Genomic DNA, 72,089 nt, shown 5'->3' on the forward strand with positions numbered 1-72,089 from the left:
TATTCACATAGCATAATCACAATAAATACTGAGAGGAGCCCACACACTGTTTGTTTTGCCATTTGAACCACAATTTAATGTCTACCCAGAATGGCATCTCCATAGAAGAGCTATTAGTTTGCCGAGCTAAGCGATATTTAAGGAGCAGTCAATTCTACAGATTCTTTGTGCTTAATTTGCAGCTAAGTTCCAATTAAACCTATGTTGTATTTCATCAAGTTAAATTGCAGCAACTGTTGAGTTAGGAAAAAATGTAAAATGACTTTGTCCGGTACCCAGTTAGACTGTGGTTTGCCCTGATCATGATTAGCGAAGGATATGGGGATACTTGGAATTCTAGAGCATAAGTCCATACTCGTTCTATGAGAAGGTACGATTATTTATGTCTAGACAGTAAGTATTTACTAAAGACTCACAGTCTGCCTGGGCATTGTGGAGATCTCCAAAAATATACACAATATAGTTTATTGCTCCAAGAATTGACACTATGGAGAGTGCTATTGCTGAGGGCACACCCATGAAATGTCAGTTGGGGTCATTCCGGCTGTCATAGTGATCAGTTGTCTAAGAGTAGACCAGGTTGCTTGATAATTGATCTGTTTTCCTTGTCCATAATATAAGAGATAATAACACTTGCCCCTCTCCATCTTTACAGGGCAGTTATCCAATGGCTAATGTCTACAAAATGCTAAATGCATTCCAGCACTATTTAAAAGATTGTACACATATTAATGAATTCAGTCTTCACAACGTCCCCCAAAAATAGATATTATTCTAGGGGGGCACTTGATGTAATGAGCACTGGGAGTTATACGCAACTGGTGAATCACTAAATTCTATCCCTGAAACTAATAATACATTATATGCTGACTAAATTGAATTAAAATTAAAAAGTAGATATTATTATCCTCATTTTGCAAATTAGGAAACCTGGGTGGCTCAGTTGGTTAAGCAACTGCCTTTGGCTCAAGTCAGGATCTTGGGGTCCTGGGATGGAGCCCTGCATCGGGCTCTCTGCTCAGTGGGCAGTCTGCTTCTCCCTCTGCCCCTCCCCCTCTGCTCATGTTCTCGCTCTCTCAAATAAATAAATAAATAAATAAATAAAATCTTTTAAAAAAAGGAAACTGAGGCACAGAGAGTTTAATAAAATCCTGCTGGTGAAGATTATTTTATGAACTGCCCACAGCTCTGAGGGTTAGAAAGTTCTTTCCATGTTGAATCCAAATCTGTCTATAACTCCTACCTGGCTGGTCACACTTCTGTCCTCTGGATCCAAATAAAATAAAGGTAACTGTTCTTCCCCATGTCAGCCCGTCAGTATTTGAGGATAGCGGTCATGTCTTTTCTCCAGTGTTCTGTACTCAGCTAAGTAACCTCAGTTCCGGAAACCATTGCAAATATATCCACTTTGAAGGGGTCCCTCCTGTGCTATTATCTGAGCGGTAGACACCATGCAGTCAATGTGCCAACAGTCAGAAAGCGTTCCTATTTAGCATTAAGCAGATCACTCCCCATCCACAAAATGGAGAGAAAAGCTCGTTTCTGTAAGCATTGCTTCTTTGCCTCTTCTTAGCTCATACCGGTAATACTAAGACCCATAAATATATCCTATCTCAGTCAATAATAAAGACAGCTAACATATATTATGGCTTTTTACCGGCCAGTCACTATTCTGTGATGTATGTTTTAATTTAATGAATCATCGCAACAAACCTATGGGTTAGATGCTATTTTTATTCCTGTTTCAATGAACGAAGAAACAGGGCACAGAGCAGTTAGGGCTTGACGCTGTACCCTGCAGCGTAGGACTAAGCAGGGACTAGCTATTCGGAAGGACGGATGATGCAGAAGTACCACAATGGCTTGAAAGAGTACATTTTTCAGGAACTCATAGAGTATGGTTTTTAATAGGCACTTTTTTAGTATGTACTTTGTCTTTTTTGTCTAAGCAACCTCTTGTCTCGTGAATCTCTCACACGATTCTCAGATTTGAAGTTGAATATAACAAGAATGAAGTACTTCCTTGAACTCAGACAAGACCAACCACCTAGGGGCCTCCAGTCAAGCTCCGCTAACATTCCACCTGCCTGGCTGATCAGGACCTGCCCCAGCAATGAGCCACAGGTCAGTTCGAGAAAAGCCCAAGGTCAGTGGGAGACAGGTTGTCAGCCCAGGAAAGGTGTTGTGTTATGTGGTTGTGAAATGTGGCCTCTGCCCTCGAGTATGTTTCATGATGTCAGGGTGGCATTTTTTGGAAGATACTTTTGTATCTTGGAAACAATAAATAGGTGTGTATTACCTACTTGTCTTATATCTGTCTATCTATCTATCTATTATCTATCTATCTATCTATCTATCTATCTATCTATCTATCTATCATCTATCTATCTATCATCTATCCTTTGTAGTTGGTATCTGGACTTTGTAGTTCTAGCATCTGTTTCACCTAAGAAGATGGGATTTTAAAGTGAAAACATTCTTGGGGCACCTGGGTTAAGCGTCTGACTCTTGATTTCGGCTCAGGTCATGATCTCAGGGTGGTGGGATCAAGTCCCGCATCCAGCTCTGCACTGGCATGGAACCTGCTTAAGATTCTCTCTCCTTCTGCTCCTCCCCACCTCTAAAAAATAAATAAAATAAAGTGAACACATTCTTGTAGGGGGGCACAGTTCTGCCCCTTTAGTGTGATAGCACAGGAAGAAAAAACAGAATTCTAAAGAAGAAAAATCCCTGGAATAAAAGATCAACTGCAGGTGATTAAAAAAATGAGGGTAGAGGTGGGAGAGGTACAGAGAGAGAGGAAGGAAGGAAGAGACAAACTTGGATAACCTAAGAATCTAAGAAAAGGAGGGTAAAATCAAACCCAGCCCCCAGGACCACAAAATGTCATCCCCTAAATACATGGCCAAATGCTGATGCCTACATAATCATATAAACTATTTCTAATGTAGTAGCTTGACAAGGGTGAAGAGCAGATTCACCTGCCAGTGGAATGGTCGATCCAGGTCTCCAAACTATTATCCATATTAATTTGAAGTGAAAGCCTGCTACTTAAATCAGTGTGGAAAGAATTTTTCACAGGATATCTGAGTAATTGCCTGCCAGATACCATGCTGCTTTTTGGGGGGGCAGGCGGGGTGGGGGTGGCAGGGTGGAAGTGTGATGACCATGTTTCCCAATGACCTGGCTGTAACCTGGCCCCAGCCCCCAGTGACCCACATCTTTCCTTTCTCCTTTTTCTCTTCCCATCACCCAAGCAGAAAGGCTTCTCTTGCGGATATAAAGTCACAGACATCTCCCTGGTCTGCAGAATGAGGCAAAGCTACTCTTTCCTTTGAGCAAACTCCTGGTGGCTTGCTCTGGAAGGACACCACTGGCATTGGGTAACTTCAAGTGCCATGGCAATGCATTTCCAGGCAAGATGGGCACACCCCACTTTCCCTGGTGGTATCTCGCCTTTCAGTGCAGTTAGCACTCAGCAAAACCACACGACATAAGAGAGGATTGCATGTGTTTCCTTCCATGGCCACCCCAAGGCAGGGCAATCATTCCATCTTAGGGCCCAAGCTGGCCAGATAATGGGCAAAGTGAGAACAAGCTGGGATTTGCTCCCTGCATCATCCACCAGCTGTCTGCACAACCTCAGAGGCAGACCTGACCTGCTTTCATGATGGACCGTGATGTTAGGAGAAGGGAAATCCAGCTGGATGAATCAGTCCCAGGTGGACTTTTCAGGCAGCAGCATCTGGAGACTTCATCTTCTGGACTGCACATGGAACGCGCTCGGTCTGGAAGTCATTAGACACAAGCCCAGATCACCCTGATGTCATCTTTAAAAGGTGACCTGATCCCAAAGGCATAAAACTGACCCTTACACGACTCTCCCAAACTACACGCTTATGGCTGACCCTAAATTTCCAGCAGATGCTCTAATATTTTCACCACTGCCATGTTTGGAATAGTCTTTGGGGTACCTAAGCACACTAATGAGCTACTGCTGAGCTTAACTTCAACTTTGACTTCAATGCAGCCGCCAGCCAACATTTACCAGCTTATTTCAGCGTAAGCCGGGGTTAAAGGGCTAGCTCCTTTTCCACATCCCTGACACAAAACGGATGCTACTATGGGCAACCAGGGAGGCCAGTGGTATGGGATCAGCAGCCCCTTCTATGTGGGATCAGGAGCTACAGAGCCCATGCCACACCTGAGCTCAGATTACTGTACGTTGCATCCATTAACTGGCTCTTCCTTTTGCTAGGAGACCCACCAGGGGGCTAACACTCCACACAGGAGTCCCACGGACCCACCTGCTCTTGTGACATTGCTTTATATAGACCATCTTGGCAACCATCTCTTCTAGCAGTTATCATAGGGAAGTTGCCAAATAACTTCAAAGCAATGCTAGCAAATTTGCTTCAAAGCATAAGGGCCATCCACTTCCTTTGCATTTCTCCCTCTCTCTTTCTTTCTTCCTTCCCTCCTTCCTTCCACCCTTCCTCCTTCCCTCCCTCCCTTTCTTCCTTCCTTCTTTCTTTACTTCCTTTCTTTCTGTTACAGAGTTTCAAACTTTACCTTAAACCTATTGATTTAGTTTAATAAACCCTTGATGTGTTAATGTTGTGCCAGCCAGTTTTGTAACCACTGATCTAAAATGCCTTTCTTAGTTTTAATCTAGTTGTAAGAGTCTACAACATGAATATGATCACAGGTACAAACTTAGGTCTATAATTCTCTGATTGTGTTATTCCCTTGGCTGGGTTGATAATCCCCTTTCTCTGCTTCTTCATAATGAGTCAGGCATGAAGAAAGGCTATGCTGTAATTGCTGTCCCACTTCCACAGGCTGAGAATCTATGGATGATGTCTGTACTTGTGCTTTCTCATTTGTAAAAGCAACTTCCTAGTCCTCCCCCTAGATCATGATTTATCCACAGAAGTGTTCACTGAAGCAGTATAACAGAATATATTGGAAATCAATAAATTCCAAACATCGAGAATTTATTAAGTACATTATGACACATCCCTCAACACAACGCTATGCTGCTTTAAGATTATATTTGCAAAGAATCTTGTATAGAAAACCTCTTTTTGTAGTGAGTACTTATGGTATAATATTAGCAGAGAAATAGTGCATAACATTTTATACATAATATCATAACTATTTAAAATATGCATGGAAAAATAATGAAAATAGATTCACTAAGATATTAACAGTGGTTTTCTCCAGGTGGATGTATTTTTATATTTCTAATTCAATTTCCCTAGATTAAAAAAAATTCTACAGTGATTATATTAATAACTTCTATATTAACATGTCAAAGGCTATTCGACAAATTTTATGTGGATATTATGAGAATAAAATGAGATAATAAATGGAAGGCAGCTGAAAAAATGTGGTAAGCATTGTTGTTTTTATGGTGATTACTCAACTTCAGGGGAAGCAGTAATAAAACCTTAATGTAAAAATTATCCAAGAACAGATTGTACCATCTCCATAGACAGGTGATAATTGTATGTCAAATTAGCACATCACCCTTCCAGTTCTGCTTAAAATGATGATGTCAGTCCTTAGAAACCTCAGTGGAGAATACTAATCTGTACCTCAGAGGTGAAGTATGCTATGTCTCAAGCACCTGATGTCTATCAGTGTACTTCACATTGTCCAAGATCACTCTCTGGGGAAAGTGCACCATGGCTTGGCTCAGGCTCCCTTGGTCCAGGGAAGGCTGGTCCAGCCCCGACTTCAGGGACTGTCCCCTTAGCACCTTGGGCAGTGGAAAGATCTAGGGATGGGTGAGCTCTGGATTTCCCACCTTCCGTGCCTTCTCAGCTCTGATGTGCACCTGGGTGAGAAGCATAACCACTTTGGGAGATGACATTTGCCCAGGCCAGATGCTCAGCTATAATATCTCTTCCTCTTCTTTCATGTCTCCCAGGGGGCATAATCCCAGTCTCTAAATATAAACTGTGTCATCTTAAAATATATACCCTCTTCTGCCAGCGTTTTTATTTTCTCCCAGATGACATTACCCAAGTTTCTATTAATAAAGATAAGGCCAAGGGAGCAAACATGGCTCTCTACTCCTCTACCAGGGGGGCGTTAGGGCTCCAGGTGTGCAGACATGAGCTGCCCCATTGCCTTTCTCTGGGAAAGTCTGGAAACTTCTCTCATGAGACTCTGGCAGGTGGCATTAGCCATCTGGGACCACACACATGCTTGCTACTCATTTTCACATTGTAATCAGCCTTGACCACCAGCATTGCACCCATAGAGAAGAATCCCTGAGGGATGGACCCAGCAAGGAGGAGTGAACAGTAGGAGCCCCATAAACCCAGCCAGGCCCCAGCTGTCCAGCATAGCTGCCACCTACACTTTCTGATTCCCACCATCAATGGCAGGGCTAGCCCTTCCTAATATCAGGAAGGTGCCAACGCAAGAGCAACCTAATGGCCCATACAGCCCTTGTCCTCACCTCTGGCCTTGCCCCAGGGAACACACAGGGAAGAACTCGATACTCATTCTCACTGATCTCTGCCCATACCATCCAAGAACCTCCAAATAAACCCTGCTTACTCCAGTTCTAATAATAGCCACTTCGTATTGAGAGCTTACTGTGGGCCAGACACTTCAAGCACTTATGACTGATCTTCACAATATCCCTATAAGGTGACCAGTATTCTGTTTAATAGATGCAGAGATCAAGGCTCAGAGAAGTTAAATAACTACCCCCCGTCACATATCTTGATGTGGTAGTATCTGGGTTCAAACTCTGACCCACTAGACTCTAATTCTCCTAAACCATTTCACTTTCTTCCAGTGTACTATTGCAAGTGTTTTCAAGACTTTCAATAACTTCCCATCCTCCGAAAGTAGAGGAGTGGGGTCAAGGACATGCTATACTTATTTGCCCCAGGTTCACTTGAAGTGACCGCAGTGAGCCAGACATTAATTTGTAGCTATCCTTTCTGCAATTGAGAAGGACCGAAATGTTACCCGAGCTGCCCTGGTGGGGATTATCCTTTCGGGGACTTAGGACATCAAGCAGTCTTCTTAAAAGGGGAACTGAGGCTGTGCGGTATCATTTTATACCGGAGTGCACAAAGGCTGAGGGAATTTGGTTCTAATATTAACAGCTCAGGGTTCCTCTTGCCAGAAAGACAAATGTGACAAATGTCCCTCCTGAGATAACGCGTGGGCTAGGATATAAGTTTATGGGAAGAAAAGACCCTACGAAATGATCCACTAGCTAATGGCTCGTGAAATCTTCACAAGGAAAGTCAGACCAGATTGTCATCCCAGGACGGCAGCTTGTCGCTGGGCCTCTATTGCTCAAAAATGAACTTGAATGGGTTCTGGGAAATTTCTCGTCTAGTTATATACATCATGGGGAAAGAGTGGTTGTCGTGGCACTGAGGGTGTCAGCTTGTGCCCAGTTCCCTCATGACCTTCTGCCTAGTATCTTAGCTGGGACGCCATTCTGATTCAAATGGAGAAGCTGGGTGGGGGGACCCAATCAAATGTGATGGGGAGGGCTGGCCTCCATTCAGTGCAACCCGAGTCAGGGCAGCCCTCTCTGGAAACTGGCGTCACAGCCCTCTAGTCTGTCCTGTGGACCCGAAGTCAAGGGTCCTGACCAGCAGCCCTGGCTACGTTAAGGCATTTTTTTTTTTTAAATCACATCTACATTCCCCATCTTCTATCCTCATGTGTATTTTGGTATATGTTGTCAGAATCCAACTCAAACAACATATTACGAGTTACCTAATCATGGAGTGAAAATAAGGAGAATCAAAAGGACTTATTCCCTACACCCTGGAAAAGGTCACAATCTCAAAAAAAAGGCATAAAATAAGTTACTAGAGGAATATAACAGCAACCCAGGATATGATGCTGTGTCATTTCCGAGGAGGAAGAAGTAATGTTCTCTCCGAAGACTGATTCTTACAGCAGCACGTGGGAAAGAAGCATCACAAGTCACTGGAGCAATGTGGTATTATCCACACTCTTTATGGTGGCATGAACACTATGAGCACTGAGGGGGAGAAAACAGTATAGGCCTTCCCCTTCGGACGTACAAAATAAATTAGAACTGGAAAAACAAATGAATTAAGTATTTAAAAAGAAAACCACAGAAAAATGGCAAGATAATAATAGAAAGAAGTGATCTGAAACCTCAAGAGGTAAGAACTTTTTAAGTATAAAAGGAATGGAAGAAGTCTCCAAGGAATCTGGTCAATTACAGATTTGGGTCCTCCAAAATTTAAAAGTTCTATGTGCTTAAAAAGTCACTGCAATATATCCTCAAATGAAAATATTTTTCCCCCAGTTAATTCAGAACAAAACTGTAGCAAGCTGGACTGGCAAAAGATTAATATCTTTATTCATCTCCATAGCGCATGGCAAATGCCCAGTCAACCCATTAGAGGAATGCGTTCCTCATCACTCCATTTTGCAGACGAGGATACTGACACCAAGCAGCAAAGGAACTCACCAAAGGGACAAGAGAATTCACGGCGGAGCTGGAGCCAAATTCATGGGGCTCCTGGCTCATGGGCGGGACTTTTCCACCTGTTATCAGCTGCAGAACCGCATGTGAGTTTCTTTAAGCAGGGACTGGGGACTAATCACCTTCTCCATAGAAAGGAGGATGACCACCCGTAGCACAACTGCAATCAGGTCTGAAACAAACTGAATTTTTGGAAAAGATTGGGATTTCAGAGAGATGGTTATTTATCTCAAAGAAAGTAAATATTATGTAACAAGGAGAACTGAAAAATGATTAGGCTGCAATAACCCCTCCAACACAAATTTATATACGTTGTTGTTCTTTATTATGTAGCGGTTCTTTTTTTTAATTTAATTTAATTTTATTGTGTTATGTTAGTCACCATACGTAGCTGTTCTGAAGTATAATGTTGAGAAGACAGAACACATACTGATTAAAATTAGAATGTGCTAATAATCCTAAAGAAGACTTATTTAAATGCTCATAATGTGTTAATGTTTAGTTTTTGATAATAAATAAGGAAATTATTATAGAAATCTTTTGAGGGATTTTGGAAAAAGTAACAATACACTCAGAGTAGCATATACACACATGCACACACACACATGCACACACACAGAGGGAGTAATATGTATATATGTATATATATATACATACATATATATATATATACATTGTTATATATATATATATATACATTGTTTCTATTCCATGGATTCTAAACAATGGACTGAGTGTACTTTGTAATCCTTCTGCTACATATATACACATTTAGGTTATAATAACCTGTGATGTGTGCATTCTCCTGGGAGAAAGAGGTCAGGGTGATAAGGTGAGCTTTATGATCCCAAGTCTGGCGGATAATGACTGTCAGACAGAGAAGAATTAAAAGAAAAATTTCCATAAGCCCCAAATGCAGCATTCGAAAGCAACATTTAAATCAGATCATTTCATATTTTTACAGAGGAGTCATCTTTCACAGGAAAAAATTTTTTTTCCTCCAACACATGAAGGACAAAAAAATGAGACCCATGAAAATGATTCTTCCCAATGCAGCTATTTAATTGATCTATTTGGAACTCTTATAGCATGTTGCTGCATGCTAATTGGAAGTCATTTTAAAGCAGAATCAGCTTGGATCACAATTGATTTAATGCAGGGTAGCTGGTTTGCCCAACTTGGGAGGAAAGTATGCATGAAAACCCGGCTTTTACAAGCCCCAGGGAGGGAGCATTTATTTGGATGAGGCAGAACAGCAAATCTAGAAGAGCAGGGATGACACAGACGTTGGCGGCCTTTCGGAAGTGACCTGCCAAATCTTCAGTTACTCACTCCTCACATCCCTCCAGTGCGGGGCGACAGACCCGCGGAGCTCACTCTGCCCACAAACCCTCCCTGCTGGAGATTTCCCAACCCCAGTGGCCATGTTCACAATGTGCCTTTTGGAAAAGATGGGTTGGATAACTCCCAATTTACCATACTGACTCTAGATACCTGACAATAACACCACTAGAACCTCCTCTTGCTGGGTTATAAAAGTTTGCTTTCTTTCTTTTTTGTTTTGGTCTTTTTAAAGTGCACCTAAAATTCAAATTATTTCAGGAGGAGGAGTTAAATGTGCTGCCCTGAAAGATGACACCTTGGGACTTTGTTAGCTCATCTGTGAGTATGAATACCTACCGGAAAACAAGAATGATGCTCAGCCAGGTACCCGGATATTGGGAGTAGTAAGATCATCATGAAGGAGAAAAAGGGCAAAAGAAGACCAGGACAAGCCTGAGCTGGGCTACATGGACCTTGTCTTTCACCTTGAACGTGTACAACATAAGGGACCAATCTCTGATCTGGGATTCTAACATTTTCTCTGTTGGACTTACTGTGCAGCTCAGGAGGGGAGAATCGTCATTTACCACCTGTAGGTATTAACTGTAAAATGGATGCACCAAGAGGATAATTTTGCTTCCCCAGATATTTAACTGCTGAACTTGGCAGTGCCATAATCGTGTTAGGTAGGCAGTATGGCACACGCCTCTCCAACCCTCCACAGCCCCCTTCTCTATCTGGTACTTTCTTCCCCAAACTCTTCTTCGTTAATATTCAAAATGCGTATCTTGATGTGAATGTTTAATAAACAATTTCAGAAGCAGATACCGTATTTAATGCCATTGGATAAGTTTGGCAATAGGACCTTTCTTTTGGCATTGTGGCTTCGTTGAAATGAATGAATAGTGACAAAGTGTGACTGTGTAATATAACCAGGGAATTTAGTATGGAATTGTATACTTTTTTTCCCCAAAGACAATGTGTGTCTCTTTTGAGTTTAAAATTGACTTTAAATTTCCAGTTACTGAAAGTTTTGCTGAGAGGCTAGGGTGATACAGACATCATGCAAAATAAGTGTAATAAAAAATGGGCGATTGGCTAATTACTTGATCAATTCACCGATGTCCCTTATTTGGAGTACTTTCACGTGAATTCACGGATTCTGGAGCGGAAGAAGATGGAACTATTGTATTGTTAATACATCTACACGTTTATTAAGCATGAGCTTGTTTTAACTGAGTACCTACTTTGTGTGTTGTGCGGTTCAGAGCTCTGGAGTTGCAGTGCTGAGTAAGAGGGATTTTCCCTGCAGGGATTTACAGAAGAGCAGGTGGTAGACAGTGATACAGGCTGATGCAGGCACATAGGCAAAGTGGAAGAGAGCAGTCCCAGATAGCTGGGTCTCCTGGAAGGCTTCCCAAAGGAGACAGCACGTGATCTGGCCTTGGAGGACGAGTGGAATTTTTACAGGGAAGCCTGCCATGGGGGGGGGGGGGGGTTCTGTGGGGGGATGAAGAGGGTGAGTAGGGGTACAGGAGATGGAGGAAGAAGTGTAGCAGCAGGTGGTTTGATTTGGGTGGAAAACACTCCAAGTGAAAAGGCATTGGACAGATGGGAATGACCTCAGTGGGAACCGGGTCTTGGAGCTTTGCAGGCTCCCTTGGTGGGAAATGAGGAGCTGCTCTCCCATACTCTAGGTTTTTGTAAAAGGAAATGAGGTGATCGGCTCTGTGCTTTAGGACATCCTGGATGGGGCAGAGACAGCAAAGGGCAATGGGATGGGGGAAGGAATGTCTCATTTCGAAGAGTTCAAATCATTCTGAGGTTTGGATGGATTTATTCCAGCTAATCAAAAGGCACAGTGCAGTGAAGAAAGGCATTAAAAATTAAGAGGTCTGAGTTCTAGCCTTAGCTTTGTTTCTAATTAGTTTTGTATCAGGGTGAGTCACATCATGTCACTGATCCTTAATGTTCTCATCTGTGCAGGAGTGTGTGTGTGTGTGTGTGTGTGTGTCGATTTCTAAGTTGGATCACTTGCATTCTAAGGTGAGTTGTATGATCCTGTATGATGAGTACATCCCTCATTTCCTCCTTCCATATTTTCATCTCAAAATTTCCAAAATGATTTAAATAGGATACTTAGATATTTCTGCCTTATTCTAGAACAAACCATTTCCCTTGAGATGGCTACATAGCATTTACCCCTCAGATGTTCTCTCATTGTGTTTTTAAATTTGTCAGTTACATCTGATATCCAGGAAAAGAAGAAGCCAACACACTACTGCCACCGTATCTCTCTGTTTTGGTCTCGGTCTCTAAACTTTAGGGTCTAATGGACCGGACAGCAAAGAGACACCCCTCTGTATCACTAGTGTGTTCTTAAGGAGAGCTAGTCACTGAGCAAAGTCGGGAGGTGGTACCATGAAGGACAACTAGTCCAGACTAGAAGAGAGGGTTAGCTCGTTTTCCCTCTGGTCCTCACGTGGATAAACCTCTCCTCGCCATTTTACTCCATCATGGCTATCCTGCTAAAGACAATGCGCATTTTCCAAAAGAAGACTTTACTGACACCTTGACTGCTGTTTCAAAATGGAGAAATGTTAACAGGATGAAAATTATGTAGGGCAAATATTCATGAATAAATGTGGGCTAATGGAAGTTGCTTCTATAAAATATTCGATGCTTAGAAATAAATGAGAATTCTGTCAGTCATCTAAATGACTATATATTGGGGATTATATAAAGCAGATTGCCTATTTTTTTAAACTTTTTGTCCAGATGTTTATATATGGTCCTTACATTTTATTATTTGATTTTTATTTTATGTTTAATTTATGGACAGCATTTTTCACCAACCCATACAGTCTACTAAGAAAAGCAATCCCTTCTGGGCAGGAGGAATTTGGCAAAAAGACAGAACCATCAAATGCAGCGGGTCTCAGCTTCTTAGACTCTACCATCCTAACCTACTCTTGTCAAATCCACTCTGCGACCATAATTTTTCACAGTCAGATGTTTTCAGTTTGTCTTCGAATATGATGTTGACTCAAACATTTGGCAGATTTATAATTTCTCCATTTTCCCCTGCCACTCATTCTTGGGTTTTAGATTTTCTCATTTAATAGTTGTAGCAGTGTTTTACACTTTCTATAAATCTTCATGAAGTTTCTAAACCCAGTGTCATACAAGTTGAGAATTGCTATCTAACAAAATCCTTTCAGGAACTGAGTGCTGTATTTTATAGTTCTGCATTAATTAATCCTCTGCCTAAGGTAATGAGTAGGTCTGAAGGTACTTTTTAAACTTACAATACACACAGCTTGATTCTTCCCACTGGAGAACAGAGCTGGGGCAGGCAAGGTCTTCTCCTCAACCCTGTGATTTGCCTGGGAGCCCTGACTTTGTCTGACCTGGAGATGGGAGCAGTAGGTACCCGAGGTTCTGCCCTCCTCCCATCCCTGTGCTTTGATATCACAGAGAATTCATTTCTTCGGGGCACCTGGGTGGCTCAGCCAGTTAAGTGTCTGCCTTGGCCTCAGGTCATGATCTCAGGGTCCTGGGATAGAATCCCTAGTCAGGCTCCCTGCTCAGCAGGGAGTCTGCTTCTTTCTCCCCTTCCACCCCTCCCCCTGCTCATGTTCTCTCTCTCAAATAAATACGATTTTTTTAAAAAAGGAATTCATTTCTTCCTCTGCCTCTGTGTAAGCAGACGTTTCCTGGGCTGGCACCGTCACCCCTTCTATGACTCCTTCCCTGCTCGCTTCAGCCACCAGGAAGCTCATCTACCTCTGAGCATCTCTAGCACTGAATACCCGTTTTACCATTTAATCGTACTCTGCTTTATACCATCTCCTGAATGCTGGGTCTACTCTTGACTGAAATTCCCCAAAGATAGAGAGCATAGCCATATTGGATTAGGGATGTTCTGTTATCAATCTCAGCAATTTTTACAGCAGTAGACATAGATAGATAGATGCATGTAGAATAACTACACAAGTGAAAAAAAAAAAGAGAGAGAGAGAGAGAGAAAGAAAGAGAATGAACTTCACTAATCCCAGACACACTATCCAGTCCACTATCTCTGGGATATTCCTAGCACAGCCAAGATAGAGGGGCATCAGAGCTATATTTAAGTTCCTCAGAAGGAGATTGAGAAGTGTGTGTGTGTGTGTGTGTGTGTATGTGTGTGTGTGTGTAGTCTCAGGGATGTCTTTATGCAAGTTACATGCTTTGTAACTTACATGTAACTTATACATGTACATCCTTAGCAACATGATATTCTGTGATTATATGACACTTTAGGTTTGTATTTAGAAGATATAGAGCCTTTATGGGTCTTCCCTTAAAGGAGAGGCCTGGCAAGCCATAAGCATCTCCCAAAACAAGAACTTCTCTATGGTTAGCTACCAACTATTATGTGACCTTGAGTATGTTACTGTTCATCTGTGGCCCTCCAAGTCCTCGAGTGAAAAGTGAAACAAGTAGGTCTGATGACCTCCAAGTTTCCTTCCAGACCTGGGTCCTGAGCACCTGCTCATTGTTGCTATTGTCTCCATTCTTCAGAAACTAAGGGAATGCTCATGACATGTTAGTCCGAGTTTTCTGAAGTTCAGGGACACAGTGGAGCAATATACCTGGAGCTGCCCAAGTGTTCTAGGCTGTCTCTCCACTCATATCCTCATTCTCTCTACTACAGTGTAGTAGAGGAGACTCTAGTCTCCTAGGAGACTAGAGTGCCATATTCTGCCCTCATGCCTCATTTGGCTGACATCTGTTCTCTTCATGTCATAAACAAAAGCTTCAAAGCTAAGTGGCCCACCCCACCTGTTTCCTCAAAAACATAGCAGTGTTCGGAGAGATCATGCAGGGGTGGCTCTTGTGTCCTAGGTGAAAGAGCGGGATCAGCTGTGATCTGGAACCACAAGGATCTGGTGTGGAACCCTGAGATTTTATGCTTCTGCCTTTTCTGGGCATGTCAATTCAGCTAACATTTACTCACTATTCTCAAGTGCCAGAGGTTGTACTTGGTAAGTACAAAGATATATGAGAAGCAGAACTATCTTTCAGAAACCCACAGCATGATTGGAGAGTGATACAAAGCAATGTGGGAATGTGGGGTATATAGAGGTCTAAACCACATGCCCACCTCCAGAGACCTGGCACAGCATTTGATGAACTTCAGACAGTGGATAGCTCTGTGGACTTTGAGACCAAGGACCAGGCCCGGGAAACTGGGCTTTAGATCCTAGCAAAGAGGCTAGACCATGCCAGCTTCCCTCAGAGAATCACTAGGCGAGTTAACAACTCACCCTGATGCCTTCTGTGTCCAGGTTCATAGGTGTTTTTAGAGACAAACATGATTTTGTTTGGAAATTTGGTTGGTGCCGTACGCATTTAACCCATTTAACCCAGCCTAGAAATCCTGTGCTGAAATCCTTGGGGATAGGTTTTCTAAGAAGACAGACAATGTGCCCACACTTTGGGGAGCCTTTGACTAAGTTGCAGCCTTAGTGGGCAAGTAGCCTTCTCTGCTATCAGCTGTCATTTTATAGGAGGAATGCTCAGGCAGACATCATCAATGCAACCCACTGTCACAAACAGGCGGTAGAACAGGAAGTAGTCAGAAACTTCCACGGTGTGACAGAAATTGTCAGTGCTCGGACTTACATCTCCTGCTCTTTCCACCTCAGTGAATAAGAGCCACCTTTCAACCACCAAACTTTGCATCTCTTTGCTCAATGGCTTTCTCTGGCCACCAGAGGCTGCTTTCCCACCTGTGCCATGGGTCCAAAATACCAGGGAATTGATGTCCCCCTCACAAGAGCTTTTGACTTATACCAAGGGAGTGAGCGTATTAATACTCCACTTCCCCCACACCTCTGGACATCTGAGGGGATGTCCTCTGAAACATGCGACCCATGGAGCTCCCAGCAGGAGTAAACTTCTGTTGCCCAAAGTGGTCATTTATTCATTACTCTTTATTAGCCACCTTTTCTTGTCATCCCCAACCCCACTCCCTACAATTGTTTGCAATCTTCTCCCAAATAAATGACTTGCTCCCTAGTTTCTGTCTCAACAACTGCTCCTGCAGGTGAGGAAAGACCCAAACTAAGACACATCTTCAACATGGCATTATCAGATACCTGGAATCAGGGACTCACAAGAAAGGATAGAAACTGGGTCATCGCATGCTCAGTAAATCTGTGGGTTGGAGACTCAGAGCTATGAATGGCTTATGTTACTATCATGATTTTTTTAAAAAGGTTTGTTTTATTTATTTATTTATTTATTTATTTATTTATTTAGAGAATATGAGAGAGAGAGAGAGAGAGAGAGAGAGAGAATGTGTGCCAGGGGAGGTGCAGGGGAAGAGGGAGAGAGAGAGAATCTCCAGCAGACTCTGTGCTGAGTGTGAAGCCAGACTCGGAGCTCAATTTCATGATCCTGAGATCATGAACTGAACTGAAATCAAGAGACTGGGCCACCCAGGTGCCCATCACCATGATTTTTACCTTCACCATTGCTTCCCCTCCTACAGGCAGGTGTGACACAGGGAAGTAACGGTTTCAGGAAGTGGAGACAGTGGTTATAGAAATAGCAGAAGGGCCCTGGGGTTGGACAGGAAGAAGCCAGTATCTTGCCAGTATGTCTGCCCATGGCATGCTTGACTGGGTGGGCTGTGGAAAGAAAGTGCGATGGACTCTTAGGATAAGAGCAATTCCCTGAGGGACTGTCTCTGTCACAGATGTGACATTTTCCCCTCATAAGCAAACCCGTTCACAAGACAAGGTTGGCATTTTCTTGAGTTTTACCCATAAAGACATGAGCACCCAACGCTTCTCCTAAAGCTGCTGGTTCCCTTGGGCTTGGAGGGTTCCTCCCCCATTGCAAGGCTCCTGGCATGAGAAGTGGGTCCTCAGAACCATGAACCCCCTAGATAGAGGTCTATAAGCACTTGACTGTCCCGATCTCCCCCTGTCAGCAGCCCCTTGCTGGGATTTTCAGTTCTGTTCTTAACCTGGATATTTCCTACATGAGTTACGCTATAAAAATAAACTAGTCATGACAATAATAAGAAACGTAGACTAAAAAAATATATAGAAATAGCAAATTGCTCCGTTTCATTTGCTTAAAATTCCCCCAAATCCAATTTGAAGGAAATTGCTAGTAACCCACGAACTTCCCCTAGGCTGCCCCCCAGGTCTCCCCACCAGCTATGGGTAACCTTTCCTTCCGTTGTGTACTCTTTTACTCTGTGGGTCTTTGCCTCTTTTTCTAGAGCAACAAAGTACTTGAGCAACTTCCCAGGTCTGCTGGCGCTCTCTCCTACACATTCTACTTGTTGCTCCCCAGCTTGGTTGATTGAAGGTAGGAAGTCTGGGACCCAGGCTTCACTCTGGGTACCACCCCGGAGGGCTGGACCTCATGTTGGAAGCCAAGCTACTGCCCTCACTGTCTGGCTGCTGAGGAGCATTTATCATGTTCTGATTAATTAGGATTGAAAGTGATTCATAGAACAGCAGGTACGGGGGCTGGAATCAGGGAAGAGGGTAAAAGGGCACTCAGAGTTGATGTGTAACACCGCTGCCTCAACACAAAATAGATTGACTCTGCAACCTTCACCCACAACATGGGAGGGAAGGGTTAGTTGGCATTCCTCCAGCTGGCTATTAATTGAAAACTGAACATAACTTTGTTGGAGGAAAATAAAGAAAAAAAGGTGTATTGTTGAACATTATCATTACCCTTGAAGATATCAGAACTAGGGGTTATGTAGTTCTTTTGTCTGTGACACCCTAGGGTCAGTAACAACAAATATGATCTCATCTTTCCCCATTCTATTCCAAGGGAGTCTAATTAGGATATTTTATAGGTGTGCTGTCAATGGTATAGAATAGCTAAACCAATGTCACTTAGTCATGTCTGTGATAACATCTTCATTCAAATGATAGAAAAATACAAATAAAGAAAATTTAAAAATTTTTACACTGCCATGATTTAGACTCTTTGAATATCCTGCTTTCAGGCTCATTGAATTGTATTTTTTCTTTTTAAGCACTCAAAAAATGATTTTTCTTATTACTATTTTTTAACATTATCAGGGTGTTTTACTCTAATTGACTGAGGGTTTTTTTTTTTTTAATATAAGGGAGACTTATAATTTATTGGCCAGAAATCTCTTTTCCCAATTAGTGGTGAATTATTTATTAGAAGCCACAAAATGACAAAGACAATCTTCCACCTCAGAACTTTTAAATTATGTAATTGTTCATCAAATATTTTTCAATTCATTTGGTTAAAATTCTCAACATGTGTTCAAGCAAAAGGGTAGAAATCTAAGCCTATTTGTAGAAAGAATAGCAGTCATCATTCCCATTGTAATGGAATAATTCAATATTTATTTATTTGTTTGTTTAATTGCAGTGGAGTTGAGACACAATGTTACATTAGTTTCAGGTGTGTTACACAGTGATTCAACAATGGTATGTGTTATGCTTTGCTAACAAGGGTAGCTACCATTATCTGTCACCAGGGATGGCAAGTTGGATCTTTTAATAGTCAATAACAGCTATTTTCTAGAGCAGTGATAACCACTTAGAAATTTTAAAAGAGATTTAAAAATATTTTTTATTGTGAATACTGATCCATTATTTTAAATATGTTATTCCTGGATTATAGTTACTTTTCATTATAAATAAGTGAGAAAAGATTTGATCTTTTATAAAAAGATATGAATTTCATTGATCTGGAATTGTACAGCAAGGATCCAGGGTATTAATAGTATGGAACGACTAAAGGATTTTTTTTTTAAATTAAAAAAAATTTTTTTTATTATGTTAGTCACCATACATTACATCATTAGTTTTTGATGTAGTGTTCCATGATTCATTGTTTGTGTATAACACCCAGTGTTCCATGTAGTACGTGCCCTCTTTAATACCCCCTTTAATACCCATCACCTGGCTAACCCATCCGCCCACCCCCCGCCCCTCTAAAACCCTCAGTTTGTTTCTCAGAGTCCATAGTCTCTCATGGTTCATCCTCCCCTCCGATTTCCACCCCTTCGTTTTTCTCTTCCTACTATCTTCTTCTTCTTCTTCTTTTTCTTTTTTTAACATATAATGTATTATTTGTTTCAGAGGTACAGGTCTGTGATTCATCAGTCTTACACAATTCACAGTGCTCACCATAGCACATACCTTCCCCAATGTCCATCACCCAGCTACCCCATCCCTCCCACTCCCCACCACTCCAGCAACCCTCAGTTTGTTTCCTGAGATTAAGAGTCTCTTAGGTTTGTCTCCCTCTCTGGTTTCATCTTGTTTCATTTTTTCCTCCCTTCCCCTATGATCCTCTGTCTTGTTTCTTGAATTCCTCATATCAGTGAGATTATATGATACTTTGTCTTTCTCTGATTGACCTACTTCGATTAGCATAATACCCTCTAGTTCCATCCACGTCATTGCAAATGGCAAGATTTCATTTTTTTGATGGGCTGTATAATATTCCATTGTATATATATACCACATCTTCTTTATCCATTCATCTGTCGATGGACATCTTGGCTCTTTCTATAGTTTGCTATTGTGGACATTGCTGCTATAAACATTGGGGTGCATGTACCCCTTCAGACCACTGCATTTGTATCTTTGGGGTAAATACCCAGTAGTGCAATTGCTGGGTCATAGGGTAGCTCTATTTTCAACTTTTTGAGGAACCTCCATACTGTTTTCCACAGTGGCTGCACCAGCTTGCATTCCCACCATCAGGTAAGAGGGTTCCCCTTTCTCCGCATCCTCGCCAATATCTGTTGTTCCCTGACATGTTAATTTTAGCCATTCTGACTGGTGTGAGGTGGTATCTCACTGAGGTTTTGATTTGTATTTCCCTGATGCTGAGCGATGTTGAGCACTTTTTCATGTGTCCGTTGGCCATTTGGATGTCTTCTTTGCAGAAATGTCTGTTCATGTCTTCTGCCCATTTCTTGATTGGATTATTTGTTCTTTGGGTGTTGAGTTTGATAAGTTCTTTATAGATTTTGGATACTAGCCCTTTATCAGATATGTCATTTGCAAATATCTTCTCCCATTCTGTCAGTTGTCTTTTGGTTTTGTTGACTGTTTCCTTTGCTGTGCAAAAGCTTTTTATCTTGATGAAGTCCCAATAGTTCATTTTTGCCCTTGCTTCCCTTGCCTTTGGCAATGTGTCTAGGAAGAAGTTGCTGAGGCTGAGGTCGAAGAGGTTGCTGCCTATGTTCTCTTCTAGGATTTTGATGGATTCCTGTCTCACATTTAGGCCGTTCATACATTTTGAGTCTATTTTTGTGTGTGGTGTAAGGAAATGGTCCAGTTTCATTCTTCTGCATGTGGCTATCCAATTTTCCCAACACCATTTGTTGAAGAGACTGTCTTTTTTCCATTGGACATTCTTTCCTGCTTTGTCGAAGACTAGTTGACCATAGAGTTGAGGGTCTGTTTCTGGGCTCTCTATTCTGTTCCATTGATCTATGTGTCTGTTTTTGTGCCAGTACCATACTGTCTTGATGATGACAGCTTTGTAATAGAGCTTGAAGTTGAGAATTGTGATGCCACTGGCTTTGCTTTTCTTTTTCAACATTCTTCTGGCCATTCGGGGTCTTTTCTGGTTCCATACAAATTTTAGGATTATTTGTTCCATTTCTTTGAAAAAAGTGGATGGTATTTTTTTCCCTTTTTTTTTATTATTATGTTTTGTTAATCACCATACATTACATCATTAGCTTTTGATGTAGTGTTCCATGATTCATTGTTTGCATATAACACTCAGTGCTCCATGCAGAACATGCCCTCTTTAATACCCATCACCAGGTTAACACATCCCCCCACCCCCCTCCCCTCTAGAACCCTCCGTTTGTTTCTCAGAGTCCATAGTCTCTCATGGTTCGTCTCCCCCTCCGATTTCCCCCCTTCATTCCTCACCTCCTGCTATCTTCTTTTTTTTTTTTTTTAACATATCATGTATTATTTGTTTCAGAGGTACAGATCTGAGATTCATCAATCTTACACAATTCACAGCGCTCACCATAGCACATACCCTCCCCAATGTCTATCACCCAGCCACCCCATCCCTCCCACCCCCCACCACTACAGCAACCCTCAGTTTATTTCCTGAGATTAAGAATTCCTCATATCAGTGAGGTCATATGATACAGGTCTTTGTCTGATTGACTTATTTCGCTCAGCATAACACCCTCCAGTTCCATCCATGTCATTGCAAATGGCAAGATTTCATTCCTTTTGATGGCCGCATAATATTCCATTGTATATATATACCACATCTTCTTTATCTATTCATCTGTCAATGGACATCTTGGCTTTTTAAAAGTAGATGGTATTTTGATAGGGATTGCATTAAATGTGTAGATTGCTCTAGGTAGCATAGACATTTTCACAATATTTGTTTTTCCAATCCATGAGCATGGAACGTTTTTCCATTTCTTTGTGTCTTCCTCAATTTCTTTCATGAGAATTCTATAGTTTTTTGAGTACAGATTCTTTGCCTCTTTGGTTAGATTTATTCCTAGGTATCTTATGGTTTTGGTTGCAATTGTAAATGGGATGGACTCCTTAATTTCACTTTCTTCTATCTTGTTGTTGGTGTATAGAAATGCCACTGATTTCTGTGCATTGATTTTATATCCTGCCACTTTACTGAATTCCTGTATGAGTTCTAGCAGTTTTGGGGTGGAGTCTTTTGGGTTTTCCACATAAAGTATCATATCAGCTGCAAAGAGTGAGAGTTTGACTTCTTCTTTGCCAATTGGGTTGCCTTTTATTTCTTTTTATTGTCTGATTCCTGAGGCTATGACTTAATACTATGTTGAATAGCAGTGGTGATAGTGGATATCCCTGCCATGTTCCTGACCTTAGGGGAAAAGCTCTCAGTTTTTCCCCATTGAGAATGATATTCGCTGGGGGTTTCTCATAGATGGCTTTTATGATAATGAGGTATGTACCCTTTATTCCTACACTCTGAAGAGTTTTAATCAAGAAAGGATACTGTATTTTGTCAAATGCTTTTTCTGCATCTATTGAGAGGATCATATGGTTCTTGTTCTTTCTCTTATTAATGTATTGTATCACATTGATTGATTTGTGGATGTTGAACCAACCTTGCAGTCCAGGAATAAATCCCACTTGGTCGTGGTGAATAATCCTTTTAATGTACTGTTGGATCCTATTGGCTAGTATTTTGGTGAGAATTTTTGCATCCATGTTCATCAGGGATATCGGTCTGTAATTCTCCTTTTTGATGGGGTCTTCATCTGGTTTTGGGATCAAGGTAATGGTGGCCTCATAAAACGAGTTTGGAAGTTTTCCTTCCATTTCTATTTTTTGGAACAGTTTCAGCAGAATAGGTATTAATTCTTCTTGAAATGTTTGGTAGAATTCCCCTGGGAAGCCACCTAGCCCTGGGCTGTTGTTTTTTGGGAGAGTTTTGATTACTGCTTCAATTTCCTTACTGGTTATGGGTCTGTTCAGGTTTTCTATTTCTTCCCGGTTCAGTTTTGGTGGTTTATACTTCTCTAGGAATGCACCCATTTCTTCCACATTGTCTAATTTGCTGGCATATCGTTGCTCATAATATGTTCTTATAATTGTTTGTATTTCTTTGGTGTTGGTTGTGATCGCTCCTCTTTCATTCATGATTTTATTTATTTGGGTTGTTTCTCTTTTTTGATAAGTCTGGCCAGGGCTTTATCAATCTTATTAATTCTTTCAAAGAACCAGCTCCTAGTTTTGTTGATCTGTTCTACTGTTCTTTTGGTTTCTGTTTCATTGATTTCTGCTCTGATCTTTATTATTTCTCTTCTCCTGCTGGGTGTAGGCTTGATTTGCTGTTCTTTCTCCAACTCCTTTAGGTGTAGGGTTAGGTTGTGTATTTGAGACCTTTCTTTTTTCTTGAGAAAGGTTTGTATTGCTATATACTTTCCTCTTAGGACCACCTTTGCTGCATCCCAAAGATTTTGAACAGTTGTGTTTTCATTTTCATTTGTTTCCATGAATTTTTAATTCTTCTTTAATTTCCTGGTTGACCCATTCATTCTTTAGTAGGATGCTTGTTAGCCTCCATTTATTTGAGTTCTTTCTGACTTTCCTCTTGCAATTGAGTTCTAGTTTCAAGCCAATTGTGGTCCGAAAATATGCAGGGAATGATCTCAATCTTTTGGTACTGGTTGAGACCTGATTTGTGACCTAGGATGTGATCTTTTCTGGAGAATGTTCTATGGGCACTAGAGAAGAATGTGCATTCTGTTGCTTTGGGATGGAATGTTCTGAATATATCTGTGAAGTCCATTTGGTCCAGTGTGTCTTTTAAAGCCTTTATTTCCTTGTTGATCTTTTGCTTAGATGATCTGTCCATATCAGCGAGGGTGGTCTTAAAGTCCCCTACTATTATTTTATTGTTGTCGATGTGTTTCTTTTATTTTGTTATTAATTGGCTTATATAATTGGCTGCTCCCATGTTAGGGGCATAGATATTTACAATTGTTAGATCTTCTTGTTGGATAGACCCTTTAAGTAGGATATAGTGTCCTTCCTCATCTCTTATTATAGTCTTTGGTTTATTTATTTATTTATTTATTTATTTTTAAAGATTTTATTTATTTATTTGACAGAGAGAGACACAGCGAGAGAGGGAACACAAGCAGGGGGAGTGGGAGAGGGAGAAGCAGGCTTCCCGCCGAGCAGGGAGCCCGATGTGGGGCTCGATCCCAGGACCCCGGGATCATGACCTGAGCCGAAGGCAGACGCTTAACGACTGAGCCACCCAGGCGCCCCTATAGTCTTTGGTTTAAATCTAATTTGTCTGATATAAGGATTGCCACCCCAGCTTTCTTTTGATGTCCATTAGCATGGTAAATGGTTTTGCACCCCCTCATTTTCAATCTGGGGGTGTCTTTGGGTCTAAAATGAGTCTCTTGCAGACAACATATTGATGGGTCTTGTTTTTTTATTCAATCTGATAGCCTGTGTCTTTGATTTGGGCATTTAGCCCATTTACATTCAGGGTAACTATTGAAAGATATGAATTCAGTGCCACTGTATTGCCTATAAGGTAACTGTTACTGTATATTGTCTCTGTTCCTTTCTGGTCTATGTTACTTTTAGGCTCTCTCTTTGTTTAGAGGACCCCTTTCAATATTTCTTGTAGGGCTGGTTTGGTGTTTGCAATTTCTTTTAATTTTTGTTTGTCCTGGAAGATTTTTATCTCTCCTTCTATTTTCAATTACAACCTAGCTGGATATAGTATTCTTGGCTGCATGTTTTTCTTGTTTAGTGCTCTGAATATATCATGCCAATCCTTTCTGGCCTGCCAGGTCTCTGTGGATAGGTCTGCTGCCAATCTAATGTTTCTACCATTGTAGGTTACAGACCTCTTGTCCTGAGCTGTTTTCAGGATCTTCTCTTTGTCTCTGAGACTTGTGAATTTTACTATTAGATGTCGGGGTGTTAACCTATTTTTATTGATTTTGAGGGGGGTTCTCTGTACCTCCTGGATTTTGATGCCTGTTTCCTTCCCCAAATTAGGGAAGTCCTCTGTTACAATTTGGTCCAATATACCTTCTGCCCCTCTCTCTTTCTTCTTCTTCAGGATCCCAATTATTCTAATATGTTTCATCTTATGGTATCACTTATCTCTCGAATTCTGCTCTTGGGATCCAGTGGTTGTTTTATCTCTCTTTTTCTCAGCTTCTTTATTCTCCATCATTTGGTCTTCTCTATCACTAATTCTTTCTTCTGCCTCATTTATCCTAGCAGTTAGAGCCTCCATTTTTGATTGCACCTCATTAATAGCCTTTTTGATTTCAACTTGGTTAGATTTTAGTTCTTTTATTTCTCCAGAAAGGGATTCTCTAGTATCTTCCATGCTTTTTTCAAGCCCAGCTAGTATCTTTATAATCGTCATTCTGAATTCTAGTTCCAACATTTTACTAATGTCTGTATTGATTAGGTCCCTGGCAGTCTGTACTGCCTCTTGTTCTTTTTTTTTGAGGTGAGTTTTTCTGTCTTGTAATTTTGTCCAGAGGAGAATAGATGAATGAGAGAACAAAATACTAAAAGGGTAACAATGACCCTAGAAAAATATACACTAAACAAATCAGAAGAGAACTGAAAACAGGGGCAAAAGAAAGGGAAAGAAGAAAAAAAAAAAATGATCAGGCTGGTGAATAGATCAGAGCCACACACTTGATTTTGGGCGTATTTTGGTCTGTTAGAAGAAACAGCCTCCCAAAATTTTAAAGAAAGAAAAACTTATATATGTACAAAAATAAGGGTAAATACAATAAAGGGATGGAATATGACTGTAAAAATGAAAATTATAAAAGATTTTATAAAAGGAACTGATAATATAAGAAGTTGGTTGAAAAAAGAAAGAAGAAAAATAAAAAAAAAAAAAGGGAAAGAATGTGATCAGGCAGGAGACTAGAACAGAGCCATACACCAGAGATTTAGGGTATATTTTGGTCTGTTAGAAGAAACTGTATGCCAAAATTTTAAAGAGAGAAAAACATATATATACAAAAAATAGGGTTAACTACAATGAAGCGATAGATTATGACTCTAAAAATGAAAATTAAAAAAGATTTTTAAAAAAGGGATTGATAAGATGTTGGTTGAAAAAGGGAAAAAGAAAAATTAAAAAAAATAGTAAAAGAAAAAATAAAGAAAATTAAAAAAAATTAACTTTGAAAGACTAAAGAATCATGGTAAAAAAGCCATGGATTCTATGTGCAGTATTCCCCTAGCACTGGAGTTCTGCCGTTCTCACTGATCAGTAAACTTGGTCTTGGCTGGCTGTTCTCGCTGATCTTCTGGGGGAGGGGCCTGTTGCCGTGGTTCCCAAATGTCTTTGCTTGAGGCGGAATTGCCCCGCCCTTGCCGGGCTAAGTAATCTGCTCGGGTTTGCTCTCAGGAGCTTTTGTTCCCTGCAAGCTTTCCGTACAGCTTTGGAGGCTGAGAGTGAAAATGGCAGCCTCCCAATCTCCGCCCCGGAGGAGCTGAGAACTCGGGGCCCCACTCCTCAGTGTGCCCCCAGAGAAAAGCAGTCAATCACTCCCATCTCCCCGGTCTCTGGCCACACTCCGTGCTCACCCAGCCTGTGACCAAGCGTTTCTATCTCTGGCACCGGACTCCGTGTGGAGTCTCCAAACCCAGCAGATCCCTGTGGTGCGCTCCTGCACTGCTCCTCCCGGGGAGGAAGGGGAGTCTCCCCAGATCTGCTGCTTGTTGGGTCCCTGCTGGAGGAGCAGTGGCCCGACTGTGCCGCGGATCACGGTTTATGGCAACCCTGAGCTGAGAGCCCGCTCCTTGGCTCCGTCTCTGCAGCCGCTTCCCTGCTCCAATACCTGGGAGCTCTGCCGCACTCAGGCACCCCCGGTCTTCCTGTGACCCCCAGGGTCCTGAGACCACACTGTCCCAGCGAGGGTTCCACCCCCCTGCTTAGCCACTGGAGTGACTTCCCTCAGCGGAGCTGACTTCTAAAATTCTGATTTTGTGCTCCGTGGCTCTATCACTTGCCAAAAGCGGCCGACAGAGGCCCCCTTCCCCGCCATCTATCCTCCCGAATATCACCTTGGATTCACTTCTCCACATGTCCTACCTTCCAGAAAGTGGTTGCTTTTCTGTTCATAGAGTTTCTGCTATTCTTTTCTTCTATCTCCTGTTGAGTTTGTAGGTGTTCAGAATGGTTTGATCCCTATCTAGCTGAATTCCTGGGACCAGACGAAATTTACCTCTCCAGCTCCTCCACCATCTTGCTCCTCCTCACTAAAGGATTTCTTGAACTGACTAAGTACTTTTGCATATATTTCACATACAAGTACATTGTATCATTTGAATTATGTAAATGAGAATAGTAAAGTATAGAGTGATAAGCCAACCTGCTGGTAACAGATAAAACCAGGTCTCTTTCTTTATCCCTCCTTTTTCCTTAACTCAAATCACCTGCTCTAATACCTGACATTGATAAGAAAGTTCTCACTCAACCAAACTTTGAGGATTCCTCACACTCATAGAAACTGGACTCCTGCTCTTAGAAATTGTTCCTTTCTAGGGCCAGCAATGAGCTCATATTTCAATTGTTAAAGTTGCTCCAAATGTCTACCATTTATGCCTGGTCTACTGGTCTCCAGACTAGCAGAACTTACACAGAACTTGGTAACTGTTAATAATACTTCCTAGCTTTGCACTATCCTCTAAAATGATAAGGAAAAGAAGAGATACTGGAGCTCAAGTTATCAGCTTCTAAAATCAGGTCCCTAACCAACGTTTTTCTTGAACAGCTGTCAAAATATGGCTGTCAAAATATGATTCCACCAGCCAGCGATTTCTAGCACACCATGTTTTCCAGGGTAAGAAGTGTATTTCCAACTCCCCTCCAATAGGCACTTAGGTAGGCTGATGGAACCACAGCAACTTAACACTTGCCATAGATGAAGCTAAAAATAGTCATTCATACTTTTTAGACCTTGGCTCAAAACTCATCCGTTTAGGAGATCTTTCTAGATTAACTGCATATACAGACCATATACCTTTAACTCTTTCTGCTCTTGGTGTGCTGTCTTTAATCCACATTATAGTCTTTTGTCCTAGCTCATGGGCTACTTTTAATTGTTCTAGAGTCCTCTCACTCTCAGTACTCTCCTGGAAGGCTAAAATTACATCTTTATTTTTTTATTTTTTTTAAAGATTTTTTATTTATTTATCAGAGAGAGAGACAGACAGAGGCAGGCAGAGGGAGAAGCAGGCTCCTTGCTGAGCAAGGAGCCCAATGTGGGACTCGATCCCAGGACCCTGGAATCATGACCCGAGCCAAAGGCAGAGGCTTAACCAACTGAGCCACCCAGGCGTCCCTAAAATTACATCTTTAAATTCTCTTCCATTCCCCTATCCCAGGAAGATGAAATAGGAAATAAACACAGGATCTGCAGGTAGAAGATGTGGGTTAATGTCCCAACTCAACCATTCACTAGCAGTGGGGCCGTGGGGTCATTCTTTCACCTGTCTGAGCTTTGAGAGTCTCATCTGTAAAATAAAGATGATTGCATCTGTCCCCCAGGCTACTTGGGAAGATTAAGTGAGAAGGTAGTATAAAACACTCAGCACAGTGCCCAGAGCCTGACAGATCTTTTGTAAGCGTTATTTTTTGGGTATAAGTTTCCACATGTGCCCCCTGCTTGGCAGACACTTGTTGCATAAATGTTCACCCCACATGTGCACCAGGACGTAGGCATTTTCAGACATGACTTTCCTCTCACCCCAGGAAGAACTGCTTTGAACCGTCTCAGAATCAGAGCCATCTGCCCTCCGTCGTTCAGTTGTCCTATAAACAGATTACCTACCTCTTGGCTTCTAATGGCATTTGGTCATCTTAAGAGGATGTGATCATGCCAGTGAAGTGAGGACGCAGACAGTGCCTCCCAAATGGCAGCTCACGTGAGACTCTATCTTCATTTACTAGGCAGTTGGCAGGTATCATTGGTCAGTAATTGCCTGCACACATGTAGTGACAAGATGCATTTACAAATCATGGGCCATGCAATAGAGTCCCCACCGATTCTCATTCCCCCCCAGCCAGCAATGGCTTGGGCTTGGGAGAGTCCAATGCCAACTGCTTATAGGGGAATGAAAATGCCTGACACTTTTTAAAAAAAATTTATCTTCACTCTCTCTCTGAAATTCACTTCTTTGTGTGTCATTTTGGAAGGGCATCCTAATCATGGCTTAAGTCATTTATTTACTCCTCTGCTCTGTAAGCCTCAAGTAAGCCTTTCTTCAGCGAGTATGTGAAACAGTCTGCTAACATCCTGAGGTTTATCTATTCATTTCTCAGCTGTCTATGAATCAGAACAGACCCAGGTTAAATGGAGTATTTAGGGTGCAGTGTCTGCTTGTGTCTGTGACGTTAGCATGACTATAGGCTTCAAGGAGGCTTTATGGGGATGCCTCATTAGGGCCAGACATGAGGAAGTCATTAAGTAAAGACTAGTCAGATTGAAACATGTTAGAATATTTCACTTGTTATGCAGTTAAGTGTGGCTGTTAGAATATTTGTTTTTGATAGTGAATTGTTCATTCCTGCCAACGAAATCCATTGCCTCTGGAGCGTCAGCACGTGGGTCTGCCATTTGAACATCAGCAGCATATGGTCCTTGTGATCAAGTTAAGGTTTTGGGGAAATGAAAGGCATGATATAGTGGGAAGTTCAGAGAAAAATTTTGAGTCTCTGATCTGCCATTTGCAACTTGAATAACAATTTACTTTCATTCATTAGACCCAACTTCTCCATCTGGGAGATGATGGGTTTGAAAAAGATCAGTGTATTTTAGAGATGATGCCTGTGAGGCTCTGGGGTTCATATCCTGTAAGTGCTGGTCCCTCCCTACCTGCCTCAACAGGCCAGCTCTGCTTTACTCTGTCTGGCATACTGGGCTTCCAAGTTAGATTATTATTATTTTAAAGTGAAGTGTTTCTAAATTGTGTTGGAATATCATTGGACTAGATGATCACCGTCACTCTTGGTTGTTCTTACTTTCTTGGGAGCTTAAATTTGTGTCCCGGGACATCTAAGTTTGTGAGGCCCAGAAAGCAGGATCTATAAAAGAGAGAGGCAGGCAGGGAGAGAGGGAGGGAGAGACAGAGAGACACTGAGGGTGAGGAGGGGCTCTTGGTCTGCTCCCTCTGGGCTCTTTGACAAAAGTCAGATTCATCCTGACGTGGGTACAGCTCCATCAAGGTCAACTTGGCCATAGTGCATGGTCTGATGACAAGAGACTTTAAAACTTAGTTTCCAGGTGCTACCCTGGTTCCTATATATCATGGTCAGAACCTGGAAATAGTCCCCATGGAGCAACTGCATAACCCCATATAAGTACTTGTGCATCAACTGCAGAAAGTGGGGGGTCACTGTGGGGGGAGTAACAGTCAGATTCTCTAGGAAATAGAGAGGCCAGAGGACCCATAGGTCTCCCCTCTACCATAAGGCAGCATCAGTTGCCTAGACACTATCTCTGAGGATACCAGCTCCCAGGGAGGGAGGCAGAAGGCAGAGGCAGCTGAGAGCCTAACATGTGACCTAAGCATTCACTAGAGAAGCTGTTTCAATGATCAGACTTGACCAGGTTTGAAGTTGAAAGGGCTCTAAGTTATTCTCCTGCTCTAAGTGGTCAGCGAGCCCTCAGGAAAGAAACCATAATACTTACAGACAAAATAAAGAGTTGTGTCTCGTGTGTGTGCCCACTCAAGTCCTTGTGTGAATGAAACTTGTGATCTCACTGTACTTAGAAACTGTTAGGACATTCCACCAAAGACCATCTGCTGGCGTTTGAAGAACCCCATTCTGTTCATAACTACCCTTCCTGTGTGCCTTCACTTCCCCATCAGAAAGCACTTCCTTTTGCCTTTTCCCATTCTAGGAGCAAGACTGATTTATGGTGCATATGTTTTCACCCCCTCCCCTAGAGCAAGGTGTAACGTTACCCAAGAGTTTCTTCCTTCTGCACGGATGTCATCATGCGTGGCCATGCACACGTATTGGCCTCACTGGGCTCTGCTCACCCTGGCCCATGAACAGACAGCTCCTTTTACCCTCTGCGCCACAGCATGGACAAGACTGAACATGACGGGTCATTTTCCTTCTTTGGGGACTTGATGTCCTGCCAAGGGCTGGACCGAGCGCCTCTCACGCAGGTATCCCCACCAGCCTGCCGCTGGTTCCCTGCTTCCCTCCTTCCACCAAGAACATGTCCACACTTACCATGCCAGCAAGGGCCATGTTCTTTGACACCACGTTCCTCACAGGTTGATGTGATTGAAAACAGTGAGTTACAGCCAGAGAGTCTAAATGCTGAAGGAAGCAGCGCGCTGTGAAAACATGACCTCAGAGGCCACGGCTGCCAAGTAGAGACGGTCGACATCACTGCTGGCAGGCCACACGGCCCCAAGACAAAGGGCAGACCTCACTGAGAACCGGCTGCCCTCTCCCTGTGTGCCCCAGAGGTCCGGCTGTGGGTGTCCAGCCACGGTGAAGGCCACCAGGGGCCACGTGCAGGATGACCCAGGAGGAGAGCCGGATCCCGTCCCCGTCCTCTTGGAGGGTTCACAATGGGTGAGAAACCACAGGTACCCAGTGGTGCTGCAGCAGTAGGTGGGGGTGAGGCGGGGCAAAGGACTGGAAAAGGTACTGGGGGTTTCCTTTGGTTATTTGAGGTCCCTGAAGAACTGCCCTTAAAAAGAGTGAAGGGAAGGTGAGTTTCTGATGTAGGCTGCATATGGTTAAAAACAAAAAACAAAAAACGTAGTAAAACATCTTGACGTGGAATTTGCATTGTGACCGAGGAAGTTAAACTTAGTGGTGGTTCCTGTATGGCCATTTGCGCAATGACGATCACATTATATGATGTGGGTCCACTATACTAGGTGCGTTACACACCACGTGCCCCTGAACTACGTGTATCACCCATGACAGGGATTCCAAGCTACATGCAATCCATTACACACATTATACTCTAGGGGCTTTACACGCTGGACACATTACACTTGATGCGTTACACAGGTGCATTATACACTAGGCGCTCAACCTGTGTCGTAATGGGCAGAGGGCAGTAGGCAGAAAGAGGAGACAAGGAGTGGTATTCGTGCCTTCAGGGAGCTCAGAATCTAGTTCTAGAGAACTAGATAACGACCGGATAACTCCTGCCTGCTCAGAGGGATTGCTCTTCTTATAATATATGCTGAAAAACCAAGAAGTCTTCCACAGGGGACAGGAACTGGAGTTCAGAAAATGGCTGGGGTGTCTGTGGACGTGGTTAAATACTTGGGGCTGCTGGGCACCCCGGCTGAGACTAGACTGGCGGCAATCTAGTGTAAGTGTACCAAAGTGTAATAAACCACCTGTCATCAATGAAGTGTAATAAAAAAGCTGGTTTTCAAATAAACTTATTTCCTTTGTTTTTCGAAACAAAGTGTTGAAAATGGAAATACCTTCCCCTATAACCTCCTAATGCTGTGTCTTTGTTTTAACTGCATTCACCTGGTTTATGATGAAGGGAAGACTTCCACATTTGGGCTGTATCTTACACGCTAGTGGGAACGTCTTGGGCTGTACTCTGTAACTAGACCTGGAAGAGAGCACGGAACGTCTTGGGCTGTACTCTGTAACTAGACCTGGAAGAGAGCACGGGGCAAGTGCGTGTATTGGCTCATGGCAAGTTTTCTCCTTCTCCTCCTACCTCTGGAGCCTGGGCTTCTCTTTTCCACCCTCCCTTTCTCTTAAGGAGTTAGGACGCAAGTTAAAAATCCATCTGAACCACCTTTCTTCCTTCATTAGCTGCCTTTTCCCCCTGTATTTTCCACTTCCCTGCCCCACAGAGCCCCGGTTTCTCCCAGCTACTGTTGACTAGGGCTTCCTGGGATCTGCAGCCCAGGATCTATGTGGTCTCTGCACTCAGAAGGAAGAGAGGATAGAGATCCTCTGCCTTGGGGTGTTTGTGTGTGTGTGTGTGTGTGTGTGTGTGTCCAATTACTCTGGGCCCATGGGAAGCACAGGGAACAGGCTGAGTTTATTTCTAAGCTGTAAAGAATACCTGTTCATTATCATCTGTATCCAAAATGAGATATTTGAGCATTGCTTGGTGTTTCTTTTCTTTCCATGTATCTGCTCACTGATTTAAGTGTTCACCACTCCAGAAGCTGATCTCTAGGAGGTGAGCTGGAACATCCACGAGAGATAAAAGGAAAGGAGGCTTGTGGGTGTCCTTGTGAAACTCTGCCATAGGTTCCCACAGGCACCTCCAGAAACCAGCCCGTGTGTGGGATCGGTGTCCTGGGCTGTCACCAGGAAATGGAGGATTGAAACGACAGCAGGAACAATGTATTACTCTCACTGAGTGGTTACTCTAGGTCAGACACTGTGTTAGTGCTTATTTGTATTAAATTATAACAACCCACTATTTCTATTTAACAAGCCGTCAAACTGAAATTTACAGAAGGGAAATAGCTGGCTCAAAGTGACACAGACCAGTGCTCTGGTTCCTCAATACAAACCTTAATAATAACTGACATTACATATATTTTTCCAGTTCACAAAGTTTTCCTCAGGAGTGGTATTTTATTCAATCCTTGGCGAAGGGCCCAGGAGGCGAAGAGACAATTCAAGATTATATAACTCATGAGTGGACCAGGTGAGATTTAACACTAGCTCTTGTGAGAGGATGGCGTCAAAAAAACTAAAGGTAGATCTCCAGGGTATGTGAGCAGGAAGAGACAATCTTCTGAGTTACACCTACTCTACTATTCAAACTTATCGCTAACATTGAAAATTATGTTAGTTGGCCCAAACCTTTGCTTTGATCATTACATTAAAAAAAAAAATCCTCTTGCAGTAGATGAGGCAGGTGTGCTTGGGGATCCTCACTGAAAATTTACCATGAAATAACCTCATTAGAGTTAAAAATAGCTAAATTAGTCAGAACTATATATTTTATATGGCACACACATTGTTTCAGAGCATACAAAATGAAGGAGAACTTCCAAATTCTTTTTATGAAGCAAGTATAACATACCTAAACCTGATAAAAATAGCACCAAAAAGAAAAGAAAGAAAAGAAAAGGAAAATTATAGATCAGACCAACGTGACTTATGAATATTCATAGAAAAATCTTGAAAGAAAATTTTAGCGAACACACTTTAAAGCCACATTAATAAAATAATGAATATAATACACCGTGAACAAGTGGGGTTTATGCGAGGGATTAAAAGATTAAATATTAGAAACTATATTAATATAATTCATCATATTAATAAGTGTAAGGAAAAAAATCCACACGGTTGTTTCTAGAGATGCTAAAATTCCTTGACAAAATTCAACATCCCTTCCTAATTAAAATTCTTGAGAAAATATCTTCTTATAATGATAATAGATATCTACCTCCATCCTAAAGCTATCATCTTAATAAATGTGAAATTCTAGGGACATTCCCAACAAGATCGGGGACATAGAAAAATGTCCACCACCCATGACCACCTAACATCATTCTCAAGGTGCTAGCTAAGGTAATTTAGACTAGAGAAAGCAGTCATAGGTAAATGGATATGAAAGGAGAAATAAAATGATCTCTGCTTGCAGAAGACATAATGGTATACCTAGAAATCGTAAAGATTTAACAATTAAAAAACTCAGTAAAAGAATTCAGCAAGGCAGCAAGATGTAAGGTTAACATGAAAAGAACCAGCATTCACACACACAAATAACCATTAGGGTGTATAATGAATGAGAAAACCAAATTTACAATAGAGAGGATACAATAAAATACTTAGTAATAGAGTTATCTCATTTAAAAAAATATGTCCACATAAAATTGCATGTGTCCACATCATCTTCATTCATCATAGCCAAAAATTGGAAACAACTCATGCTACTGGCTCGCATCATGGATAAACGCATCTCAGCACCTTGGTACAATGGAATACGACTCAGCAAGGACAAGGAATGATTTAGCGATTTGTGCAGCAACATGGAAGCATCTCACAAGCAGTTTGCTAAGTGGAAGAAGCCAGACTGAAAGGCCACTTACTGCTTAACCGCATTTATATGAAATTCTATGGAGGCAGCCTATGGTGGCAGGAAGATCAGTGCTTCCCAGGAGCCAGGGCTCCTGAGAGGCATGAGAAAACTTCTGGGGCTAAAGAAGCTGTTTTATAACTTGATTGTAGCGGTTGTTACATAACAGTCTACATTTGCCGATCTCATGGAATTGTACACTGGGCTTTATTATGCATAAATTATACCTTGATAAAGCTGATTTAAAAAAAAAAAAAACTTTACTCTTCACGAGAGTAGCTCTTGTTCTAGAAGTTTCCAGAAAGCCAGCAAAGGCCACCCTGGAGTAAAGCTGAAGTAGAAAAAGAGTAGCTTCATACAAAATACCTTTGTGGGGTGTCAGGATGTAAACTAGAGGTTTTCAGGCAGGAAACTTGGTGTCACCTGGTCTTTTCTTCTGGATTCACAGGTTTTGAGTTTCTCACCACGTCAGGTAAAGCTCCGAGTAGTTGGACAGAAATGGAGAGAGTGGAAAACAGCCCATAACCACTTTCCTCAGCGTACCAACTACTTATTTCACTCGTAATTTTCTCTTCTTAGTTCATCTTGCTTGCCCTGCATTTTGCCTCACCATCAGGGGATGCAGTGAGGGACAGGGACAGGCGGGATCAGGACTAAGCGTTTGTGAGCACGTGTGCGTGTGTCTGTGTGCGTGTGCGTAGGCGTACGTGCCCACCTGTGTATGTGCCTGTAGAACTCCGTTTCCTTTTCTCTGCATCTCATAAATCTAGGGTTATTTCTTGTCCTTATGGAACCATATAATCCTGGTTTTATATAATAAAACCATTGACCTGGAGCAATTTTCTCTCATTCTGGTCTCAATGCCAAGCCCCAATAGAGAAGAAAAGAGGGAAAATTGCTTTTCTGCATAATTGGTGACTCTGCACACATACACACATGTTCTTTCATTTTTTTAAAAGTAGGCTCAGTGCCCAGCATGGAGACTAATATGGGACTTGAACTCACGACCCTGAGATCAAGACCTGAGCTGAGATAAAAAGTCAGATGCCTAACCACCTGAGCCACCCAGGTGCCCCTCATGTGTTTTAATATAAGCACTGCTGCTGCCTATTGCGAGTCTGACTTTCCTGACAGTACCAGTCGGAGAGTGAACTACTTTGTTGCATAACAGACTTAATTCTGGGGTTCAGCTTCCCATGCTCCCGTCTCCTAGCTGTCTCCTTCCCACTTTTCCCAGTACCAGTGGCGCTGTAAGGAATTCCAAACAGCACCCTTCCTTGACTGCCCCTTCTTTTTTATCTAATGAATTAAATTAAGACCTGACATGAAAACTTGAAAGAAAAGGGTAGTCTAAGTAAATGTCTAATGTACGGTATGGATTATTCCTCCTTAGTCTTTTCCTTCGCATGGTTGATTTGAATGTGATCGTGTCTGTCTTATGCTATCTCTTTGCTTCATTGTGTAGAGCTTTCTAGCTTGGTGTTGGTGTTGCTATTATTATTTCTGTTATTGTTATTTATTTAAAGATAGTGGGGAATTGGGGCGCCGCGTGGCTCAGTCGGTTAAGCGGCTAACTCTTGATTTCGGCTCGGGTCATAATCTCAGGGTCCTGGGATTGAGCCCCGCGTTGGGCTCCGTGCTCGGCAGGGAATATGCGTGAGGATTCTCTCTCCCTCTCCTCCTAACCCCCACACCCCGGCACTCACACGCTCATGTGTGCGTGCGTGCTCTCTTTCTCTCTCTCAAATAAATAAATAAATCTTAAAATAAAAAAATAGTGGGGAACCGGAACTCAAGTTTTGATATTATTTCCTTCCTTCTTTTCACCCTCGATTTAAGAATAAAACATCAGTATAAGAAAAAAAAGAGTGGATCAAGTCTAAAAATATGACAAGTAAGCGTATCTGGTACCATAATATCAAACACAAGAAATCCTGCTGTTACGAGTTTGCAGTTTGCAAAGTGGATTATAGCCCTGTATCTTCTTCCCAGTGATCAGGTAGCAGGGGAGACTTACGCTGGGAAATGAGGGAAGGAAATGAGAGAGGATGTCCTAGAATTTTATCCACTCTAACCTTGGTGAGCATTAACTTTCACCTCAAAAATATCTTCCATGGAAATTGTTTAACATTTGCCAATTTTAATATATATCTTTTTTTACACAGACAAATGAGGAACCAATACACCCAGTTAATCCCAATCACTATTAACCAAGGTGTCAGTGACCTAGAGTGTTAGCACTTTGGATTACGAACACACAAGAATTGAGATTTGAACAGAGGGGCCCTACATGTAAGAGAAATCAAGCATAAGACTTGTGTCAAACACAATAAATTCCCCACTTTTTAACTTATTTGTTAAAACTCTATGATTCAACCTATTTGTTAAAATCAGATGAATATAATATTTAACTTACAGAATTTGGAGTCAGCCAGAGTTTGAATTTCAACTGTAGCCCAACGTAGGTAACCTTAGGAAAGTCACCAAACCCTCTCTAAGCCTCACCATCCTCATTTGCAAATCGAATTTAACAATATTACTGATTTCAGAGGGTCGCCGAGGGGATTATATAAATAACAAATATGAAATAAATATTGATTAAATGAAATAATGCATACCAAATGCCTAGCACATATTAAATTATTTTCTAATTTTCTCAGGTGTCTGGAGTGATTATTTGAAGTGTCTGGTTTGCCTCTGGTGGACTGGAAAGTTAAGCCCAGAGATTTTGAAAGGAGAGGCCATTCCCCTCCCTCACACTCTATCCACACTCTCTTCCTCACCCCTGCACAAAGGCCAACATGGTGGCTGCCTGGAGGTGGGGAGAGAGAACGGGCACTGTGGTCAGGACTGCCACATGGATGGGTCCAGTCACCGCCAAGCTGCAGGGGCTTCAGTTTCCTTTATAATCTACATGATTGCCATTATCCATGTCCTCTTGTGGGAGAGTGGCAGTCCCTGCATGATCTGCTGGGCTTGATCAACAGTGCTGAGACCTGCTGCTTTCAAAAGGCCCGGTGAAGGGATATTCCAGTCCCCTTTCTTTCCTACCTTCAACTTTTCAAGGTCTAGAGCAGTCCAGAGTTCCCTTGGCTTGCCTACAGGGATTGTACAGCCATGGGAAAGCCACGGGAAGAACAGATAGGAAACACCAGGAAAGGCAGGTGTCTGGATACAACCAGGGCATAATTTATTTGCCAAGGAGAATTATTTTCTTTTTACATCAGTTTAAAGTGATTGGAAAATCAGCTGCTGGTCCAGATTTCATTGTATAGCTCATCATTATATACAAACATCTACGCAGAGAAGACATTTTCCTTCTAAGTCAGACAATGGAAGGGTTTCTAGCTTGACTTGGAGTGAAGGGTGTATAAAAGGTGGTAGGGGAGAGAAGGATGCACCAGATGATAGAAAGTCTTCAGTGTCTGAGTGACAAGGCTGGATGTGGCCCACGATGATGGAATGTGTAACCAAGTAAGTAGGCAGAATGCCCAAGAGTAATTAAAGATGTGCCTAGACCAGGGCCCCCTCTACACCATAGACTCATTCTCGCAAAGTCAAACATCAGTGGAACCTTCAGAGATAAGACCATTTTAAGTATGAAAACACAATTCCCTATTTAAAAGATCCTTTTGCTAAAGAAGAATTCTTACTAAAATTGGAATAATATTATCTCGTCCAATTTACTGGCTCATAGTTTTAATTTTGTGAGGATCTGAATGCAGGGTCCTTATGATTATCTTGAATGCACTCTTGCAGAAAACTGAGCTTGTGGGCTGGTGATTGCCTGTCGCAATCCATCAATCATCCATCAGTCCATAGTAGCAGCACGGTGCCCTGGGTGCTGATGGTTACTTCAACATGCTGGGTACTTTCTTGTGTTAGGGCCTTGGCTCTCACCTTTCCTCAGCCCGGAATGCTTTACTTCCACGTATCTACTCTCTCACCTGCCCCCTCCTTAATATATTGTCCTTAAAGAGATCTACTGGGACTAACCAATTTTAAATTGCAACCACCCCATTTCTTGCAGTCTGGGTCTTCCTTGCTCTGCTCTACTCTCCTCTTTCTAAAGCACCTACCACTTTCATATACTATTTACTGTACATTGTTTGCTATTGTTTACTGTCTACCTCTCAAGGGCAAGGGTCTTTGTTTGGTTTGTTCATTAATATATCCCCAGAATCTGGACCTAGCACACAGTAGGTGCTTCATAAATATTTCTTGAGTGAATAAATGAATGAATGGTTTCTAGAGTTTCTACAGTTAACACAAAGTCTTTAGGTCCCATTTTTTTTAGCTCATCCTTTTAGTGTCACACAGACTATGCTGCTTGATGGACACATTCATGACTTACACCACTGTCCCACTGCAGGGGTGGCACAAAGATGCATAGGACTTGGAGTCCAGTCCTGGACTTGCCAGCTGTATGGCCTCGGGCCTCCGTCTCTTTATCTCTACAAAGGAAACAATGACTTCCTAAGAGTGTTTCCTTGAGGAAAAATGAATTGACATAAGTGAGTGTTCGTACACCACAAAATGGAATATGGATATGTTTTCATATTTAGAAGCCTATGGGGTTTTGAGCTGCAGTTTTCACTGTTCATAAAATTTTTTGGCCTGGTTTGCTGATTCATGGATGGGTTAGATCTCACCCATAATAATACTGCACCTGCATTGATGATCTGCAAGGTCTCTGCTAGGCAGGTGTAGATAACTGTTCCCTCACTTAGCAAGTTTCAGATCATTATCCCACTTTACAGGCAAAGGAAAGAAAGTTCCCAAGTTGCCAAACCACGTGGGTGGTGAACAGCAGGGCTGAGATCCAATCTGTGACTATATCTGAAATGACCATCCATTTGGTCACATTTCTTGTTCCAGCACCTGATTCCACCCTCTAGCAATACATTCTATTCCTCCTCGTCCTCCTGCCTCTCTACCCACTTTCAAACACTCACGTGCATGTACACTTTTGCCCCGGCCACCCTGACGCAGGTGTCCATAACGTGGTGTAACACCTGATTTGCTGAATCACTAACTCGCAGCCCGGAGACGGCTATCTGGCAGCAGCATCTCAGTTCACCTTCGTTCTTTTCCACTTTATCCCCCTTAAGGGTCAGACAAAGCTCACTTAAATTCTGAGTCATGCTTTTTCACATTCTATGAGGGTAAATGATGGGCCCTAATAATATTTGGGAGAGTCACAGAGACCTCTAGATCTATCCCATGTGAATGTGAGGTAATATCATGGATTTGGCAAGCTGTCCTTGACCAGAGGTTTTAATGATTAATTTACCTTCCCAGAGGAGAGATCTGATGCCAACAGAGGAAATCAGGAGACCCGGACAGGGCAACAGAACTAAGGGGATCTTTGTTTTGTCATCGAGCCTGCAAGTCACATGCTGACAGATGTCATGGTCCTGCCTGGGTCCCTGCCCATAAGAACTGACAATATACAGCGAACTCACAGTCTACTTGCCTGATGTAGGAGAAATCATTTATTCATCTCTTAAATTCCTCCTGTCTTCTTTCCCCAGGCTTTAGGAACGATCTAGGTGGCAGAAGGGAGCAGGGAGAGGAAGAGGATCTGTGCTTTGGCAAAACTTTGAATCATACCCAGTTTGATGAATGGGAACTCCTCACTCGTGCTCTGATGGGGTTTTAGAACAAAAGGCCTCTCCTAGGTGGAAGCTGTGGGTTCAATCTCCACCTGTAACCCCCTAACTTCAAGATCTTTTGCAAGGGAAGGTCAGATTTCCAAGGCTGGAACCTCGACTGAGGCTCCTGGGGGGAAGGAAGGAGAAACGCGTGGCCTGTGCGTATGTCCTGTCATCGGGCTTGTGAGTCAGCATGCCAATGGCCTGGGATCTACGTTAGCAGCATTACCCATCCAGGCTGGTACCAGGTGCATGGTGTGCCCAGGCTCACAGCTATGAGTGATCTGTGCTGGGTGAGTCAGAGACAACACAGACAGGAAAGATCCATGAATTTGGCTGGTGCAGCCCTAGGTCTGTGACTCCGTAGCTGAGGCTGGGTCCCTGGTGGGGACTCTTGGTGATCCTCATGGGGTTGCTGAATGCAAGTCTGGAGGGACTTGCTCTTGGAAGGACATGGGATCTGGGCCCCTGCCACTGAGCAGAATCCCCACCAACTCATCCAGGCTGAAAATCCGTCTTGGTCCTTTGTGAATGAAAAAAAGAAAACAAAATCATTTCTAATATTAAGGCCAAACACACGATGGATCTGGCAGGTCCAACTGAAATGAGCCTTCCACACTCTGAAAGGATTGGCTTCATGGTCTTGGAGAAGTAGGGGTGCCAACACATTGTCATCATGACTAGAATGTGCAGAGAAAATGCCCCTCCCTCATGTTGTCTGCAACTAGTGTGGTCTAACTCTTGCCCATCATCTTCCTCTCTGGGCTCGCAGGGGCTCCTGGGCTAACTTGGCCTCCCTCAGCTCCTGCCACTGCTAGAGACACCTTAGTGTGGCCATGACTCCCTTTCATTCACCCCCTGCCCTGGCCGATCACTCTGCTCTGTGCTACCCCAGCGAGCCAGGCTTCCAGCCACAGGTAGTTCCCAAATCCAGCACACAGGTGTTCGGGGAAGCTCAGGGAAGTTAGATCTCAGGAACCTCCAGCCTGCCCACCCTGTACTTGGCACACATATTTACTGAATCCCCAGATGGGAAACAAGGTCAATAGTCACCCTCTGCCTTTGATGTTTCCTTTATTTATCATCTTCTTCTCTGCCTGATGAACTTCTATTGCCGTGCATTCATTCAACAAACATTTACCAAGTACCTATTATTCAACAAGCTTAAATGTCATGTCCCTCAGAAAGTTTTCCACAACTTCCCTAAAAAGAGCTGGTCACTTTCTTTTCTGTCTTTCCATGCTACTTTATTTGGGCACCCAGTTGTGTCTTTTGTATATGTTGCAATGATACATCACTGTTCTCTTCTATCCTGTAGACCCATGATGTTCCTGCTTAAGGGGAGAATCAGTCTGTAGCTTCGTACCACCAGTATCTGGCACCCTTGGAATGTTTACTGATGAAAGTTAATGAATGGAGGGGTGCCTCGGTGGCTCAGTCTGCTAAGTGTCTGCCTTCGGCTCAAGTCATGATCCCAGGGTCCTGGGATGGAGCCCCGCATCAGGCTCCCTGCTCAGCGGGGAGTCTGTCTCTCTTTCTCCCCCTGCTTATGCTATCTCTTTCTGTCAAATAAATAAATAAATAAAATCTTGAAAAAAATCTTGAAAAAAAAAAAGAATTAACAAATGGAAACAAAGTGATAAACTTAAATGTGGGGCTTATAATACTGAGGGAGGTAGCATGCTTTTTTGTGGTTAAGGGTATGGGCCCAGAAGTCAGACTGCCTTAGTTTGAATCCTGGCTCTGAGATTTACTAGCAGGATGATGTGAGGCAAGTTATTTAACTACTCTGTACCTCGATTTCCGTACTTGGAAAGCAATGATCATAATACCTACTTCATAGTGTCATTATGAGGATTAAATAAAATAAGCCAGAATGAAGTATTTAGAATGTGTCAAGCATATAATATGTCCTCACTAAATGGTACCTTTTATTGCTTGTTATTCTTTCTCTGTGGATTTGATTCTTTTTGGTTAAATGCTTGTGCGTTTGGATGGGCTGTTGCATGGGTTTAGGATGTGGGGGACCGAGAAAAATTCAGGTTTAATTTTCCATGAAAAGCAGAGAGGAAAAGTCAATGAATTTTAAGCTTTGCTTTCATTCTCCCCAGTCAGACACGAGCTGCACTCCTTGGCTTTATAAGGACTCTGGTGGAACAAGAAGGATGCTGGAATATGGCCAAGTGTAGCTGTGAGGCGAATTTCTAGCCAAAGAAAATATAGTTGAAGGGCAAAATATGTCATCAAACAGGAAAAAAAATCCTGCGTTTTTCTTATTAAAAAAAAAAGAAAGGGTGGATTGGGACAAGTTCTGCTACATTAACCGCTAAGATACCCAAGAGATAAATGACACTTTTAGGGAGCTGGCAGCATTTCCTAGTCTGGAGACATATGATTTTGAAACCATTTAGGTAATCTTCAATTTGGGCTGGCTTCTCAATAAAGTTTTAAAAATAAATCTCGAAGGGCCTTTCCTCTCAGGGTCCATCAGGTACCCACCTCTGGTCTTGGAGCTGTCACTCAGGCTGTACCCTTCTCATTCAATGTGACACCTTTGATAGTAACTCGTTGCAGAACTTTTGGAATCAGTCAAATGAGTCAATAAAAAAGTGCCCATAAACCAGGGAGATCACTTATAGTGATACTGGTTATGAGAAGGAGCCCCGAAACACACAAAATGCTGCCCCAGATTACCAGCACATGGAGAAGGGCTTGTGACAGCCTGGGGGGGGCTCTAGGGAAGAGCACCAGGTGGAAGGAGGCAGGTGGAAATATGACTGAGAGAGCAGTGGGAGGGGGAATTTGGAGAGCTTGGCGAAGTGAAGTCTAGACTTACTTGTACCCCTCTGACTGCCTACTTCTCCTTTTCCGGATCTCTGGCTTTTCCTGGGTTTCCCATTGGTGGGTTTTCATTTTCCTCCTGGTCTCCTTTTTCCCCTCTTCCTGTCTCACTTTCTTATGAACTGAGGCTGCCTTTGATTTGACAGTGACAGGGCAAAAGTTTAGTCCTGTCTCCAGGTTCAGGGAACTTGAACCAGTGCTGCACAGCCTCCTTTCTTCCCTATAGATCTACCACTATCTTTACTCTGCCCTGTACCCTGGGGGCTGATCTCTGTGCCCCTCACCTATGGGGAGTCCTGGAGGGAGGTTGGAAGTCAGGAGCCAAGAGAGCCTGGGGTATTTATTCTCCTGGCTCCTTCCATCAGGAGAATCTCAAGGATGTCCTGTCTGGTGGTCCTCCCCATCCAACCCAGCTACTCCAGTTTCTGGTAACCCCTCCTTCTCCATGCCCCACATCCCTGAGCTGGGGTACTCACACACCAGAACCTCTCTTTGAGAATGGCCACTTCATTAAACTCTCCTCAAATTATCCTAATTTGAGTGTGTCATCTGTTTCCTGCAGGGGCAAAAATCAACAGGAAGCTTGTTCACAATTCAGATTCCTGGGTACCGACCGCAGAAATTCTGAATGGAGAGTAGGTCCAGAGAGGCATCTACGTTTTTAACAAGTGCCTGTTTCTGATTCCAGTTGTCCAGGGATGACTTTGAGAGAGACTTGACCAGACTCTGTCGAACTGGACGTCATCCAGATTTAGTCAAATGGTAAGAATAACGCAGCCCCCATAGTTCCCATTGTTCCAGCGTCTCTTCTGAGAAGTCCAAATTTTTGTATGAGATCATTATGAGCTAAGTTGGGAAAGGCAGGGAGATTTCTAAACCAAGTCCTGGAGTCTGTGGGAGGGCTTCAGTAACCAGAACCATAGAATTACAGAGTATCAGTGAACGCGACATTGAGCTTCTCAACACCTCATTGATTTATGCTGGCACGGTTTACCTGTAGCCGAGGGCCCCTGAAGTTTATTTGTGTTGATTGCACCATCTCTAATAAGATAGAGAGATGTAATGGATGGCAGATGCCCAAATTTGGAATTAAAGAATTCTGTCCATGCAAGCCAGCCATGCATGCCACTAGTCCAAGCTAACAGTTGTTAATTGCACAGTGTTACAAGGAGGAACTCAGCCAAGGAGAAAAACCAGAAAACTAATGAACTGGTATCAGGAAAACACCAAGGAAGACAGCCAAACATCCAGAGAAAAATCCAAAACCTATCTGGATCTTGAAGTTGTGTGGACTTACCGTTGCAGGAGCCTGATCTGTTTTGAATTTATCAGGTGCATTCCTGGAACATGACTATTTCAGATATTTAGGATAATATTTATTTAAGCAGCAGGGTAGACAACAGAGGCGGTTGGGAAAGAACATTGCTTCTTCTGAGAACTGTAACCTTTTGCTGCTTCTCCGGTTCATTTCTTAGAAGAGTAGCTCAGAAAGGAGAAGGGGCCGGTTCACATTCCCCTTCACAAGGCCATGCTACAGGAGCAGGTCCCACGACTGGTGCCTGCCTTAAAAGTCTTAAAGCAAGAATCTGGTTGCAGATGCCCCTTCAATATCATCTAATTTAAGTCCTTTGTTCTTGCCAAATCATATGCAAGAAAAGCACGCCCAAATTAACCAACGTGCAATGACATGAATGAAGTACATGTTCTCTTGGCACTCTGTTTCCTGCTATCGATGTCCCATTAATCCCAGGGTCGCTCTAGAAGAGCAGAGCCTAAGAGAGAGAGGATGGACCATAGCGTCAAAACCCTGATGCTGCCACTTCCTTTAAGAAACTTATTTCATGATTCTCATTCTGTGTTTCTTCATTAGCAAAACTAATAAGACCAGGAACCTCATAAGATATAATCATTAATCATATTAATATATCTAATCACAGCACAGCAGCTATTATATAGTACTAGGTTCTCAATAAATGAGAGTGGTCATTCTTGTTACTCTTCTAGAAGCTCTAGTTAAGCCCCCATTGCCTTTTTCCTTCCTATTTGTCAAAGCCCTGGGTCAGAGACACTGCAGCTAAAAGGACACTCTTGCTTCCAGGAAAATGCAGATCCTAAATGTGGGAACTGGCCCTGGGACTGAAGCTCAGAGACCTGACAATCTATTCTGAGAGATCCAGGTTCTAGGGTAATTTCTCCCTGCACAGGAAACCGTCTCATCAATGACTATCACACCTCTCACTGACTCCAGTTTCCTGGGTACCACAGACTTCTCCTTCCTCAGTGGAGAGTCAGGCCACAGACTATAGACCCAGTCCGTTAAAATTCAATGGCTCTGTCTCATGGGCCAAGAGAAGTGGGTGAAGCCAGACAGTCTGTGATTCAACAGAACTCCTTTGCATAAGCTTTTCTTTGTGGGAAGCTGTAAAATCACTAAACCCATTTGCTTAAATGCTGGTGGCACTTGTAACTTTTGGAGTCATCCCTGTTGTCATTCTCTAACATATTTTCTGAATATATATGAAACCACCCAGAAGCTACAGAACTCAATCCTCATCAATGTTGGTTCATCAGTACCTTATCCTAAACCACTACCTGGGCCTATCTAACAGTCATGGTTTTGGATCATTTGCCACCTAACTATTCTAGCAAAGCATCTATGTCCTGTTATTAACATTAACATTTATCCATCCCTCCATCCATCCATCTACCCATCCATCATCCATCCACCCATGCATGCATGCATGCATGCATCCATCCATCCATCCATCCATCCACCAATCCATACATCCATATTAATAAGCTCTCACTACATGTGGGTGTTCTCTTGAAGCAGGAGCATGAGGAGACCTGGTCTATTGGAAGAAACATGAAAGTATCAGATTAGGGCTTAAGCACTTGATCTTGGTGGCCTTTATCTGTCTCAAAATAGCCAATCTCCTATGGAATGCAGAATCGGTCCAGCACCAATTGAGCCATTGGAAATGTATCTTTTGTTCCCTCTGGTGGTACTAGGCCTCTCTTCAAGCCTCTCAAAGCACCAGAAGACCTGGGAGTGCCTCAATGTAGTCTCCCTCTCTCTGACTGCATGGCTTGAGGATAAAGAAGACTTTGTAAATCAAACAATTTCCCCTCATTGTCTGTGTAATTTAAATTTTTCATAGATTTTTTTTTTCTCTCAAAGCAAAATGTAGGTACATATTTCCTTTCAAGCTTCTTCCTAGAAGCAGTAACATTTAAGAGAAAATCAAAACTCTGGCTGGCTCTGCCCAAAGGCTCCTAGTGGACCTTGACCATTTTATCTCGGGGGAGGACTGTGTAGAATCTATTTAGTCAAGAGCAAAAGGTGGGGGGCGGTAGTGCTTTTCCCCACACAAAGGCAAGGAGTGAATCCCCCTGGAGGCTCCCTCAGTCAGGCCAGGAAAATCATCAGTGACCCTTGGGCAGAGCAGGGTCTTTCCATTGGCCTGTTTAATTTTGCTCTAGCATCACATGATTTATCTGGAGGCTAAAGTTCCTGTTGAGATCCTCGACCATTTCCATAATTGTACATTTATTTTAAATTCACTCTGCAGACCTCTCTGAAACCCATAATTTTAACTTGAGAGTCTTCTGTTCTCTGTCTGCAGGTTTATATTTTACTGTTTTATGCTACAAAGTCAATTTCCCTTTAACTATGTTTATGCTGTGATAAATTACTTACTTTTAGGATCTTCAAGACACTCACTATGTTTTTCTCTCTCTACCAGAGCATCCTAAAGTAGGTGTTTATAACATTGGAACCCAAATTTTGCCCACTTTTCTTCTTGACATCTCAACTGGGTCAACATTAACAAAGCAGAGGTCTCCACTTCAGAAAGGAGAGTAAGCTCCTGATGAGAGCATGTGCAGACCCCACAGAGCTAAATTTCTAGTCATAGCTCAGAGTCATAAGTGACAGCCAGGGAGGAGAGAGCTGGAGCAGTGCATAAAATGCCTTTCCCACCAGAATTCTTTCATGTTTATTGATGCTGAGGAAGTGATTATAATTAGTGATGACTAAGTAAGCACTATGAAAGAATTTACTATTAATTTGTAATTCTGTTACTACTATTACCACCACCATTAATGGAAGCTGTGTTGAAGGAGGAAGAGGACATAGCTTGGGTGGGAGGTGGGGAGGAAATTGGGTGGGTTGGTACTACTGAAGGCAGCCTGACAGACATCAGACCATCAACTGTCTGTTTAAAAGGAAATGTGTTGACAACAGAGCAGACATTCGGGAAAGTGCTTGCTATGTACTGGGCTCTGTTCTAGGTTCTTCACCTGCATTATTTCATTGAATGTTTACACCAGTCTATGAGATAGGAACTATTATGGTCTCTTGGGGTAAATAAATGACTGTCACATTGCATATGGAATTGTGATATTACATATTTAAAGTGATATTGCATATAGATTCATAAAGGTTGATATTGCATGTAGATTGCATACAGAGGGTGCATTCAGATCAAGCAGGACCATCTGTCAAGATGGCAGCGCTCACTTGGAAACTGACCTTTTCCTGAGCTCCTAGTAACTAGTGGCCCAGTTTAGAAAGTAACCTTGTACCTCTGGGAAGAAGAGTGGGGAACAAAACTACTGGATACTTACAGAAAAACAAAACAAAACAAAACCTCAGTAGGGATAGCAGATCTCAGAATGGCATCTGAAATAAAGATAAGTGTTTGACCCCACACTTCCCCCCACCCACCCCAGGAAGCAGCAGGTAGGGCTCTTCTTACAAGGGGGAAGGAAGAGGAAACAACCATCTATGTGTTGTGGCTGCTGAGGAGCAGGAGACCCTAGCCCTTAATAATCACTCAACATAGCAGAGCTGGCATACATTAGGAACTCCATAAATGTTCCTTCCCTTATTTATTTGGTAAGATGCAAATGATTTGACAGTAAAGTGTACCTTTTTCTGAATTTATTTAAAGATCCATTTTTAAGAACAGGTTTTGCTAAATTGGAAGGAAGAGAGACCTTGGGGATACCTGGCTCCTGGGGCTAGAAAGAGCAAATACTGCAGGGAAGATGAAGGATATGGGAAGAAGAGTGGGGTACTGAAGCGATACCTCCCATGATCTTCCCAGTATTGCTTAGGGCAGCCCTGGGGACAGGGGATGGGGCAAAGGGATGCTTGCCGCAAGCTACAGACCTGACCTGGTGGCCACGTCCTCATGTTAGTGCCAGAGTAAATAATATGTTCTTATTTACATACTTCATGTAGTTCTATATGTTCCTTTAGCAGGAAAGCTATTGACAGTTCTGCCAACTGAGTGGCCATCTTGGGGGTAACTTGAGGAGATATGCAGGTGTATTTGGGTTTTCAAATTCTCCCTGCTTGTTGCACAGTATGGGAAGGTATGAAATGTGGATGGCGGCAAATATTTGAATCTTCTCAAGATAATCAGGAGCCTCTTACCCTTCACACAATCAGAGTCTTCTTCCATATTGTGCTGTCTCTCAGCAGTTATCCTTCTCTCAGCAACCCTTCCCTGGCCCACCATGTGCATCAATAACCAATAACATTCTCAACAGCATTTACCCATTAGCCAATGACTGTTGTCTAAAAGGGCTACTACTGCTTTCACCTTCATAGTTCCGGTGCCTGGCACAGTAAAGGTGTTCAAAGTGTCTGTTGAACTCCTAGGTGATTTTACTATTCGCAGAAATGTATGTAAAAATATTCATTAAAAAGTGTAAGCCCTGTAACTAACATTGGGTTAGATACAGTAGGAAGGTAAGACATGTCCTCTACATGCAATGCATACATGTATTGTTTGATATATACATGCATACAATGCATGAAGGTAAGACATGTCCTCTACATACAATGCATGTATTCTTAAGGCAGATAAGAGCAAGGTATGCTAAAATATGAAAATTAGTCATCTATGTATTATCTGTGTTTCTCAACCCCAGCCGTATGTTGGAATCTCCTGTGAAGCTTTATAAAACCACGGATGCCAATAGCTCACCCACAGAGATTCTGATTAGGTCTGTCTGGTCAGGGTCTGTATTTTTTAAATAGTCCCCAGGTGATTCACATGAGCATCCAGGATATGAATCACCATAAGAAGTGCTAAAGAATATAATTAAAAGAAATACCAGTGAGAACCAGAGTGGAAAGAAAAACCTTATGGCACAGTTGGAACTTGCTTTGAACCTTGATTTGGATGCATATCATTGAAGAGAGCATTCTGACTAGGAGTAGGGGGAGTGTGGGTGAAGGCAAAGTGGACAAAGGGAGTTGGAAATCAGGTTGATACATATTGGAAGAATGGTGCAGAGGTCATGGCCAGCTCTGTCGGGAGTGGTACCACCTGGCTGCATGATGGCAGAAGGAGCAGTCTTAGTGACCAAAGGAAACACAGAAGGAAAGTATGCCCCACCCACAAGCCTGGGAAGTACTTTGTGTCCATCGGACAGCTGTGAGGGGCTGCCAAAATGGCCTTGAAAAAAAGCCTAAGGCAGACAAAGAAATGCCTCTGCTCTGAATTGAAGATTCCATTAAGACTCTAACAGGAAAGGTGCAAACCCAGGTTTGGGGCCCCAGGTTCTTGGAGCTCTTACTCCCGCGAGTTTCACCTTCATGGTTGAGAGTTTCTCTGCCCTTCCTTAATTTCCAGATTGTCAGGTTTCTTCTCTTCGGTGGCAAAATCTTTTGCCTTTCTGCTTCCTTTAGGAGGAAGTAAAGAAGCTGGGTGGGGTTGAGGATCAGGGTTAGGGGAGGTAGAGTGGAAGTTTGAGAAGACAAACCAAACATATTTTAAATGAAAAATGCTCTAAGTGGAGGGTGAAAGGGTGGATATGCCTGATTCCTACCTGTTAACATGCAAAACAAGATAATAAAAAAGAGGTGTCAAGGCTACCCAAATGGTCAGGTCAGAGTGTTGAGGATACACAGCAAATTTAGTGAGCACACTTATGATGCACATTAAGGATGGTTTCATTGCATGAAGTGCCTTGAGCAGCACATATGGGGACAGGGCAGAAAATTATGGAAAAAGCAGATCACCAGAACAACTCAAGATACCCTGATATTTTATTGATTTCCTCCATCAACTGCTTGTTTATTTCTCTACACCAACTGTGGGCAAATAAAGAGAACCAAGCAAAAAAAAAAAATTATTATAAGAAAGAACTCACAGAAAATTAGGAAGGGAGATCCCCTGGGTCCCCAGGATCATGAGACACGCATTTGTGTCACATCTGCCCAACAGTGGAGCTATTATTAGAGGGTGGAAAATAGCAGCAAGTGAAACCTAAAGAGTTTGCCCCGAGGCTAGCAGACAAGAAGAACAACAGTTTCCCAGGAAAGCAAGATGATTCCAGTTTAACTCATCCAACAAAAGTCTTCCAAGAATGAGGCCAGACACCCTAACTTCATCTTGGAGGGAGCTGGATGCTGTCCCATCCCCGAGGTACCAGCTGCTGTCATGGGGGCCCTGCCAGAGTCACTGTCTACAGGCTTTGGCAAGGTGCACTCCGTGTCTGTTTGGGGTGAACGGCCATCTGAATTAAGATGATGCTGGGGGTCCCCAGGTCAGCTTGGACATTCTCCAGGCCCGCATGGTTGAGCATGTACCACAGATGTTTCAGCCTTCCTCTGCAGGCTTCTGGTCTCTACAGTCAGATTCTCCCAATGAAGGCTGAACCACTGAGCACTGGGCTCCCTGCCTGTCTTGAGCCACCCTCACTCTTTATTGCTGGTGCTCCCCACGGGCCTCCTCCCTCTCTCTGGGCTGCAGCCCTTCCAGGTAAGACCCCACTGTGATTACAGAGTGCTACACATAAGCTTTTCCTGGGGAGCCATGGTTGGCCTTTCTGGCCTTGGCTCCCATTTCAATGTCTCTTCTCTTGCTCTGATGTACCCTCTCTTCTTATCAGAGTTGGGGACAATCTAGCACTGACTCTTACTCAGTTCCGAGGTCTGACCTCCTGTGGACAAACCTACCAGAGGCTGGCAGCCTGCCCTGACTTCCAAGAATTGCCTGCCCCCAATTCCCAGTGGCTCACCTTTTGGCATAACTTACCACTCGACTTGGAGCACCTGGTGCCAACTATTTAGCTGAATGAGAGTGTGGAAGGCTGAACTCCTTACCTGTGTGCCTTCCCTGAACCTCTGCTGTTAGCTGGGCCTGCCCCACCTTGGTGGGTGTGTGCAGCGCCAAGTCTCGGTCCTTTCCTGCTGGTGCTGGCCTGCTGCCAGGAAACCTCCACAGCTCCTGATAAATCCTGACACAAGAAGAGCCCAGATGGGAAAGTGTCCATCTCAGAGCTTATTGGGAATGTGGGGTGTTGGGGAGGGCTGGTGCCCAGATCTTAACACACCCACTTTCTTTTCGTTGAGGATTCTGATTGATAAAAAATATATTGCTAAGTGAGGATGATAATGTCAGTTTCATTCAGGACTTTCTCTTACAGGTAGACTAGAGAATGTATGAGGGCTTCCTGCCTCCAACCCAGAGCTCAGCCAAGTCTGCCCTGCAGTGCTGATTTAGCTACCCAGTTCCAAGCTGAAAGGTCAGAGAAAGGCTTCTCTGGTTTGGAGTGGTCCCACCAAGGGGCTGATCCACAGAGACTGAGAGCATGGGACCCATTGCTCTGGAATATAGCCTGGTCCAAGGGAAACCAGAAGATGGGGGAGCCTGCATGGGCCATGACTCTGAACTTTTTAACTGTGCGTAATAGGAACATAGCCAACAATTGTCAAGTTCTCATCAATGTCACCACTCGCATAAGTCATTCCTCCTCTTATTGGGTAAAAGAGTTATGGGAATAAAGCAAGGCCTAGAAATTCCTACTCAGGCCTTCCCCAAATTGATGAAAGTGTTGGGGGAAGCATCTTCTGCTATGGGCTGTAGGGATGACTTAGCTGGGTCAAATGACATATAAATAACAGAAATAGTCCTACCTCTTGTGCACTGTTGGTCTTCTGTCTTCCTCATAGGCGGCACTTTTCAGAGGGTGTGGATACAAAAATCTCCATTCTATAGGCTGAAGTAAACTTATCATCTCTGCTGGTTCTATCCCTTCCAAATTGTACCCTGCACAGGTTCAAGCTGCCGCATGGGTCACTGGGCAATGGGCAGGCAGAGTACTCCTGATGGTGATGGACTGAGAACAAAATGACTTAGTGACAATCAGGCACAGAACGTCAAGGGCACAAGTTTGACAGGCAAGTGCTTTTCTTTGTTCTCAAATCCTTTCTGCAAAGAAGCTTTCCTCCTGCACTCCTCAGTACAAATGCTCCATTCTGAGGCCAGAGAGACACCTGAGCTAGGCCAAGTTATTTGAGGAAAAGGTGATGCTGATGCTCTGGGGTTCAGCAGGTCACAGTGTGGGTTACAAGCAGCCTTAATGGGTGAGGAGTGGAGTCCTTGGGAAGACTGTTCAGGTCACCCTTCCCTTGACAGCCCTATGCCAGAGACTATTCAAGAGTTTCAGAAGAAGGCAGTTTTCCACCCGTTCACCCAGTTACTGGCTAACCTTCTGGAAACCAGCAGCCAGCCTGGCTCAGCTCCCTGGGCAGGAACTCAGCAGGTAGGGCATACAGCCTGGAAGATAATTCCTTTTAGGTCATTGTTTTGATTCCCAGTGAAATGGAAACTTCTTGAAAGGTATCCAGACATTAGGAAGCCTGACTTCGTTTTAAACCTTCCAGAAGTTATCTCCAATAATCATCCAAATCTTGCCTGAAATCTCTCCTTCCTGGATGTCAGAACCCCTTAGCAAAAGGAAAATAGTTTCAGCTTTATGGAGTAGAGTGTTGCTACTTGCTGCCGCTTTCCTGTGGTTTTAATCCTAGAAAGGCATCCCTGCTGGTCAGTGCTTTCTCTCCTCTACTGGTTCTCAAAATGTGGTCCTTGAAAGAGCAGTGTCTTTTTCTAGCTTGCTAGACGGACAAATACCCAGGCCCCCCCCAAGACCTAGAGAATCAGAAATTCTGGGGGTGGAGCTCAGCACTGCGTGTTAATGAGTTCTCTAGGGTGATCCTTTTGTGTGTTGAATGTGAGAACCACTGTTCTAGGTCAACTGACCCTTTTTGATTGACTCCTACTACTTATTAGTTATTGGGTTCTGACATCCAGGAAGGAGAGTTTTCAGGCAAACTTTGGGCCAGAGACCAAACAGTGATCCAATCTTGTTTAATATTTAATCAATACATGATTAATATTCAAGTCACTTTTGGAGGCCACCCTGATCGTTGGAATCCATGGCTAAACATGAGTTCTCTGGAAACTTACTTGTCACAAGGCCTCCCAGTTATATTTTATCATCTTCATGTACTCTGGATTCTATAAAATAATTTGGTATCCTTGGCATGGTTCTCTATGTCAAATAACTCTGTACTGCTATTTCTATAATAAGATCCATTGAGAGAGGCATCGAATGCTTTGTTAACGATCTATCTTATTCACACTAATGAAACCCCCATTGTCCACCAAGATTGGAATGATGTCAAAGAACGTCATTGAGTTTTTCTGAAAGTTCTCTTTGTTCCCATTACCCATAGCTCACCTATTTATACCCTGTGACCTCAGTTCTATTAGCTTTGGGTGCATTGTCTTGAAATAGGGTAAATGAAAGAGTTGTTCCCTTTAGGCTTCATCTTCAGCGGGTTACCTCCCCTGTCAGAGACTTCCAGTAACCTTAATGTGTCTCCAGGCAAGAGATGCCAGTAAAAACCAGCAGGGAGTGGAAAACTGTGCCTGATCCCAGAATTTTGTCTATCATCCTTGTTATACCTCCTAGCTCCTAACATGGCTTGTCTTACAATTCCACTCCTTCTCCAAATGGGAAATAGCTATTTGAGCCCTTTTGGGTGAAGTTCTGTTAGCAGCCCATTTCAAGTCTGCCCATCTCTGTCTCCATAGATCAGAGAACATCTGACACATTTATGAGAGCTCCTGTTCCTAACCATACTCACCTCTCACCTTGGATTCTGTTTCAGCAAAATCCTGACACTCTGGCTCAACATTTCTCAAACTTTAGTGTGCATCTGGATCACATGGGGGCTTGGTACAGTATGGGCTGTTGAGCTCCAACCCAGAGTTTCTGACTCAATAGGTCTGGGATGGGACTAAAGAATCTGTGTTTCTAAGTTCACAAGCAAGGCGGATGCTGCTGGTCCAGGGACAACATTTTGAGAACCACTGTTGTAGGCTGGCGATTGGCAATAATCTGGATTCTTTCCGATTATTGCAACACTGATGCCCTTTGATGCTCAATGCCATGTTTCATTTATTCCTCTGTTTCATTCATTCCCTTTACAGCATAATATCTCTTGCAAGTTGCCAGGCAAGTGGGATCTATTGTTTGAGTAAGCAAATTTAATATAACTCTCACCATCTTCTCATAACTTTTATTTGGTACAGTGAACTGACCCAGCTCCAGGAAAACAACCCACTTCCTGGCCAAAAGTAAAGTCCTTTCAGGATGTGAAAACCACATAGTATCCTTTAAAAACTTACTGCATCCCATGGTATTTACTGATAGACACCCAGACACATGTAATAGGATTATAGATCAGCCTCATTTAAGATAAAGTTTGCTGGGGGAGATCAGAATTGCTCCCTGTGGGACTTAAATTAGGTACAAAGCAATTAACTTTAAGCAACCAAAAAATTGGCTCTATAAAAATTCCATTTCAAATCAGCTCTTAACTACAATCTCATTACCAGGTACCTTCACTACATAAGAGACAAACTAGTCTCTGGAGATGGAAAACGTGCCCTCCATTCTTGAGACACTTCCTCAAATATAGGAACTGATGAGGCCTTACACCTGACCTCTCCCAAGGGTCAGATATTTCTACAGACTTTCTGGCTTTTCACATTATTCTTACACCTAAAAAGATAAATCTTCCCATTTCTGAAAACAAATGTATTTGGGTTTCACTTCTGATGATGGTTCAGTTGTGCTATGTTAAATACATTTCATTTCATTTCATTTCTTTCTGAGTATGAGAATTTTAAGTAACTTTCAGTGAGAGCAGGACATCAGATCAGTAGACTTTTATTTTCACAAAGGATGCTTCTTTGCCTGGCATATGGTAAGAACTTTACAAGTGTTCATCAATCAGAACATTAACAGATCATTGATTCATTAACTACTGAATTAATAAGTTAATAAAAGTTATTAACTTTGATATGTGATTATAAAATCAATGTAATTGTTTTAAAAATCAGAAACACAAGGGGTGCCTGGCTGGCTTCGTTGGTAGAACATCTTGATCTTAAATCAAGAGCAACTCTTGATCTCAGGGTCGTGAGTTCAAGTCCCACATTGGGCATAGAGTTTACTTAAAAAAAAATTGAAAATACAGAAAAATATAAGAAGTAAAATAATCATCTAAAATCTTACAACATGAAGCTGACTAATATTAACTTTTGAAACGTTCTTCCTGTCCCATATGCCTATGTGTATAAATGTGTACATATAATTATAATAATATATACAAAATCATATCATATACAAAAAGGTGAGCTTTGTTCATTTTACTGTTAAGTCATTAGTAATTCATTACAAACATCATTCATGTCCACCTAAAATTCCAATAAGTGAATATCCTCAATATAATACTTCTACTATTGACACATAATAGGATGTATCTAATATTATTTTTTGTGCCTAGATAAATATGTTTGTATAAAAATAGTAACTTCAGAGCTACTTGAATCTGAAGACCATGTGCTCACTTTTATGATTTTTGTAACAACTACATAATGATTGACCTCAGAAAGTGCTTGATCAACATTTAGAAATTGAAATGATGGAAGTAGGAGAAGATCTGAAGAATACTGGGCTCTAAAATGATTCGCGCAGACAATGAGATACAAAGAGAATCATGTTGTTCCCTCTGCAGATAATAGAGGCCCTGCCAAGAGATGCAACGTAGTATCTATGTTTCCAGAGCTGGGCATCACTGGGCTTGGAAAGTATGAAGGAGAGATATTAGAACCAAATTGTAATTCTCAAAAGTGTGAAGCACAAACTTGACAAAGAGACACCAGTGTGTGGGGTTTTGTTTTGTTTTTGTTGTTTTTTGTTTTTCTTTTGTGGAGGCAGATGGGAAAGGATTTCCTTAAATTTTGGAAAGGTAATTTCATTCCACTGTGATTAATTTTTTTTAACTCTACTGCTGAATGAAGAATCATACCATCATACCTCCAGCTCTGTCTGGAGAATATCATCAGCCTAGAAATACCGCTGCCCTCTGATAACTTGAGGACGCAGCTGTTAGGAATCCATTCTGGAAAGACAAGGCACACATTCGGTTCTAGCGTGTCCTCCAACCCCACGGAAGACTTTGTCAGGATTTGACCACTTCGTAAACCCTTCCTCTGGATGTTTTCCCTCCAAGTGTCCTCAGAACACTCTTTGAAAGGACTTTCTCTGTCCTTTGTCTCTGCTTCAAGCCTGAAGCTGGTCCTGGTGAGAGGGATCATGTTTTAAGATGCATCTTGGCTGGACAGCTCCAGCTCCCCGGGAGCCCCACCGTGATAGGAAGGCTTGACTCCATGATTTTATTACAACCATTACTCACCTTCGGGGACAGAGGCCAAGGAAGCACACTGGAGCCTCAGGAGCAACTGCCAAGTAGGCAGCTGTGTCATTAGTTTAATTTTCAAAAGCCCGAAGACACAAAGATGTTGCTTGCCTGGTAACACAGGTCACCAGAGCGGTAGCAGGTGTGTTTCAGATGACGAAAACTAGTGACAAAATGTCTGTCAAGCTGGAGAAAATGGGTGCAGAGGGACAGTTAAGCCAGATAAGAAAACATACTGAGAGTCAGTGTTTCCTCCATGGACAGACTTCCCTAAGGAGTGCTGTATGAGGAGAGGGGGATGACAAAAAACAGGGCAATAGGCAAAGGACCTGAAGTGATCCCCAAAACGCTGGGCAAGGGTTAGTGAGGGAAGGGCAGAGTCATTTCGGCCAGAAAACCCTATGCTTTCCAAGCTGTGTCTGCTTTGGGAAACAGAAAGTAAAGAGACAAAAGATTATCCTGTGACACTGACCTCTTTTAATAACTGAAAACAAAACTGCCACTTTTTCTTTCAGAGAACAGATTGGGTTGGGGTGTCTGTATTTAATGCCATGCTCCATTTAGGTGATCAATTGTCATTAACCTGGAGCATTTCTGGCGGGGAGGAGGGTGAGCAGGAAGGAGATGAAAGCATTTTCAGAATCACATGGATCCCAATTCACCCTTCCCTTCTACTCAACCCCCGCAGAGAAGGACCCTGGAGCATCAGAGTTATGGGAAGAGCCACTAAGGGATGGTACCTGAGACACAGGGTGGACATTCTTAGGGCCGAGGGGGACTCTTTTTAGTCTCTCTCTCTCTCTCATTGTCCCTGCTTTTTATTTTCATCCTGGAGAAGCATTTGGGTGGTAAGATTCAGAGGTGGGTGTCAGTCCTCAGATATACCATGTGCTCCTGAGGTGGAACATAAAGGCTCTCATCTGGAAGACAAAAGAGGGTGAGTGTGTGAGCCCAGTTCAAGGTTGGGAAGCCAGTGGTCCAACAATACCTCTTGGCTCCTGGAAGTGGGGGTGTTGCCTGGGATGTGAGCTAAGACCAAGCCTGTGTTTCATCTTTTGGGAGCCTCAAAGACATAACAGCAGGTGGCAGAGAGCTGTGAGGAGCCAGCAGAGGAGTGCACACTCCAGAAGACACCAGAAGGAGTCATGCGGGTCCCTGTGTAGAGACAGACATGTAGGAAGGAGTGACTGGAGAGGCTTGTTTCAGCTCTGTGAGATTTAGACTTCAATCAGCTAAGCACTGGCTTATCTTTCCCACTTCAGGATAAGGCTATTCCTGGGGTCAAGAAGAAAAAGTCTCCAATTCTTTTACATTAACTGTTGTGAGTATGGAAACATTGGTAGGTGTTGTTCATTTGTTGGTTTTTCATTAACAAATTAACATAGCTACTTGGGGGAATGCTGTTAAATATTTTTCTGCAATACAATATTTACTGACTAAAGTAGGTTCCATGATTAACTTAGCCATTGCTTTTTTTTTTTTTTTTTTAAATATTTTATTTATTTATTTGACAGAGAGACAGTGAGAGGGAACACAAGCAGGGGGAGTGGGAGAGGGAGAAGCAGGCTTCCTGCCGAGTAGAGGGCCCGATGTGGGGCTCGATCCCAGGACCCTGGGATCATGACCTGAGCCGAAGGCAGACGCTTAACGACTGAGCCACCCAGGCGCCCCTTAGCCATTGCTTTTTAAATGGTTTTCTAATATAAGTAATTCTGGGATTAACATTGATGTATATATATTTTCCCCCATCACTGAAGTGAGATTGCTGGATCAACCAGGTGGAAGGTTTCAAAGACTTTGAATGAATTCTCCTAATTGCTTTCTAGAGAATTGTGCTAATTAACACTCCCAGCAGCAGGCAGAAGAGAGTTGATAAGCTTGTCCTTGTGACTTTCCCAGAGTGTGGAGTTTGGGGAAGGAGTAACACCTGCTATCCTGGATCTCTGGGAATGGGTGTGTGTGTTTGGGGGGTGGGGTGGGGACAGGTGTGGGAAGTTATCCAGTCTCCTTTAGGGAGGTTGTTAGCCCTGACTATGAAGGAGGAATTGAGGTCACACCAGATGTACACATATAAGGTACTTCTTTCCATCTCCAAGTCAACTTTCCACTTCAGTGAGAAATGAACAATGAGACAATGAGAAAATGAACTTCAAGTAGGAAATCAACCAGCAAAGAAAGCAAAGATGGACTGGTCTCTCAAAATATGCAGTGTGGGAGCTCCTGGAGGAGGAGAGAGGGGGCGCATCTCCAGTACCTGGGTACAGTAACTGGTACCAAGCCAACTTTTCTCCATTGAAGATGGCAGACTGCTTACCCTCTCTTCTTGGATAGATTGTCTTTCTCACTTTCTTCATTCATTCTTTCTTTCCTTTATTTAACACTAATTAAGCACATGGAACCGAGTACTGTAACAGAAAAGGGGGTTGCAAAAGTGAGGGGCTCTCAGTCTAGTGTGTCTTTGAATAAAGTCATGGAAACAGGAACAGATCCCAGACACATCAATAAACAGTTCCAATATGATGCCATATCACTGGTAAGGAGAGCAATTATCTTGGCATGAGTTTAGGAGAGACTTCACAGAGGAGGACACTCATATGTTGTGGAGACCAAGTCATCTTTGTCCAAGCAGAGAAAAAGAGAAAGAATGTTCCAGGAAAAGCATGGAGAAGTAAATGGGTCTTACATGCTTGGGATTGTTCCAGCATTAAGCATGGTGGAGGGGGGGAGACTTGGGGACGGAGAAGGACAGGGCCACAGTGACAGGAAGTGAGGCTGTCAAATAAGTCAAAGTTCTAATTGTAAAGTCTTTGTATTCCATTCTTAGGAATGGGCAAACCAGAGAATGGCATTTATGTGATCCCCGCTCCGGTTATAAAAGGATAGCGGGGTGGGTGTGGGTAATGGGCTGAAAAATAGGAGAGCCCGGGATGGGAAGTGACTAAAATCATGACATAAAGACATCATCATGCATAGATTTTGTGGTTGAACATATTTCTAAAACAGAACCAGAAGGAAGAAAGAATGGTACATGGCAGAAATGACCAGTAACCACGGATGAGCTCATGACAGACAGTGATGAAGTTTGAAGTCCAGCTTGGTGTCATTGCAGAGAATGAAACACAGCCAAGAACATTCCAAATATTAGAATAATGTCATTATTGTTCCCTTACCTATGACAGCTGATGGGCCAGTGTGATCTATGATCTTTCTGGGCCTTTTATTAAGTTTTCATCACTGTGCTGCCTTGGCAATCCACTGCCTCAGGGAACATTTGAGATTTGAATTTGAAAATGAGATTCACAAAATTAGATATTCTTCATATTTTTCTTCTTTCTCCAGCTCCAAACTGACTTCAAACAAAGGGTTATGAAGGATGAGTTCTTTGAGTCTTTTAACCCTCAGCTATGAGATAGCTAAATTTTCAGTCCTCAAGGAGAGGAAATGGCTCCCTGTTCCTTTATTTTTTTGCAAAAATATGTTTTTTTCTTGGAGTTCCCTGTGGAAGGAAGAGGCTGCTTGGGTGAGTCTTATGTCTGGGCTCTCAGAAAGTTAAGGGAGTCAAGGAAGTTTTGGAGGGTGTTCTGAGGGCAAAGACATCGACAGAGTGATGGTGCAAGGAGACCAAGCTGACGGAAGTTGAGTTAGGCAAGGAGCAATTACTCCTTGGAGGAAGTTCAGCCATGGGAAACCAGGATGTGCTCTTTAGTTAATCAAGCCCTGAAGATGAGAGGACAGAGGTGAGACCCCAAAAAAGAACAAGTGGCAAAACCATCCTGGAAACGGAATTTTTAGGTCCTTTTTCTCTCTTCTTGCCATGCACACTCGCAAGCTAGTTTTCCATGTCACTGCATCACTGGAAGAAAAGTGAAAAATTTAATTAACAACTTGAAGATTTCATGTAGGCAAAGGTTTCATACCATGTAGATAACACATCTGATTAACAAAAGTGACCTTTCTCCTTTTCATCAATATTGTGACTCTCTGTGGCCACACAGCACTTGCGGATTACCATCTCTGTAATTTGCTTTGCTCCCTGGTGTCTGATCTTGCCCAGCAAATTTAAGACATTGTGTTTACCTCATCAGCCACCCCTGCCCCCAGTGACACTCAGCTGTGTGCCTCTGACACCTTCATCTATCTCACAACCTTGGACTCCCCAGCAGAGCCTTGCTCTGCTCTTCCTAACTTTAAACTTCTGCTTCCATCCTTGCTCACAATTTGGATTTTCCTTTAGGCCATACTGGGTACACAGCCCAGCAGTGCTGCTCAGCCCCCCAAACACTTCACCTCAATAGAGGTCCCGATGAGCAGAGTTTACAGTGGCCTCCAAGATAATGTTTGAGCAAGTCTGACCAGTCCATGGATGACTTCCAAAAACCAAGTTGGGGAAACTTCTAGAACCTCAGGGCATTATTGCCGGCTCTTCTAAACTGCTACAACCCACTTAGCAAATATCTGGGGGTTCTCAGGATTGTGTCTGTAAATGAATCACATTGCTGAGATGTTCCAAGGGATACAAAATCATAACAGAAAGAAGGAAATGTCTGGAGACTTGGGGAATAAATTCCATGGGAAGAAGAGTTTTCCACCCCAGGAGCTCCATAGCTGAAGTCTGCTCCCTTTAGTTACTCACATAATATCCCATGCTCGGCTGTCAACCCAACCTGAACAAATCTGTACAAATGTGACCCAGGCTCACTCTACTGGATCTCACTAGAAACCTCAAGTGGTGAGCACTTTCTCAAAGCCTGACGATATCCAATGGAAATTTTATCTTCCCCCAAGAGGTTAAATCATAGAGTCACACTGGCAGAGAGTAGTCTCTATGAAATACATAAGAAGTAAGTTTTCATTGTGTTTTTTTCAGATATGATTTTTCCTTTACCGGATCCCAGTGCATGAGATCCAATGAACTAGAGATTCAGGGGGCTGGAATCAAGGTAAACAGGTAAACAAGGTACTCTTTCTAGGTAAACAAGGTACTCTTGGTGGTAAACAAGATACTCTTTCTAGGATTCAACATGTTTCTGGTAAAAGGAGACCCACCAAGGCATTGATGATGTGACTGACAGTTCTCTTATTTTCTTGTGGTAAGGTATGCATAACATAAAATTTACCATTCTAACTACTTTTAAGCATGCAGTTCTGTGGCATTAAGTCAAATTGATATTGTTACAAAACCATCACCACCATCCATTTCCAGGACCTTCTTTGTCTTCCCCAACTGTACCGGTAAGACCCTAACTCCCATTTTTCCCTTCTCCCAGCTCCTGGAACCCACCATTCTACTTTCCGTCCCTATGAATTTGACTACTCTAGGTACCTCATATGAGTGGAATTATGCAGTATGTGTCCTGTTGCAACTGACTTATTTAACGGACAATTGTTAAGCAATATTTTCCTCAGTCAACTTGTTTGTTTTATAAATCGAGATGTACTCTTGTTGTTGTTGGAGGTCAGACATCCCTTTTCAACAATATAATCCATTAATAAATCAGCAAGCATTTATTGAATCCCAACCATGTGTTTAGCTGAGGGTTGGGTGCTATGAGAAACAGAAGAATTTTTCAAAATTAATTTTGGGTGCACCTGGGTGGCTCAGTCAGTTGAACATCCTACTCTTGATGTCGGCTCAGGTCATTATCTCGGGGTTGTGAGATCGAGCCCTGAGTTGGGCTCCACGCTCAAGATTCCCTCTCCCTCTTTCCCTCCACCCCCGTCAAAAAAAATTCTAATTTTGTAGATCTAGAGGCTAAGTGAACACATGTATACATACAAACACACACCTACACACAGGTAGACATGTCCTTATTACATCGTCTATGTAGTAATGAAGACTTTGAAGCAGAGGGCACAAAGATTATTCCTGAAAAATCAATCCATTTTAGGCAAGTGTAAGTGTACTTGGGGATAGTATTTAGTGAACTGACTTTTGGGAAATTTCTACATGGGTCAGTGGTTTGGGGGAACTTTTCACTTAAAAAAATCTAAGTAAATGTTAACTATTCAAAGATTTTTAAAATGGGAAGTAGGAACTTAGCTCACAGATCTATTTCTTGATATGTCTATTCACGTTAGATATTTCATTGTTTCCTGTTAAAAGCAGTCAGCTATTTGCCATCTGTACTGAACAGCTGCAATTTCCTTCCTATCCAAGCACAACATTTTATTATAGAGAAATTGGCATATTGTGCTTGCCACTTGGTTTTTTGCATATCCCTGGTCATGGCTAGATAAATCAGGGAAGGAAAAGAATCTTCATGTCCCAAGTTCCAGCTAGGTCAGGTGAATCCAAGTGGCATCATGTGTCTTCTCTTCACGAAGTTAGCATTCACTTGCCTTCCCAAGCCCTGGAAGCTTCTTATACGAGGCATCTGTGCACAATGTTATTTATGAATAGGAGCAAATATATAAATATCCACAGGACTTCCTGTTAAATGTATCAGATTGAATGCAAATATTTATCTCTGCTCCTTCTGAAATTGTATTAAGATGAGAGTAGAAAAAAGAAAAGATACAAATCAATAAGAAGAAAGAGAACAGGAAAGAGGACCTCACCAAATAAGAAATGTCAACAAAATTTTGAAATCTAAAAACAGCTGGATGACTAGTAACTAATTTATTAGAGCCCAGAAAGAATGGTGAGGAGAGAGGCACAAGAAATAAGTGGATCTGACTTGCAGAACCCTGGGAAGATTTGGAATTGGAGGCAGTAGATATTGTGAGGGCTGGAGGAAGGATGGAGCTTGAAATGGGAGGCTCAGTTAAAAGTCAGTATAAGGGGTAGTGAGATGCCAGTCTTCATCCAGTTCTTCACCAGCAGCCCACTAAACTTCCTTCACCCAGGCAGGAAGCAGGAGGTTTTTCTCTGGAGAAATTTAGGCTGGAAGGCTCTTCTGGAGTACCCAGGCACAGCAGAGATTTGGAAGAGAATGCCAGGCTGCAAACAGGGCCAATCAAGTGAAGGATTCATCATGGGAGATGCCCGGCTCCCAGAATATACTGGCTGCTAATCTCATACTTCCTCAGAAAGAGAATGGAAGATTTACCTTTGTAGGAAAAGACTCACAGCCCTGGGATGCTCACAGATACTGGTACAAGGGGTTTTCCAGTGAAATGACTCGGTCCCTATCTCATTACTCTATGGCAAAGCCTACCGGTGAGCAAGCACTGCCCAACCAATGCTCACACACACATACACACACATTCTCAGGGCTTAAATCCACTTTTCTCTCTCTCTCTCTGTTTTAAAGAAATATTTTTGTTATGCATGGAGTATTACGTTTATTGTAGATAATCTGGAAAATATATAAAAACATAAAGAAGAAAATAAAACTCATATATTGCCATGATCTAGAAATAATTACAGTTTATATATGTAAACTATTTAGGCTTTTTCTGTGTATGTATATATCATAAATGGTATCATTTTAAATGGAGCTCCATGTTTATACAGTCTTCTATCATACTTTTTGGATATAACAATATATCATTAACATCTTTCCTTGTCAATAAATAAGTTATAGTAACATATTCCTTACAGCTGAGTAGTATCCTCAGATGAGTGTAACAATAATTCATCCTGTTAATCCTTTAATGTTTAACATTTATTGTGTCCATTTCTCACTATAATAAATAACATTGGACTCTACATAGATTTTTGCAAACTTGACTGCTTATTCCCTTAAGATTATTAGAAGTAGAATTGCTGGCTCAAAAGGTACACTCTTTTTCAGAGCCTTAATACATACAACTGAATTGTTACCCTGAAAAAATTCACCAATTTATAGTCCTACCACCAATGTATGAGAGTATCCTTTTCCCATCCTTCCCGACATTTAGAATTACAACTCAAAAAAAAAAAAAAAGATAATTTGGTGCTAAAAATGGCATCTTGTTGTTTTAGTTTATATTTGATTATCATTTAAGCACTTTTAAATGTTACTAGATAACTAAATTTTGCAAATTAATTGTTCATGACATTTATCCATTTTTATTGAAATAGTTATCTTTTCTTATTGATTTGTTCATGCTATTTAGAAACATAAACATTGAACATTATTCTGTCATATATAACAAATATTTTCTCTGGTTTGGAATTTTCTTTTTAACTTTGCTTATGGTCCTAATCTGAATTTTAGTGTTTGGTTTTTAAGTGCAAACAGAGAATGAGGAATCAGCAGGCATGTTGAGGAAGCATGCAGTGTTGAAACAAATACCAAAACAAGAAAGCAGGAAAAAAAGAAACAAAAAAAATTGGGAAGAAATGAAGAAAATGAGGGAGAGAGATAAAATTTCAAAAAGTTATGATAATAGCCTCAGAGAGATTAGATAGTGCATTCATGAAAAAAGAGATGCTATTGAAAAAAAAAAACAGCATGAGAGAGAGAAGGCGAGAACAGAAAAAAGCTTATATAATCAATGGAGCAGTTGAAAGAGGATGCTAATAAAATATACCACAAAATGGAGGCACCTGGGTGGCACAGTCGGTTAAACATCTGACTCTTGGTTTTGGCTCAGGTGATGATCTCAGGGTCCTGAGATCAAGCCCCACGTCAGGCTCCACACTCAGCGAGGAGTCTGCTTGGGATTCTCTCTCCCTCTCCCTCAGCCGCTCACCCTGCTCACATTCTCTCTCTCTCTGTAAAAATAAATAAACAAGTCTTTAAAAAATATACCACAAAATGGACGAGAAAGAAAAATAGGAGAGAAAAAGTATAAAGTTTCACCAACAGGAAGTCCCACAACAAAAGTCCCACAACAAAAGAACAAGGGGAATGAATTATCAAATAAAAAATACAGCAAACAGACAAATACCCAGATTACATGAGATTGAAAAGTCCTGTCAAGGACCCAGACATAAGAAGCACAAGAGAAAGTGCTGCTCATGTTTTTTACCCTAGTGAGATAAGAAAGAGTAAAAGAAGAGGGAAGTGAGTTAAGCAAAGGTGAATACATTTGTGTACCTTTTCCAAGATAAATGGAATCCAGGTATGCTAAAGAGTATCTAGAAACTATTGTAAGCTGAGTTTTTATACTATAATTCATGAGATTAAGCAAATATTTTTCAAGCACAAAAACAGCAAACAAGAATTAGAACTGCCTTGAGAAATGTTTTATTATTATTTTCCAATAAAGCTATTTTTTTGGTCATGGAATAGCAGATTGATAATGAGTTTATTTAATGAGGTCTTGTCAGCCATGTTATCTTCTTCAAAAAAACCCAAATCTATAATCACTGAAGCTTATGAACTCATTTAATAATTATGTATTGCCTCCCAATAGAAAAACTCTTATTTGAAAGAAAGTTGATTTGAGTATGACAGCAAGAGGGAGAAAATTGAGCACTTAATGCCACCTTCTGTGTCTAATAATCAATAAAACTTAGCTAATATCCCAGCTCTGTTTCTTTGAATTTAAAGTATTAAATGGAATCATCATTGTTTTCTTTTGAGTATATCAATAGATCATTGAAAATTACTGGTGTGGGGGTGCCTAGGTGGCTCAGTCTGTTATCTCAGGGTTGTGAGTTCAAGCCCCTACTTGGGCTCCATGCCCAGTGTGGAGACTATTTAAAAAAAAAAAAAAAAATTACTGGTATGCACACTTGGCTTTTATCCCTGAAGATCAATACAGGCAGCCTTTTTTTTTTTTTTTTTTTCTTGGCCTTTTTAGCCAGACCATAATTGGACTTGATTCTCCAGCTGGAAATAATCATAAACCAACTTCATCAAATAATGTTAAAGAATAGTTCACAACAGCAAAGATGTTTTCCAAGATTACCAGACCCTGCCAATCATTATTCCATTCCTTGTACACTTGAGGGCTGGTTATTTCAGATACAGTGTTATCTCAATTATTCTTTGCTTGGTCCCCCCATGGAGTCAGGTCCTATAATACTTTGAAAGAAGGGCAGAGAACACAGGAAAGTGTCAGGAGGTTAGGGGGTGGAGGGGAAAAAAAATCCCAGCAGTTTATTATTGCTGTTGCTACAAATTACCTAAGTCATCTCTTCTGAATCACTCCTACCTCCTGGGATGAGGCTCTGGGAGTATGAAGCCCCAGCAACCAAAGACTGTTTACAGCCAAGCACTTCTTAAATGAGGCTGTGTTGGAACCATGTCACCCAAACCCTTAATCCAGGTGTCTGTGGTTAAAATTTGGAGCTCATCAATCTGGAAGATGTTATGAGTCTATGTTTACTAATTGCTGAATCAGTTTTGATACCCAGCAGCCTTACTGCCTGAACACATAGTATTCTGCATTTAAATGGGCACCGTTCACTTTCCCTCATACCAATACATTCTCCCCCTTACACCCTCCTGCCACCTCCTGATGACTTCTGTCTTCTGCTCCTGCTCCCCATCTGGCCTGGCAAAATGAGCATAGTCTCTAAGGCATCATTAGCTTTTTTTTTTTTTTTTACAGAAGCAAATCCCTAGAACAACTAGAGAAAAAGGAATATGTTTATTTTTTCCCCAGATATTTGGATTGGGAAAGAGGGAAAACAGAGCTCTGGTATTGCATGCTTAAAAGATGTGAGCCCTGTGCTAGAAACTTTACTTTTATAATATTATTTAACCAAAGCAACAATGCTACATAGCATTGCATGCTAACTCAGGAAGCTGAGACTAAGGTAGGCTGAGCTGTGGCCCCAAGTCATGAGCTAGTCAGTGGAATAACAAGGAGGAATTTGTTAATCCAGGCCTGCCTGACTGGAAAGTTAGCTCACACAGTTCCAGACTCTGAGCATGAACAAATATGTGGCTGATGGGAGCCATGAAGACAAATTGCATGGTTGCTATTATACACCATGCACAGCAAATGAAGTAGTGCATTTAGAAAGGCTGTTACCTTAAAGTGCTATACAAATGTTATTACCATTATCATGGCTCTATTTATTACCTCTTTTCTGGGGGTGGGACATCATTGAATAGCCAAAGATTCAGAATCATCCGTCCCCAGTGAAGCAGGGTTAAGATTGTGACAAGCCTCCTTCTCAACAGAACAGAGACATGCCCCAGAGCAGAGTACAACTTCTGGAAGGTAAGTCTGAGCTATATGTAAACCAGAATACTTATTTTTTTGCTGCCTCTCACCTCATATCTTTGATTTCTCCCCCTCTCTCTCACTGAGCTGTAGGAGGGCCACCGAATTTGATTCATAGTCCAGACTAGCAAGTCAGTCTAAGGGCTGTGTAACAAATGCCATCAAATAATATGACTGTTTATGGTAAAATGTTATTTTAAAAGGTTAACACTTTAATAAATAACCAGCTATTAAACATCATTAAAAAAATGGAAACATTTAAATAGATATATGTTTGAATAAATCAGTGTGGTGCTATATACCATGAAATGTATACATACGGTTATGGAAAATAATCCAGGACTCATTGATATGTGAAAAAAAAGCCCACTTGCAAAATTAGAAGTATAGTATGATTCCATTCATATATTTTAAATAATCCCTTCAAAAATATATAGACTATATATATGTACATACAAATGTATATTTATGTACATGTAAAAAGAACAGTGGCTGAAAAATGTACAGCTTAATCTTAGCTATGGTTATTTTAGGGACAGTAAGAATGTAGGCAAGAGGGAGGAAAACTTTCACAGCTTGTATATTTCTCTATTGTTCAAATTGTATGCGAGATGAAAAATGCATGTATTATTTGTATAATAAAAAATAGCAGCAAATTTTAAAATTGCAAACTCATTAGTTATAAAGAAATCTAATTAAAATAGATGCTATATTTCATCATTCATATTGGCAAAGATTTTTTTAAACAAAAGGGAATAAATTATCAGAGTTAGTATTTTTTAAAAAGATTCAAAACTAAAGAACATAGATTTCAATAATGAAAGGGCTCACCAAGTAGCTAACTAAATGAATGAATGAATGTATAAATTAATAGATAAATCACTTCAAGGCAGATCATCATGAAATTTCAAAATGCCATTAATAAAGAGAAGGCTCCAAAAACTTCCAGAGAAGGGAATAAATGTGTCATGTATAAATTCTGGAATTAGAATGGCATTGGACTGCTTAAAAGCAAAAAGGTAGCTAGAAGACAGTGGAGCAATGTCTTCAAAGTTATGGAGGATTTTTAATATACAACGCTATACCCAGCCAAACTATCAACCAGTCATGCTGGTGATGAAAAAACATACATCTTCACATGTGCCAAGGCTCAGAATTATACCTTTCATGCACTTTTTCTCCAAAAGCTGCTGGAAGATATGGTTCATCTAAACCAAAGAGTAAAATAAGAAAGAGTGAGGCATGAAAACCAAAAATGTGTACACAAATATGAACACATAAATAAAAACATAAGTAAATAAAATAAAAATAAATAATAAGTAAGTAAACAAACAAGAGAAACAGAACACAAGGGAGGCAAAGGGATGAGTGCCATGATAAATATCTGGACAACAGATGTGCCCCTGACCTTTAAACAATCATGACACAGAACAGGATAATAAGGGACTCCAAGCAGGATGTTTTCAGGGAAAACAAACAGAACTCATAGATTATTTGATGTTTTTAGCAATGTTGGAAGTTGCAAGCAAATGTGGGAAAAAAACATGGTATGTCCATAGAAAATGGAGCAAACAACAAAACCAAAAATATCCAGTTAGCAAGCATATACAAATAAAATGTACATGGAAAAAAATAAATTTAATCACAGTGTATTACTTGTCTCAGCAGAGAAGAATATTTTTATAATCATAATAATATCCATGCTGACTCTTGATTTAACCAAAAATTGCTATTTTATTCTAATGGGAGAATTGCAAGAGGAGAGTTGGTGGAAGCCATTGGGGTAAGAGTGTTAAATCCTCAGCTGCCATCATACATGGTCACCCATTTTGGCCAAAAAGTTCATGAATCGAGAGTGAGTAAAGAAGCACATAATTTTGAAGCATGGAGATAATCATATAAGGACACAGTCAAAGGTCAGAAAAGTCTCTCATTGGGAGTAGGGCTCTAGAGTCAGGAAGGGTCAGCTGTCTTTTCCTAAAAGTTTTATATTTAACCTTTAATTTTTTATGTATATGTTTGTATTAGTTTGGTAAAAATATAAGTTAGTTTGAAGCAACTGGAATCACAAATAACAACAGCAAAAGTGTAATAATGGACTTCATATGTTTCATATAATAGAATATTAAACCATCTTTAACATGATTTATGCATTTAAATAATTTTTTATTTATTTATTTGACAGAGAGAGACACAGCGAGAGAGGGAACACAAGCAGGGGGAGTGGGAGAGGGAGAAGCAAGCTTCCTGCTGAGCAGGGAGCCCAATGCGAGACTCGATCCCAGGACCCTGAGATCAAGATCTGAGCCGAAGGCAGATGCTTAACTGACTGAGCCACCCAGGCGCCCCTGCTTTAAATAATTTTTAATGACAAAGAATATGCTCATGAGATATGATAAATTTTTTAAAAATTAGAGTACAAAAGTATGTTTGGCATATGGTCCCACACTAAAAAAAAAAAAAAGAAAAAAGAAAGAAAAGTCTGGAAAAGAATACATATGAGCAGTGATTAGCTCTCAGGGTGGGATGGTAAGCAGTGACTATTTTATTTTCTACATTCTCCTATATTTCCAAGTGTTTACACAACAAGCACGTGTTTATTTTAATGAAAATTAAGAGTTTTTTTTTTTTAAGCATATCGTGGCTCATCATCATGTAAGTGCCTATTCTGCTATAACTCTACCAAGGACAAGGCTAAAGAAGTGAGTTCAAAGTGCAGGAGGGGAGATTCCAATTGGACATAAGGAAACAAGTATCACTAAATCCTGGAACTTTCTAGCTGGGGAGGTCAGGACAAATATTCTAAAACAAGATAGACAACCATCTTAGAATATTAGTGCTGGAAGGAAACACCAAGATGACCCCTCTCTGTAGATGAGGAAATTGTGTGTTGTAGTTTATGTGGCTGGCCGAAAGTCACAAAGCTGTCCGGAGGCTGAGGCATGGCTGGAACACCAGCCTCTGGACACGGTGCCATGTCCTTTCCACTCCCACTAGGTGCCTGTCCTCCACGAAGCGGCTTCAATATAATTTAAAGGTCTGGGACCGGACTCTGCAAATCTTGGTTCTTCAAGCCTTTTCTTCTCCTATTTCTACTGTAGCTCTTCTATCCTTTCTTTCCTGGCCTCACCATAGAATGCTGTAGCATAAAAATATGGGACATTGTCTAAAAGTGTCTTTTTTTTTTTTTGAGAGAGAGTGGGGGGGGGCAGAGGGAGAAGCAGACTCCCCGCTGAGCAGGGAGCCCAATGTGGGGCTGGATCCCAGGATCTTGGGATCATGACCTGAGCCGAAGGCAGAGATTTAACTAACTGAGCCACCCAGACGTCCCTGTGAGTGTGTCTTTTTGCCCAACTGTGCAATTGTGTCTTGCATTTGTCTTCTCTTTGGGTGATATCTTCTTCAGGCAGCCACGGCTCGCTTCTGCAAGCAGGAAGTGCTCAGCATATGCTGTGGGCCAACATTGTCTCTCTACACACACACCTCACACACTTTTAAAAATCAAGTTCTGTCAAGCAAGTTTTAAATTTGTTTTGCCTTATTCTGTTTGAATAATTGAATGTAAGCAGAAGTTTCTACCTTGGTGCTTTCCATCGAACTTATTATTCTGGTAGAACACAATCTGGTTTTTAGCTTTGTAAAACTGGCTCAGGTTTGGGAAAGGACGTTAAAACAGCACACTGGTCAAATGACATTTGGTCCAACCAGTGGCTGGGAGAATTTATGAGCAAAGGGCTGAATGAGTGAATTTCCTTGCTCTTACTCCATTCGTTTAGCCTCGGGGACCCCTGACCAAAGACTTGGAATAGTGTGGAGATGGTAGAAGCAAGAGGCTCCTTAATATGGACAGAGCCATATTAAAAGGTGTTAAAAGTCAAGTGTATTGGCTCCCGAAGGTACACGCCGAGGATCACATCTCCCTTCCTCATCTCCCTTCCTTAGTCCTTTGCATTCATTAGTAAACAGCAGCTTATTTCATGTCTGCTGTGGCAGATTGGACAACGGACTCAGGCAACAATGAAGCACACATACTGTGTATGCAGGAAGAACCTTGTTCTCAGGGTGCTCCCATTCCTTTATGGTTCATTTCAGGACCCTATCCCTCTATATAGTAGGTGCCCAACAATGGTCATGAGTAGACATGGTTTCCTGATTATATATATGTATGCACGTATATATATGTGTATGTGTATTTATACATGCGTGCACATATGTGTGTGTACATATATTCATATATACAACTGTCCTACCCTGTTCTATCAGAACACGGGCAATCAGACCATAAATGTAAGAGTGAGGGCACAACCATCAGGCGAGCAGAGTGTGCAGTTGACGAGGTCCCTGAGCAGAAGGGGTGGGGGCCGTGGTGGGGAAGAGAGCGAGGGCTAGAGTGCTCTAATAAACATTTTTAAAAGATTTTATTTATTTATTTGAGAGAAAGAGTGTGTGAGTGAGAGGGAGAGAGAATGTGAAGCAGACTCCGCACTGAGCATGGAGCCCAATGTAGGGCTCGATCCCACAACTGTGAGATCA

The sequence above is a fragment of the Phoca vitulina genome, unplaced genomic scaffold (genome assembly GCF_004348235.1).
Source record: "Phoca vitulina isolate PV1807 unplaced genomic scaffold, GSC_HSeal_1.0 scaffold26, whole genome shotgun sequence".
In the NCBI taxonomy this organism is placed as follows: Eukaryota; Metazoa; Chordata; class Mammalia; order Carnivora; family Phocidae; genus Phoca; species Phoca vitulina.